The 59931-nt window shown below is 45.0% G+C and overlaps 1 long non-coding RNA gene across 1 annotated transcript; it reads right to left on the reverse strand.

The window, feature by feature from the left end:
• Positions 1-18177: 18177 nt before the first annotated feature.
• On the reverse strand, positions 18178-38290 carry LOC145362263 (uncharacterized). Its single transcript, XR_013889964.1, has 6 exons — positions 38164-38290; positions 27349-27373; positions 26694-26747; positions 24054-24134; positions 22000-22096; positions 18178-19360 (listed from the first exon to the last, which is right to left on the reverse strand). It is a non-coding gene; the product is annotated as an uncharacterized LOC145362263 (long non-coding RNA).
• Positions 38291-59931: the final 21641 nt, after the last annotated feature.

Consider the following 59931-nt stretch of genomic DNA (forward strand, 5'->3'; position numbering starts at 1 on the left):
TTTACCCTATAATTGATTAATTCCTTAAATTTCGCTTAATCATTTTATGTGCCAATGTTTTTTAATCAGTGATTTATTGAGTTGTTAATTTCCTCCATGAATCCTCATGACCAACCTTTCCATTTCCAAACTTTTTCATTGGATTTTCTGAGGGGATGTTTCTTCATTTTTTTCATCACTCTCCCCAGCATTTTCTTTGCATGAATCTTCACCTCGCAAGTTGACCCATTCTGCTCTTTTACAGGCTTTCATTAGGATTTGTATTACTCCGTCCCCACCCAACTCCCTATTCTCATCCAACTGAACCTTTTCTCAAGTCAACCAATTCTTTTTTTAACTATAATTTACCTTGCCCAAATTTTTCATTTTGGATTTTTCTTGCCATCAGTTTTTTGCTCTAGGGGAGGCAGTGACGCATGTGACTCCCAATGTGGTTGACCCTCAAATGCTGTTTGAAATAGAGGGCAGTTAGGGATGGGCAGTAAATGTTGGCCCAGCTAGCGATGTCCACATCCTGTAAAATGAATTTTTTTATAAATAAAATAATTCCTCCAATTTGACGGCCTTGTGTCTTTGTTGGCATGAATCTTCAGCTTCTAAGTAAACTAATTTTGCCCCTCGTCTGTAATTTGGGCAACTGTTTAAGTTTTATGTTTCTTCCATTTTGTTGTCATTGAACTTGTGGTTCACAAGTCAACCAGTTTTGGCTTTTGGTCACACAGCCCTCTGCCAACTATTCACCTGCTACCTTGCCCTTCCCAATCACCACTGCTGCTCATAAGGATTATGTCATTTTATTTCTTTTCACCTTCAATGTATTTAACCTTACCACACAGTTACCTTTATAACCACCATATTTGTTTTTATGCTGCTGAGGGTTGTTCTAAGAAGTTAGGATGGTTGGGATTTTGTTGGACTTTGTCAAACATAATTTTATGGCATTGACTGATACTGGCAGGAGCGTAGCGCATCGTGTGGAAGCAGGTAATCTGATCCGTTGTATCAACTGTGTTACAGTAGACCAGGGTGGGTGACACCATAAAATCCTTTCTTAGCCAAAGGTGATTTTTTTTTTTAAAAGGAAAAGTATTGGAGGAGATTGAAGTGAACAGTATTCTTAAAGTTTAAAAAAGTTTATTAGGGTCACAAGTAGGTTTACATTAACACTACAATGAAGTTACTGTGAAAATCCCCTCGCCACCACAGTCTGGTGCCTGTTCGGGTACACTAAGGGAGAATTTAGCATGGCCAGGGCACCTAACCAACGTCTTTCGGACCGTGGGAGGAAACTGGAGCACCCGGAGGAAACCCATGCAGACACAGGGAGAACATGCAGATTCCACATAGTCTCCCAAGCTGGGAATCGAACCCACGTCCCTGGCATTGACTACAGCCAGTTTTGTGTTGCTGATGTTTAATTAACTATACAAGAGCCAATCACTTCACAGTGAGGTTCCCCACTGTGATATTAGTAATTTTTAAAGTATTTATGTTTTCTCAATGATTAATCTCATCCCTGACACTTATGAGTCCTTTCAAGCTAAAGTGTGAAATGTGGGTTGCCCACCATGAAGACATTTGCCACTTCCAAGAATTTATACGATCTATTTTATTAAACATGGGTTTGAAATAGATAATTATAGCATTTAGCTCGAATCCAGCACCGTAACATTTGCATCTTGGAATAAAGTTTTCAGCTCCTGAAAAATGTGTTTTGAATTGTGCTGCAGACTGGAACACACTCTTCAAAGTAAGAAGAACTACAAACCCAAGCCCACCTGTTAAAACCACAGAATTGCAAGTTTCAAAAATAATCCTTCACTGAGGTCTGTAATATATATATGTGTGTGTGTGTATATATTTGCCACCTAATTTTATAATGGTTAAGCAAATCATTTGAGTTACTAATCTTAATTGCAAAAAAATCTGAAATTGGGTGTAACAGTGGTTAGCACTGTCTGTACGGAGTCAGCACATTATCTCCGTTTCTGATTGGGTTTCCTCCAGGTGCTCCAGTTTTCTCCCACAGTCCAAAGATATGTGGGTTAGGTACATTGGCCACACTAAATTGCCCCTAGTGTCAGGGGGACTAGCAGGGTAAATATGTGGGTTTACAGGGCTAGGGCTTGGGTGTAATCGTTGTCTGTGCAGGCTTGATGGGCTGAATGGCATCCTGCATTGTTGGGATTCTATGAAATTCAGTTGGCTATTTGGGAACTTCTAAAACGTTTTATTCATCTTCAGTGACATTGCCTATGTGGACTGAAAACCAACCTAGCGTTTGGGTGAAATAGATTGATAGAGTAAGAAGTTAATTGGGCTGTAGCTTGTTGTCACAATTGAGTGTCCATTTTAAAGTTATATATTCTGTAATTTTAAAATTACCATTATATAATCACAATTCTAAATGACACTGGACTCATAAATCTACACTACAATTAGATCCTGTGACCAGCACTGCAGCAAGACATTTTTAGCATGAACCATTAAAAATATGGAGTAGGAATTTCTAATGAAACTATTGGCAGAATGTGGAATGCTTTTAATATGTCACAGTACTGTGGCTCATCACTCACCTGATGAAGGAACAGTGCTACAAAAGCTCATTCTACCAAATAAACCTGTTAGACTTTAACCTGGTGTTGAGAGACTTACTGTAAATTAAACATGATGTAGAGTTGCTGGCGTTGGACTGGGATGGGCGCTGAGACCTCTTTTTCCCCCGCCCCCCCCCCAAGACCCCATTAGCAGAAGGCCAAGGGCAGGTGAAGAAAACATGAGGCCAGAGGAGGAATAAACATGAGCATTCCAGATCCCTTGGGAGCGACGACTTGACAACCAAGACTGGCCCAGAGAAGGAAGGAAGGCCAGAGAGAATCACCTTCGTGAAGACAAGCCAGAGGGACCCACAGACTGGATCTACAGCCTACCAAGCCATCCTTACGGATAGTATTGCTGAATCCTGGGTGTTTCTTGTACACATAGTGGGTAATTTACAGGTTATGTAATAAAGTTTGCTGCATTATACATCTGTGTCTGAACTTTGTCGTTCTCATAAATAAAGGCATCTGGGTGAAACTTTGAAGAAGCTGGTTGAAGTTTCTGAATTGGACAGACATAACAGTGTGTTCATTTGCTGGCAAAACCATTTGGCCTGCAAGTTAACTTTCATACTCTAACAAATGAAAATATAACTTCCAGCCAAAATGCTAACACTCCAATATTGGTTCTAGTCTTCAACCAGTCTCTAGGAATAGTTCCTTTAAATACTTATGTGCTTGTAATTCAAACATTGATCCCAAATCTAAGACTAATTGGATAAAGGATTGTTATGCCTCAATCTTTTGGAACCGCTGCTATAGGATCTGAATGGATTTCTGCTGGTGGTGCATCATGTTCTTCAGCAAATCCAGAGGTAACATTCAACTGAGCTAATGTCCTTCCTACACCTCCCACACATTGCAGGTTTCTGGTAGACCTGCCTTGGAGACATGTTGATAATGGAGGTGTCTTGGCTTAAGTGCAAACATGACAGCAGATGACAATAGTAGACAATTCATGAAACAAACCCCAAGTACATTCTGATTGTGTTCTTGTTTTAAAGTAAAAACAATTTTTTCTGCTGCTGTCGTGCTCATGATCTTCTATGAAATTTTGTGGAGTAAAAGGGTGAGCTTGCAGGAGACAAAACTTCATTGTGTCAGACAAGCTTGACTTAAAATGGGGGAGGGTGGTAGGCCTTCTAAATGTTATGGTTTATTATCTGAGCTATGTAGAACATAAATTCCATGTTCAGTTCTCTTTGTTGATTTATCAGATAGCTGGGATGGCAGTACAGGTAACATGTTGAGTTAAGGAGGGGGACACTGTCCATTGACTGTGATTGGTAGCGGATGTTAGAGAAGAACAGCGATGATCTGTAAAACTATCAACCAACTCAAGAACAACCTCTTCCCTGCTATCATCAGACTTGATGATATCCAGTCATATATGGGGTGGTACAGTGGTTAGCACTATTGCCTCACCGCGCCAGGAACCCAGGTTCCTGGCTTGGGCCACTGAAAGTGTGGAATTTGCACCTTCTCCCCGTGACTGCGTGGGTTTACTCCAGTGCTGTGGTTTCCTTCCAGGTTCCAAAGATGTGCAAGTTAGGTGGATTGGCCATGCTAAATTCTCCTTTGATGTAACCAAACAGGTATTGGAGCATGATGACTTGGGAATTTTCACAGTAACTGCATTGCAGTGTGAATGTAAGCCTACTTGTGACTGATAAATAAACTACTTGATATTAAGCTGATCTTTCTCTTCACACCACCTGCAACTGTAACACTATATTCTACACCCTTCTCAGTTATGTACTCTGCAAACAGAATGTTTGTCTGTACAGTGTGCAAAAACAATACTTTGCACTGTATTTCAATACATGTGACTATAATATATCAAATCAACTGCAGTACAGCCCACAGCGGAATGTTTGAATTACATTTTGATATTCACTATCAATGACATCTATGAGTAATAGAGCCTTGATTGAAATATCTGAAAGTGATTATGAAACTACCCGTGACGAATCAAAATCTTCAGGAAGATTAAATTTGAACCCTTTGTTCCGTTTCTGGATGTGAAGAGGAGAGTATCAGTTTACCTATAAGTAATGTTGGCCTTGAATAAAATATGAAAAATACACTTCACCTTCAGAGTAAAGTGTATCAGAATAAATCAAGAAAGGATGATGAGATCCAAGTGTTCCATAACGTGTAGCCTACATACGGCTGCAAAGTTGAGCCTGTTTACTGACAAGAAGATGAAGCAATGTTGGAAAATTCAAGATTTCATTGCTTTGAGTTGGTTAAGACATTAACAATAGAATTGCTGAAAGAGCCAAGAGCGCAGTTGAACAACAACAACAAAAGCAAATCTAATGGTTAAGTAGCAGCAGTAATCACTAGACCTGGACTAATCTAGAGCATGTTGAGTTCTAATCCTCACTATAGTAGTTAATAGGAATTTGGAACTAAAAGGCTAATGCCAGTAAAAGTGAGCAAAGTTGAGATTGTCATTTAAAAACTCAACCAATTCATCTGTCCTGGCCCCCCAATGCTGACATCATAGTTAAGAAAACCCAAAACTGCCTCTACTTTCTCAGAAGACCAAGGAAATTTGGCATGTCAGCTACAACGCACCAACTTTTACAGATGCACCATAGAAAGTTTTCTTTCTGGTTATATCACAGTTTGGTATGGCTCCTGCTCTGACCAAGACCGCATGAAACTACAAAAGATAGTCAATGTAGCACAGTCCATCAAGCAAACCAGCCCCCCATCTATTGACTCTGTCTACACTTCCTGCTGCCTCGGAAAAGCAGCCAGCATAATGAAGAACCCCATGCACCCGGACATTCTTCCACCTTCTTCCATTGGGAAAAACATACACAGCTCTCAGATTATAAACCAATCGACTCAAGAACAGCTACTTCCCTGCTATCAGACTTTTGAGTGGACTCACCCCACATTAAGTTGATCTTTCTCTACACCCTAGCTATGACTATAACGCTACATTCTGCACTGTCTCCTCTAAGAATGGTATGCTTTGTCTGTGTAGCACCCAAGAAACTATTTTTCACTATATACTAATACAGTGACAATAATGAATGAAATCAAATGTTCTTTCAGGAAGGAAACGTGCCATTCTTACCCAATTTCGTCCATATGTGACTCAAATTCCACCCACCTCAATGTAGTTGACTTTTCACCAATCTGTGAAGTAGTCTAGCACAAGTTCGCATCGAGAACCCAAACACCCAGCTGCAGAGCAAAGACTGAGCTGAATGGGCATCGGAGAGATGTACAACAGCTGGTGAACAAGGACGAGAAGGCAGCGCGGAAGGACGAATCTTGCACCTGAACAGGGGGCCTATGTGTCTTAGGCAGCTGTGACAGGGTGGGGAGCGGGGGTGATGGTGGGGAACAGTGCCTCTGGAAAGCACCCAATACAGATCCCCTTCCCTCATCACGTCTGTAGAGTTGTGAAATTTGACCTTGTGGGGGAGGACATCGTATGGGCATCTGAAGGTTTCTGTGTGTTTTTTCAATTGTGTTTCTATTCTTAGCCTCATGATTAAACTTATGTGACTGAAAAAAAGACTTATGGGTCTTATGGGTTGCACCCCTACCCTAGTATTGAAATAAACAGAAGAATAAAGTACATCGCTCAGAATGAGTTCTAAAATAGCAGTTGCTGTACTGTTGTTAATTGATAACCAGCCAAGGACCTGGAACGGTGGGGATTCTTCCTGTTGCACTCCAGCTGACCCTACAAGATAGTATTCATAAGAAGAAATGTGACACCGGCTGAAACTAAAAGCTGGCAACCAACCTTATGTTGTACTGTAACATTACAGTTACAGCCTGAGTTCCATCAATACTCCATTTGTCCAAGTAGGAGGTTCCACGGAAATAAAACAGTACAATTGTATAACACTTAAAGGTAGAAAGTTATCCTAAGGCATCCCACGAGAGAAGTTTAAAAGGGGAAGACCAGAGCTTAGGGCCTAAGCATTGGGTGGCACGGTAGCACAGTGGTTAGCACTGCTGCTTCACAGCTCCAGGGACCTGGGTTTGATTCCCGGCTTGGGTCACTGTCTGTGTGGAGTTTGCACATTTTCCTCGTGTCTGCGTGGGTTTCCTCTGGGTGCTCCGGTTTCCTCCCACAGTCCAAAGATGTGCGGGATAGGTTGATTGGCCATGCTAAAATTACCCTTAGTATCCTGAGATGCATAGGTTAGAGGGATTAGTGGGTGGATATGGGGATAGGGCCTGGGTGGATTGTGGTTGGTGCAGACTCAGTGGCTGAATGGCCTCTTTCTGTACTATAGGGTTTCTGTGATTTCAAGCAGCTGAAACAGTGCCATCAGTGAGTTGATTTATTATTGTCATGTGTATTAACACAGTGAAAAGTGTTGTTTCTTGTGTGCTATACACATAAAACATACCGTTCATAGAGAAGGAAAAGAGAGCGTGCAGAATGTAGTGTTACTGTCATAGCTAGGGTGTAGAGAAAGATCAACTTAATGCAAGGTAAGTCCATTCAAAAGTCTGATGGCAGTGACTTTACTGAGGCAGCAAGAAATGTAGACATTCAATGGATGGGAGGCTGGTTAGTGTGATGAATTGGGCTACATTCACAACCTTTTGTAGTTCCTTGCAGTCTTGGGCAGAGCAGAACCCATACCAAGCGGTGATATAACCAGAAAGAATGCTTACTATGGTGCATCTGTAAAAGTTGATGAGAGTCGTAGCTGACATGCCAGGCTTCCTTAGTCTTCTGAGAAAGTAGAGGCATTGGTGGGTTTTCTTAACTATAGTGTCAGCATGAGGGGACCAAGACAGATTGTTGGTGATCTGGTGCTGGTCATGCTACAGCTGTACAGAAACTTAGTTAGGCATTTAGAACATTGTGTACAATTCTGATCGTCACACTAGTAGAAGAATGTGGATGCTTTGGAGAGGGTACAGAAAACATTTACCAGAACGTTGCCTGGTCTAAAGGATATTAGCTGTGAGGAGAGTTGGATAAACTCAGGTTTGTTCTCCCTAGAACGATGGAGGTTGAGGGGTGACTTGATAGAGGTTTACAAGATCATGAGTGGCATAGACAGAGTGGATAGTCAAATGCTGTTTCCTAGGATAGAAAAGTCAAGTACTAGAAGACATGGGTTTGAGGTGCATGAGGAAAAGTTTAGAGGAGATGTGTGAGGCAAGTTTTTTACACAGAGGGCGGTGAATGTCTGGAATGTGCTGCCCGGGGAGGTGGTGGGAGCAGGAATGATCGCGGCATTTAAGGGGCAATGAGAAGAATAGGATAGGAATGGAAGGATACGGATTCCATAAGTGCATACAGTTTTAGATTAGGCAAGCTTATTGTCATGTGTATTAACATGCGCAGATTTGAAGGGCAGAAGGGCCTGTTCCTGTGCTGTTAATGTTCTCTGTTCTTTTATTCGGACCAAAATACCCAATTCAAACTGAAGCCTTAATCACTCATCTGATGAATGGGCAGTGCTCCAAAAGCTCGTGCTACCAAATAAATCTGTTGGACTTTAACCTGGTTTCGTGAGACTACTCACTGTGCCCACCCCAGTCCAACGTCAGCATCTCCACATCAAGCTGAATCCAATTCATGGTCTCCATGTGAAGGGCAAATACGATCCAAGCTGACAAGATGAGACATCGCATACCATCTTGGGCTTGATAAATCAAGATCCAAGCTGACAGGATATGGCATTGCACTCCGTGCCCAGCTTGATCTGGCCTGAAAGAAGCCAGAATTGGAGAAACTCGGTGGTATTGAAGCAAACTCAAAATGTTCACTTCAATTTTTCTCTCCACAGATGCTGCCAGACCTGCTGACTATAGCCAACATTTTCTGTTTTAGCTGCTAATATGTCTGCTAAGCTTTGTTCTAGCCACTGCTGTCTCTTTTCTAATATTGGATGGAAGGACATTAGGGTACACAGCAGGCAATCTGTGTACCCTAATGTCCTTCCATCCACTTCACCATCCATAGCAGACCCATCAGCTGTCACAGACCTCATCCTGAACATCCTTCCTGCAAAACCTTTCTCAAAATTGTGTATTGTTTTAAATCATAGCCAGTTTCAGCCACTTCCCTTGTGCATCTCCTGATAATGTAGAGAGGTGTGAAGAGGCTCATCCAAAGCATACACACCAGCATAGACCAGTTTAGTTCCAGATGTTAGTAAACTAGAAAGAGTGCAGAAAAGATTTACTAGGATGCTACGAGACTTGATGGTTTGCGTTATAAGGAGAGGTTGGATAGGCTGGGACATTTTTCCCTGGAGCATAGGAGACTTAGGGGTGATCTTATAGAGGTCTATAAAATAATGGGTACAGATCAGCTAGATGGTTAACATCTTTTTGCAGAGGTAGGGAAGTCTAAAACTAGAGGGCGCGTAGGGTGAGAGGGGAGAGATAAAAGAGGGTCCAGAGGGGCAATTTTTTCATGCAGAGGGTGGTGAATGTCTGGAACAAGATGCCAGAGGTAGTAGTAAAGGCAGGTACACTTTTGTCTTTTAAAAAGCATTTAGACAGTAACATGGGTAAGATGGGTACAGAAGGATATGGGCCAAATGTGGGCAGTTGGGACTGGCTTCATGGTAGAAATTGGAAGGCATGGACAACTTGGGCCAAAGGGCTTGTTTCCATGCTGTAAACCTCTATGACTTGAGTTTTTTGTTTTTGTGGTGTAGATGATGTGATGCTCAGTTTCTTAGATCTTTTGTTAATATTCCTTTGAGGGAAGGTCCCAAACTCATTAGGATTGCGCAGTAAATGCTGGCCTTGCCGGCAACACCCACATCCCAAGAATGTATTTTAAAAATCAAGCCAGAATTGGAATTTCTAATGCAATTGATTGCAATTGCTAAAATTACAAAATTGTAAAAAACTGTTCCTCACCAAATTTTAATCTCACCTGTTCACAAGTTTGAGCGAGAAACCACCTACAAATGGTTCAGGCATTGGACCATGTGCATTGAGGTCACTCTTTTCATTGGCAATATTATGAGATTAGCTTTGCTACAACTGTGTTATTGTTGTCACAACAATGCAACCATTGTCCTGAGTTTATTTTGACATCACCGTGGCACCAACTATGGGGCTGTTGTCATAGTGTTATTATGGAATCATTGTCTCCATGACAGGTCGTTCTTTCATGACAGTGTTAGAAGTTATTGTGGCAAAAACTGTATGATGAGGGGCTGTCTTTGTGCCACAGTGGTGTGTGAGGTTCTTACCATCTTCACATCAGGGCAACCTGACTGGAGAATTATTGCTATCGTGGAAGCATAGAAGAAAGGAGCAGGAGGAGGCCAAAAGGCCCTTCGAGCCTGCTCTGCTATTCACTACAATCATGGTTGATCGTCCAACTCAATAGCCTAATCCTGCTTTCTCCCCATAGTGTTTGATCCCGTTCGCCCCAATTGCTATATCCTGCCACCTCTTGAATACATTCAATGTTTTGCATCAACTACTTCCCGTGGTACTGAATTCCACAGGCTCACCACACTTTGAGTGAAGAAATGTCTCCTCATCCCCATCCTAAATGGTCTACCCAGTATCGTGACCCCTGGTTCTGGACTCCCCTACCATCCTCCTTGCATCTACCCTGTCTAGTCTTGTTAGAATTTTATAAGTCTCTATGAGATTCCACACACACACACACACACATCCCCCCCCCCCCCCCCCCCCCGAACTCGAGTGAAAACATCACATCTCCTCATACATCAGTTCTGCCATCCCCAGAATCAGTCTGGCAAACCTTCGCTGCACTCCCTTCAGAGCAAGAACATCCTTCCTCAGAAAAGGGAGACCAAAGCTGCATGCAATATTCTAGGGGTGGCCTCTCACCAAGGCCCTGTATAATTGCAACAACATATCCCTGCTCCTGTACTCGAAATCTTTTGCAATGAAGGGCAACATTCCATTTACCTTCTTTACCACCTGCTGCACTTGCATGCTTACCTTCAGCAACATTATTCTGTTTGGAATGATATAATAATTAGAATAACCCAAATTTCTTACATCCCCAGTGTTCCCTCCCTCAAACTCTGTTAATGAGATATTAAAGAATAATACAGTGTAGCCCTTGGACCCACCTGCCCTATCTCTTCCACAACTAAAGCGTTGCCTGCGTGAGCTCAAACATGGGGCATGCAGCATATGCCATTACGCTTGAGATCCTCTGTAACAGATTGGCCTGGAAGGGATCAGAGCGCATCGTAGGGACCAGCAACAATATTATGCTTTCCTTTTACATCTATGGTTGGAGTCTATTAATTAAGTTCCTTTACAAAGTTTAATTTTCAACTGATGACAACATATTGTCATTAAAAAGAGGAACTTTATTCAAAGAAGAAAGTGTCGAAATCTCAACTTCCGAGTTTGACTTCAACACAAACACACATTAACACAAGATACTTAACCGACAGATTGTCTTCATCTTACTTGCTAGCAAGGGGTAGATTCTTGATATAATGGGTCAGAGGCACCACTCCACTGGACAAAGAAAATCATCCTGGTTTATACAATCCTGCAGCTCACAGTCAGTTGGATACAATCCAATCTTAGAAACCCTACAGTACAGAAGGAGACCATTTGGCCCATTGTATCTGCACTGACAATAATCCCATTCCAGGCCCTATCTCTTCAACCCCATTCATTTACCCCAATAATCCCTCTAACTTACAAATCCCGGGACACTAATTTAGCATGGCCAATGCACCTAACCTGCACGTCTTTCGGACTGTGGGAGGAAACCGGAGCACCCGGAGGAAACCCACACAGACACAGGGAGAATGTGCAAACTCCACACAGGAATTGAACCCAAGCCTCTGGAGCTGTGAGGCAGAAAGATAGGGGAGTCTAAAACTAGAGGGCATAGGATTAAGGTGAGAGGGGAGAGATACAAAAGGGATCAGAGGGGCAATTTTTTTCAGAGGGTGGTGAGTGTCTGGAACAATCTGCCAGAGGTAATAGTAGAGGCAGATACAATTTTGTCTTCTAAAAAGCATTCAGATAGTTACATGGATATGATAGGTACAGAGGGATATGGGTCAAATGCAGTGCAATTGGGATTAGCTTAGGAGTTTTAAAAAGAAAGGGCAGTATGGACAAGTTGGGCCGAAGGGCCTGTTTCCATGCTGTAAACCTCTGTAATACTGTAAAAGTGCTAACCACTGTGCCGCCATGCCAGGCCAAACAAAAGCGGTACAAATGACACTCTTTACATATTGATCCAATAGAAAAAATACTGAACCACCCTGATCTATGAGATCACCTCGTGAGATACCCCAATATATCATCCCAAAGCTTATCCTCTAGTCTCTTAGTCAGACATCATGTCTCTATTTTGATAGCAGCCTCACAAAGCATCTTCATTAAAACAGTCTCATAATGGGCATCTTTTAATTGATAGAGGGGACCTACAAAAGCCATTAGTATTGTATGGCCTTGTCAGTGAAATTAACTGAATCTCGAAGGGATGTGGTCAACTCAAGTTGCCTTCAGGATATTCCCCCATTATAGTCCTGATAAGTTTTATTTATTGCCCACATAATGAAACACATTATACATTGCGTATCAATCCAATGACTGAGCTTTTCATCACTACCTACAATTAAAAGGGGTATCATCATGTTACCGTTAATTCTTGTCAGTTCCCACTAAGTCCCCTACCATAACTCTTTCATTCACGAAGACATTAATGTCTTTCTGACTCTGTTTTGATTAGAAACTGTGAAGGCAGCTTCATTAACTCACTCTTGTATCGGTTGTTTCTGATAAGGTGTCTGGTGAGACAATCAACTGTCCTTTAAGGACTTGTGATTCCAACAGTTGGGTACTTTAAAGGACTGTATCTAACATGTTTGTTATCAAAGGGGCACTCTGTAACTGCATCAAAGTCTCTTTGTTTAACTTCTAAAAATGTATAGAAGATATAAATATATGTATGGATTAATTAAACGTATTACTTGTACCTTTAAAACTATAAAGTATTTAAAATACCTCATTACAATTACTAACTTGCTCCCCCATTGATTTAAAGTAAATTCTACATCTAAGTTGATTAAACAAAAACCCTAGCAGAGTCTGCCAATCTTATAGTAGCCCTTTTCTTTCCTATCTTTCTACAAAAGGATTGAATCACTGATTATAGTGACTTACTCCAACAGTAGCATTGGTTGCAGTATAATGTGGATAAATGTGAGGTTAACCACTTTGGTAGCAATAATAGGAAGACAGATTATTATTTGAATGGGTGTAAATCGAAAGACGTGGACACCTCGTGCATCATTCTGTGAGTGTAAGCACACAGGTACAGCAGGCAGGAGAGAAGGCATATGGTACATTGGCCTTCATAGCGAGAAGAATCATTGCCTAGGGCAGCATGGTGGCACAATGGTTAGCACTGCTGCCTCACAGTGCCAGCGACTCAGGCTCAATTCCAGCCTCAGATCACTGTGTGGAGTTTGCACATTCTCCCCATGTCCACGTGGGTTTCCTTTGGGTATTCCGGTCTCTTTCAACAGTCCAAAGATGTACAGATTAGGTTGATTAGCTTTGCTAAATTGACTAGTGTCAGGGGAATTAGGAAGGTAAATGTGTAGGGTTACGAGAATAGGGCCTGGGTGGGATTGTGGTCGGTACAGACTCGATGAGCCAAATGGCCTCATTCTGTACTGTAGGGATTCTATTCTACGATTTGAGCATAGGAATAGGGATGTTTTACTACAATTGTACAGGGCATTGGTGAGGCCACACCTGGTGTATTGTGTGCAGCTTTGTTGTCCTTAGCTGAGGAAGGATGTCCTTGCTATAGAGGGAGTACAGGGAAGGTTTACCAGGCTGATTCCTGGGATGGCAGGTCTGTCATATGAGGAGGGACTAAGTCGGTTAGGATTATATTCACTGGAGTTTAAAAGTTTAAAGTTTATTTATTTGTCGCAAGTAGGTTTAAGGATGATTGTATAGAGGTCTATAAAATAATATGGGACATAGATCAGATAGATAGTCAATATCTTTTCACAAAGGTAGGGAAGTCTAAAACTGAAGGGCGTAAGTTTAAGGTGAGAGGGGAGAGATACAAAAGGGTCCAGAGGAGGAATTTTTTTACTCAGAGGGTGGTGAATGTCTGGAACGAGCTGCCAGAGGTAATAGTAGAGGCAGGAACAATTTTGTCTTTTACAAAGCATTTAAGACGGTTACATGGGTAAGACGGGTATAGAGGGATATGAGCTAAATGTGGGCAACTGGGACTAGCTTAGTGGTAAAAAGCGGTATGGACAAGTTGCGCCGACGGTCCTATTTCTATGCTGTAAACCTCTATCGCTCTATGTGTAGGTTAGATGGATTGGCCATGCTAAATTGCCACTTAGCATCCCAAGATGTGTAGGTTAGATGGATTGATCACGGTAAACGTATGGGATTATAGGGATAGGGTGGGGGTGAGGGCTTGGGTAAGATATCCTGTCAGGGAGTCGGTGCAGACCTGATGGGCCAAATGGCCTCTTCTGCACTGTGGGGATTCTATGATTCTGCACTCAAACTCCAGTGCCTTGTCTTCATTCCTTTCATACATGGATAGTGCCATCGCAATGTCCAAATTCAGTGCAGTTCCCTTCCAAAATTATCCTTTGGCACAGTACACTAACATGCTAAAGCCTCTCCTCTTTTTCAGCTGTGAACAGCATTGCAGTAAAGAGCATTCCTTGGAAGGAGTGTTCCAATCTTGCCTTTGCAACAGGAAAATAGATTAAGTCTCCAGACATTGCTGCCCCCTCCAGGAATTGCAAGCTTTGACCTAGTCCGTAGAGAAGTGCTATCTGAGCTTTAGGCCGACACCAGCAAAGGATATTGGTTTCATGAGCTAGGAATCTGCTTGGCTGCAGGACAATTCTCTCAGTAATTTAGGTCAGTTCTCTCCTTCAAACTCTCCAAGTAGTTGACCAGTTATTTAGATTTATTAATAAACTAATGGCATGTACATTTCCCAGGGATTTTAAGAGTGGTTAGTCTTTGAACAAAACATCCGTATTTTAACACCCCAGCATGCTACGTGATGAAGTACTAAAGATCACAAATTATCATTCAAAGTATGTTTTGCCTTACTGCAACAATAGGGGCGGCACATTGGTTAGCACTGCTGCCTCACAGCGCCAAGGACCCAGGTACAATTCCTAGCCTCAGGTCACCGTCTGTGTGGAGTTTGCACATTCTCCTCGTGTCTGCGTGGGTTTCCTCCGGGTGCTCTGGTTTCCTCCCACAGTCCAAAGGTGTGTAGGTTAGATGGATTGGCCATGCCATATTGCCCCTTAGGGGGCGATTTTACCATTTTGATTTCAAGTGCTGAATCTGGGTGCAATTCAGATCCGACTTGGGAACCTGCTCCCATATGCACTTAGCCTGAAAAAAAATCGCGAGTCTGAATCACGCTGTGATTATTTCAGGCTTATCGTGCCCGAAATGCTGCTGCTCCAATTGGAGCCTTCAACTGCACATGCGCAGCAAAAAAAATTTTGAAAAACGCTCCCCTGTCACATCATTCCCAGGCCATAAAAAGTGGATAAAGTGCCTCGGAGCAAAAAGTGGGAGCGATGGCCCCCACAGATATCGCCCTCCCCCCCCCCCCCCCCTTATCCACCACCACCACCCCCAACCCAGACCGATTGCGACCCCTTCCACCCTGCTGATCGCCTACAAAATGACAGCGGACCCCTCTCCACCACCAAAGAACCATCTAATCCTCCTTCTTCCTCCCCCCCACCAGAGAACCACCTGGCTCTCCCTCCTCCCTCTCCCTCACCAGAGAATGGTAAGGCCTCCTTCCTTCCCCCCTCCCCCCAAAGTGAATGATCAGACCTCCCTCCTCCACCCCCACCAGAGATACATCTGACCCACATCCTCCTCCCTTCCCTCCACCAGAGAATGCTCTACAGCGCCCTCACCCCTCCCTCCCACCCCCCCACACACCCCTAGCCCCCATGCCCCCACACCCCACACCCCCCTACCCCCACCTCCCCCAACCCCAACCCACCCCACCTCCCCCAACCCACCCCCCCCTCCCCCAACCCCAACCCACCCCCCAACCCCAACACACCCCCCTCCCCCCCAACCCCAACACCCCCCTCCCCCCCTAACTCCAACACCCCCCAAACCCCAACACCCCCCCTCCACCCCACCCCCAACACCCCCCCCACCCCCCAAACCCCAACACCCCCCCACCTCCCCCAAACCCCCCACCTCCACCCACCTCCCCCAAACCCCCCACCTCCCCCCCACCCCCAACCCCCCCAACTCACCCCCCTACTCACCCCCCCTCCACCCCAACCCCCCTCACCCCCCCAACACCCCCACCCCACCCAATACCCCACCCCATCCCCAACACCCCCACCCCCGACCCCCAACCCCCCCCGACACCTCCACCCCCCGACCCCCAACCCCCCCCCGACCCCCACCCCACCCCCGCAACCCCAACCTCCCCCCGCCCCACCCCTGCAACCCCAACCTCCCCCCGCCGACCCCAACCTATCTCTTCAGAAGCCGGAGTGCCCGAAACAGACCTTTTCTGAGCATGTCTGTTTCGCGCTGAATCTGGATGTGCGAACATGGTGGTAAAGGGGGAAATGCTGTTAAGATTGGGTGTCCAGCTCATTAAGTCAATTTAAATGTATGCAAATACATGCATCGCCCCCATTTCAGTCACGGTTCCAATCATGACCATTTTTGGACCTTGGTAAAGTGGGAATCTGCGCGGAAGCGGGCACAGACCGTGCTATTCGTCTGACTTTACCTAGTTTTCATACCTGAAAAAGGGTAAGAACATAACATAAGAAATAGGAGCAGGAGTAGGCCATCTAGCCCTTCGAGCCTGCCCCGCCATTCAATAAGATCATGGCTGATCTGTCGCTGCTCAGTTCCACTTTCCCGCCCTCTCCCCATAACCCTTAATCCCCTCTCTTATCAAAAACCCATCAACCCGCGTCTTAAAAATATTTAGCAAGGCAGCCTCCACCACTTCAACGGGCAGAGAATTCCAGAGATTCACCACCCTTTGAGTGAAGAAGTTCCTCCTCAACTCCGTTCTAAACCGCCCCCCTTTTATCTTGAGGCTGTGCCCCCTACGCAATGGTAAAATTGGGCTCTTAGTGTCCAAAGATGTATAGGTTAGGTTGACTGGCTAAATTGACCCTACTGTCAAGGGGTAAATATGTGGGGTTACAGAGCATGGGTAAGATTATAGTCGATGCAGATTCGATGGGCTGAATAGCCTTCTGCACTGTAGGGATTCTATGATTCTTAATTTTTTTAATATTGATTTTGTACAATCATTTCTGAAACTATTGTATCAATATCAGTGACTCACACACAAGATTAATCTTGTGTTTTGTTCATTTAGATTCTTACCTTCCTGTTATCAGTGCATATTTTACATGTTTTCAAGGGATGTGGGTGGGGAGGGGAAGGTAGGAACATGGCAGCTGAACATCAGATTTGCATTTTTGGAGCTGATCACTAAGTTGGAAAAAAGCTTCTTTAATATTTGAAATGAATATGATCAGCCATGATCAAAATAAATGGCTTGAAGGGCCAAATGGCCTCCTCCTATTTTCTGTGTTTTATGAAGCTGTAATATTAAATTGCAGAACACTTGTGGGAGGGATCATGTGGTTTATTGAAGGGAGAAGATTAATGCTATAAAGTTTGTATAAAAGATGCTGTTCTGGTTGTAATGAGACAGAGTACAGGAAAGAGAGAATCTGGTGAACTGGTGCAATGACAATCTCTCCCTCAATGTCGAGGAAACAAAGGAGACAGTTATCAACTTCAGGAAGCTTAGTGGAGGATACGCCCCTGTCTACATCAATAGGGATGAAGCAGAAATGGTCGAGAGCTTCAAGCTTTTAGGTATTCAGATCACCAATAACCTGTCCTGGTTCCCCCCTCCCTCCCATTGCTGACACTATTGTTAAGAAAGCCCACCTATTTTCTCAGGAAGCATAGGAAATTTGGCATGTCTGCTACAACTCTCACCAGCTTTTACAGATGCACCATAGAAAGCATTCTTTCTGGTTGTATCACAGCTTGGTATGGCTCCTGCTCTGCCCGAGACCACAAGAAACTACAAAGTGTCAGGAACAAAGCCCAATCCATCACGCAAACCAGCCTCCCATCCATTGACTGTCTACACTTCCCACTGCCTCGGAAAAACAGCCAGCATAATCAAGGACCCCATGGAACTTGGACATACTCTCTTCCTTCGGGAAAAAGATACAAAAGTCTGACACGTATCAATTAACTCAAGAACAGCTTCTTCCCTGCTGCTGTCAGACTTTTGAATGGACCTACCTCAAATCAAGTTGATCTTTCCCTGCACCCTAACTATGACTAAACACTAAATTCTACACTCTCTCCTTTCCTTCTCTCTGAACGGTATCTTTTGTTCGTATAGCACACAAGAAACAATACTTTTCGCTGTGTGCTAATGCATGTGACAATAAATCAAATCAACCTGGTGCACAATTATAGGAAATAAAACAATTAGACATTGCACTAGTGACTGAAATTGGTTCATAATAAAACAGAAAAAAAGACATCACAATATAAGTCAACAATGTTTTATTGTGTTGCAGTACAAGACTGAGGTTGATAAAAATGTACCTTTAGTTCTTCCGTTATGCAAACATTATTGATTTTTGTTTTAAACTTATACAGATCAGCAGCTTAATACAATTGCTTTAAAGTCACCCAGAAAAGAAGGCATTTGGAGGTCTTCAAAAAAAACACCACAAAGCAACATTAAGAAGCAGCTTCAATCCTGCAAGTTCCTACAAGCCCATTAAAAAGGGGACAGGAATGTTCCGTACCCTGTTTCTCAACTATAATCTGCAAGTCTGGCCCACATAACATTGCCGGGCGGCCTTTCCTGTCTCTTTCCAGGTCTCTTCTGGGCAACTGTTCCGCTTAAAATATAATCTAACGGCCAGGACAGAATTCATCTACAGAGAGTCAATGAGGTGAAACCTCAGTCAGGGTCAAATGGAAAATTCGTGCAAGAAATTTGCTGTGTGGTCTGGGTGCACTAATTTCCAATCCAGTGTTTTACTAAATGGTGTATTTATATTGTTGGATCACTTTTCCCTTTTTTGCATCTGTGTGTTTGCCATCAAATTGGACTGATGCCAAACCTTGCGTATTTATATTGCAACTTCAGGTGTTGTTGTGAAGTCTTTTCCAATTTGCAGCAACCCAGTAGTTGCAATACAAATCCACCTTATAGTTGACTCCAGGGACAAGAGGAAGATGTTGCTTGGGAGGTGGTAATGTCAGGAGTGCACAATGCAAGTCAAACTAGGCTATATAGAAAACCATATTTTCCTCTTTGTGTGGGGGCTGTAGACTAAATTTCAAGCGAGCAGTTGCAAGATCCTAATGGCTGCACTGAGCGTATTGATCAGACGCCCTTGACAAAAAAAAGAGCTGCAAGAAAGGATAGCTATAGCCTTTAATTCCAAAAAGTAAACATGTTCAATGGTTGTACTTAAAGCTTCTTGCACTGCTGGAAGGAGAAGGCACCACTGCTCAAGTTGGTAGCAGGAAAAGAAAGAGCAAACAAAAAAGAGAGCTGCTTGTATACTGTAAATTCACAAGCCAAACGCTGGAGAACTTTGACCACTACGACATCCCATGCAGACATCAGGAAACAGCCGTGCCTTTGCAGACATTTCAGCCATCACCATCATAAAATGTTCAGCCGAGGGGTACAAAGCCAAACGGACATTTGACTAGAATATAGAAAGAAAAGACAAACACCAGTTAGTTAGAAACTTAGAATCATAAAATCCCTACAGTGTAGAAAATTTGACTTATTATTGTATACAGTGAAAAGTATTGTTTCTTGCACTATACAAAGCATACCGTTTATAGAGAAGGAGAGAGAGTGCAGAATGTAGTGTTATAGTCATAGCTAGAGTATAGAGAAAGATCAACTTAATGCAAGGTAAGTCCATTCAAAAGTCTGATGGCAGCAGGGAAGAAGCTGTTCTTGAGTCGGTTGGTACGTGACCTCAGACTTTTGTATCTTAATGCAAGGTTTTAAACGTTTTTATTTATTAGTCAGGCTTACATTAACACTACAACGAAGTTACTGTGAAATTCCCCTAGTTGTCACACTCCGGCACCTGTTTGGGTCAATGAACCCCAACCAGCACGTCTTTCAGACTGTGGGAGGAAAACCACAGACACGGAAAGAATGTGCAGATTCTGCACAGACAGTGACCCAAGCCAGAATTGAACCCGGGTCCCTGGCGCTGGTGAGGCAGCAGTGCTAACCACTCTGCCAACATGCCAGCCACTTAAACAAGTTAGGCAAACAATTGCCCGCCTTCAAGCAAACCTTGAAAGCTGCACGAGGACAAAATTATCTGGAATGCCAGCTCATGATGGTGCCAAAAATCTCACGTTGCGTTTGTGCATTCACTCTGAAAACTTAAAAAATTATCGCTTGGGATAGCGTGGAAGTTTGGCAGGTGATACAAAACAGAATAGGTGTCCCATGATGTGTCCAGGCCTGGTATTTGGTATTGTTGAGCAATACCGATTGGCATTAGCTGATGTCAAATTCTGCCCATCGCACCTCGGCTCAAATCCAATCTCGTCCCTCCCGAATTATCATTTTACCTCTTTAGCCCTGCAGCTGCTGGCTGTACAATTCAACGTGTCTCCAAAGTGGGCAGCACAGTGGGTTAGCATTGCTGCCTCAGTGCCAGGGACCCGGGTTCAATTCTGGCTTTGGGTCACTGTCTGTGTGGAGTTTGCACATTCTCCCATGTCTGCGTGGGTTTCCTCCGGGTGCTCTGGTTTCCTCCCAACATCCAAAGATGTGCACATTAGGTGGATTGGCCATGCTAAATTACTCCTTAGAAAAGGGCATCAGTTTGAAGCAGTAATCCAACCTGCCTCCCTCTGTGCTGTCTGACTCAGAGCATTTTGCCTTTTTGTGAACATTTAACAGATAGACACTTGAAAGAACGAACCTGGCAAAGGGGAAGTCAAATCTGTGTGGAGGGCTAACACCAGTTGGCTGGCTGAGCCACGTGGACTATTTAGAATTGTAACTTCTATGACCTTTAATTTGGGTACCAAGGTGTTTATTTTTCATACTCCCATGGGATGTGGGCATCACTGGCAAGCCAGTATTTATTCATCACCAATAATTGCTACAATTCAGCAGTCTGCTAGGTTATTGCAGAGAGTCGTTCAGAATCAACCACATTGCTGTGGCTCTGGAGTCATATGTAGGCCAGACCGGGTAAGGATGGCAGATTAGTGAACCAGATGGGTTTTTCCGACAATGGTTTCATGGTCATCAGTAGATTCTTAATTCCAGAACTTTTTTTTTAAAGAAAAGGGGCAATTTTTAGCATGGCCAATCAACCTAACCCACACATCTCTGGACTGTGGGAGGAAACCGGAGTACCCGGAGGAAACCCACGCAGACACGAGGAGAGTGTGCAAACTCCACACAGACAGTGACCTGAGCCAGGAAATGAACCCAGGTCTCTGGAGCTGTGAAGCAGCAGTGCTAACCACTGTGCTACCATGCCACCCTTCTTTACTGAATTTGAATTCCAACACCAGCCACGGCAGGATTCGAACCCGGTTCCTCAGAACATCAGTTGAGTTTCTGGATTAATAGTTTAGTGATAATATCATTAGTCATTGCCTGGGCAGCAAGGGAGCGATTATAGTTTAGTTTTGGAGGAAAAGGAATCTGACATCTTTAAAAAGCGAATTGGAGACAATAAGATCTCCATTAACTCAGAATAAATCTCTTCATATTTTCGTAGCAAATAGTAGTCAACAAACAGGCTGAAATCCTTCATTAGATGTGTTTAGTTTGGCTTCTCTCTGCTCCAGAAGGTGTTGTGTATTCAAACCGTTGGCTGTTAACATTTTAATCTCAGCTGGGATATGTGTTTCATCAATATTGCTGTGTAAAAGACCTATGTGAGGAGGAAAAAGCAGGTGGCATGATGGCACAGTGGTTAGCACTGCTGCCTCACAGCACCAGGGACCCAGGTTTGATTCCAGCCCCAGGTGATTGTATGGAATCTGCACGTTCTTCCTCCCACCCCCATGACTGTGTGGGTTTCCTGCAGGTGCTCCAGTTTCCTCCCATAGTCCAAAGATGTGCAGGTTAAGTAGATTGGCCATGCTAAATTGCTTCACAGATAAGAAAGGGGAATTTGAAACCAAAGGTAAGAATTTGTGAACTGCCAGATTCGCAGGAAAGTAGACTAGTGAGCAGTGGTGCACGATAGCTTATAAGATTGATACCTCAACCAGATACACCCTAGATCAGTTTGATACGTATCACAACACATTTCCTCAGCAACCAATAAATCTAAAACAAATATCTCACCTGATCCAATTACATTGTGTTACTCTTGAAGGGCGGCTTTGATTCCATTGACAATCTTCATATACTTCTCATGACTATCAACATAGCCACCTCCTTGCTGCAGGAAAACAAATGAATGTGCGTTAAGTAATCTGGTTAACGTACGGACATCGGTTGAAGTCATCCGTCCCCATCTGTGGCTGGGATTCTTTTGGTGCTGGCAAGAGTGGCTGGAATGGGTACTTTTCCATTCTCGCCAGCAACGGCTCCCGCCACCAATGAAAATGGAAAATCCCACCCACAATCGTTACCAGAAAGACACTGGGACGTTGAAAAATAAGAATTTGACAAAAAAAATTATGAACTATAAATGAAGTTCTGAAACCGGAACTTTGCATTGATTGCCGAAACTTTTCTAAAATCAGGTTTTCCAGGCTCTCTGCGGCCTGTTTTCCAGCAGTGGAAGTGGCTTTCCTTCGGGGTATCTTCCAATCCTGCCGACGTTGATAGCATTTTATGTGGCTTGCTCTGTCCCACTGTTGGAGAACCTGTGACAGAGGAGATTGACTGGAAGATCTCCCTGGTGGGAGGGGCTGGAAAATCCATCCTCGGGATTTTGAAATATTAACTTCTTTCCTGCACTTTCAGTACTTCTGTTTTAAAAAAAAACGGACAGAACCACCTTTCTACAAAAAAACTATTCTTAAGGTTATTATGGCTTCAGTTTCAAGGATGAACTGGGTGGCACGCCAAGAAGAACACTTGCATTTCTATTCATAATGGGTTTGGGCAGCTCCCATCCATTTTCCAGTAGCTACAAGTTAAAAGAAACCATATGTCAGTTCAATAGCCAACTTACTTAAGGCTAGCTAGTGAACTGAGAGTGGCATTTTTCAAAATCTCTCATTCCCAGGATTTTCGATGTTTGGCATTTATTGCCCACCCCTAGTTTAGAGTTTATTTATTGACACAAGTAGGCTTACATGAACACCGCAATGAAGTTACTGTGAAAATTTCCGAGTTGCCACAATCCGGCACACAGAGGGAGAATTTAGCATGGCCAATCCACCTAACCTGCACATCTTTGGAGTGTGGGATGAAACCGGAGCACCTGGAGGACATGAGGAGAACGTGCAAATTCCACACAGTCACCCAAGGTCAGGAATTGAACTCGGGTCACTGGCACTGTGAGGCAGTAGTGCTAACCACTGTGCCGACCTACCCCTAGTTGCCAAGGTGGTGACTTCTTTAAGTACCAAGGCAGTCAGAAATCAACTGCATTAGTGTGGGATTGGATCCCCACAGAAGCCACACTGGACTGTTTTACTGAAATAAAAAGGACATTTATGAGCAGTTGGGTTGTAATGGTCCGCTTCACAAACAGATGTGTGAAATGCCAAATTTTGAAAATAAATTTGAATTTAAACCATTGTGGATGAATATCATGATAAACCCTATCCTTCCCACAGGGTGTGGTGGTGGTGGTGGTGGAGAAGTCACCAATTGATCTCCCTGTGGGACTTGTTGCGTACGAGCTCCCCCCTGTAACAGGTGCTCGTTGCGTACTAGCACCCCCCCCCCCCCCCCCCCCTCCTGACCCCCAGGTAACAGAACACATGCAACAAGCACCTATGATTATTTCCTGAGTGTGCCCAAACTCGCCATAAACAGGTCCAGGCAGCAGGCAAGCGAGGGGGGGGGGGGGGGGGGGCCATCCGACCCAACCCTCTACCACAGGTACATCACGGCTGGATGTCCTTGGAGAGGGAGCGTGCGGAGTCCACAGGCATCGTTGAAGTCTTCCATGTTCATTGGGCATCGCAGGGACCAGAGTGTATTATTGACACCACATTTTGGTTTGATGTTTTAAGTTTCCTTTACGTTTGGTTTTTATTTTCGGACACCCCTCTGCCCCCAACCCTTTAAGGGCCTGCCCCCTTTACTTTGTCCCTCAGTTTGTTTAATTTGCCAAAACAATTGGCTGCACGGTGCAATTCCATAAAGGTACCTCAGCCATTGGACGAGCCCTCATCGCCAAGTTAAGATAACAACACACAATCTTTACTAATCTTTACCTGTTTGGAATGCAGGACTTTTTCTGATCCCTTTATCAGAACCTCAAAGCATCCAGTCTTCCCTGGAACAGATATTCCAGTCTGGAAAATAAAAGGACATTTAAATAAAAAGGAAAAAAAAAGGGCCATTCACTATCGCAACATCAGCCTGGAACACTCCGATGCCTCAAAGATGTTATCTCTGCCTTAAATTTAAAAGCTATGGTCCTTTCTTAATAAAACCAATGTTGCATAAGGTACTTGATTCATTAGTTAACAGATTGGATTTATAAACTCTGGAGGAACATGTACATGTTCCGTGTACTCGTACATAACTGCTTAAATATTCCCAGCTCAGATCACCGTCTGCGCAGAGTCTGCACGTTCTTCTCCAGGTCTGCATGGATTTCCTCCCACAGTCCGAAAGATGCACTGGTTAGGTGCGTTGGCCATGCTAAATTCTCCCTCAGAGTACCCAAACAGGTGCCAAAGTGTGGCAACTATGGGGATTTTCATAGTAACTTCATTGCAGTGTTAATGTAAGCCTATTTGTCACAGTAATTTTTTTCCCATAAGGGTGCTGAGTCTCTGGAATTCCCTTCCTCAGAAGGCAGTGGAAGCAGAGTTCCAGAGATTCACCACTCTCACCAGAAAAAATTTATCCGCATTTCTGTTTTAAATGGGCCAGTCCCTTATTTTTGAAACAGAGAGCCCCTAGTTCTAGATTCTTTCACAAGAGGAAATCTTGAAAGGGGACAAGCAACCCATGGTAAGTATGGCCATTAGTTTAAATTTTATTTATCAGTGTCACAAACAGACTTACATTAACACTGCAATGAAGTTACTGTGAAAAATCCCCTAGTAGCTACACTCCAGTGCCTGTTAGGGGTACACTGAGGGAGAATTTAGCACGGCCAATGCACCTAAGCAGCACATCTTTCAGACTGTGGGAGGAAAACTGAGCACCCGGCGGAAACCCACACAGATACAGGGAGAACGTTCAGACTCCGCACAGACGGTGACCCAAGTCAGGAATGGAAACCGGGTCCCTGGCACTGTGAGGCAGCACAGCTAACCACTGTGACACCACACCAACTTCGCAGTACAAAGATGAACAAGTCCGTAATACATATAAATAAATAAAACAGTTGCAAGGATGGGATAAAAGGGGGAGGGTGACGGTGTAAGAGAAAGGGATGAGGTACAGGTGGGAAAAAGGAGGAAGGGAAACACAAATTAGGTGGGATTGAGAGAAAACTTGGAATAGCATTTCAGACCACAGGTCACCCACCAAAACGTTAACTCCGCTTCTCTCTCTCTCTCTGCCAATGCTGCCTGACCTGCTGAGTATTTCCAGCACACACTAGTTCAGATAACCAGGGTGGGATTTTCCACACCTCCCCTGGTGTGTTTTGTTGCCATGGGAGGGGGGAGCAATCAGCAGAACTGAACAATCTCACCAGTGGGAACAGCTGCAAAATCCTGCCTCCAGTGTCCCCAGTCCTCTGCGCGAGTCAGGACAGAGTACAAACTGTAACGTGTGGCTGCAGTCAGTCTAATCTTTATAACATATATATAGTGCACTTATGCAGTAAAAACACCACAGAAATTGGCATCACTCCACATAGGTGACAACTTAGGACAGAAGACAGAAAGAATCACAAAATCCTACAGCGCAGAAGAGGCCTTTCAGCCCAAAATCCTGACCTGCCCACCTAATCCCACTTGCCAGCACTTGGCCCATAGGCTTAGACCATAAGACAGAGGGGCAGAATTAGGCCACTCGGCTCATCGAGTCTGCTCCACCATTCAATCATGGCTGATATTTTTCTCATCCCCATTCTCCTGCCTTTTTCCCATAATCCCTGATCCCCTTCATTAATCAAGAACCTATCTACCTCTGTCTCAAAGACACTCAATGACTTGGCCTCCACAGCCTTCTGCGGCAAACAGTTCCACAGATTCCCCACTCTCTGGCTGAAGAAATTCCTCCTCATCTCTGTTTTAAAGGATCGTCCCTTTAGCCTGAGGTTGCACCCTCTGGTTCTAGTTTTTCCTACTAGTGGAAACATCCTCTCCACGTCCACTCTATCCATGCCTTGCAGTATCCTGTAAGTGTCAATAAGATTCCCCCCTCATCCTTCTAAACTCCAACGAGTACAGACCCAGAGTCCTCAACCGTTCCTCTTCATTCCAGGGATCATTCTTGTGAGCCTCCTCTGGATCCTTTAAGGCCAGCACATCTTCCTTAGATTATGGGGTCCAAAACTGTTCACAATACTCCAAATGGGGTCTGACTAGAGCATTATATAGACTCAGAAGTCCATCCCCGCTCTTGCATTCTAGTCCTCTCAACATGAATGCCAGCATTGAATGTTATGGTGTGCCAAGTACTCATCCAGGTACTTTTTAAAAACATGTGAGGCATCCTGCCTCTACCACCCTCCCAGGCATTCCAGACTGTCACCACCCTCTTTTTTTCCCCTCAAATCCCCCACCCTTCACTTTGAAGTTGTGTCGCTCGTTTAAAAAGGCAATGAGGTCCATTAAAATTCAAATGACATTAATTGGTGTTTTTAAATGACTTTTAACATCAGACGATGGCAAGCCACCTAAAAAGCTGCACCTTTTTTTGATAAGGTGATGTAAGTGTTCACTTACTACTTCTATTTCGTCTGGAAATTCATCTTCCAGGTCCTGCTGCAGGTCAGCGAACTGAAGCAGAAGAAAGGAGATTTTCAGTTCAGACAAAAATGTATGAACAATTCTTTAAAAAGAAAGATGTCATTATTTCCCCCGTTCCTCCCCAAAACCTCAATCGATCTTGACATGAAACAAAATTTGTTGTGTTTTTAAATATTCAACTCGAGGTCTGTTCATTTGAATGATGCATGCACAATAATAGAATCATAGAATCCCTACAATGCAGAGGGAGGCCATTCAGCCCATCAAGCCTGCACCAACAACAATCCCACCCAGGCCCTATCCCCATAACCCCAAATATTTACACTGCTAATCTCCCTGACACTAAGGGTCAATTTAACATGGCCAATCCACCTAACCTGCCCATCTTGGGACATTAAGGGGCAATTTAGCATGGCTAATGAACCTAACCCACACATCTTTGGAGTGTGGGAGGAAACTGGAACACACCCACGCAGACATGGGGAGAAGATGCAGTCACCCGAGGCTGGAATCAAACCCGGGTCCCTGGCACTGTGAGGCAGCGGTGCTAACCCACTGTGCTGCCCCATTCTTGTTTCAGATTCCAGCATCCACAGTATTTTGCTTTAGTCCAAGATGATAAACTGCTTACCTTACGGCCATACCCTCAGGAGCCACTAGAAGAAGAACAAAAAACAAAGGGGTTAAAACTATCAGAAATAAACCAGCTTTTTAATAAAACCTACAGAATGAATTGGACTTTCCTTTCTTTTAAAAAAAAAGAATCACGCGTTCTCAGTGTGTAAGCAGTGTTGCTGAGGGATTTACGGTTGCTATGGCTTCAAACTGCAGCATGCTGCTGTGCAGAGGGATCTGGGCGTCCTTGTGCATGAATTGCAAAAAGTTGGTTTGCAGATGCACAAGGTAATCTAGGCGGTAAATGGAATTTTGTCGTTCATTGCTAGAGGAGAGGAGTCTAAAAACAGGGTGGTTATGTTGCAGCTGTATAAAGGTGCTGATGAGGCCACTCCTGGAGTACTGTGTACAGTTTTGGTCTCCTTGAGAAAGGATATACTGGCACTGGAGGGGGTGCAGAGGAGATTCACTAGGTCAATTCTGGAGTTGAGAGAATCTGCAGAAAGATGTGCAGTCCTATGAGGAGAGACTGACTGGACTTGGATTATAGTCATTGGAATTCAGAAGAATGAAGGGGCATCTTATAAAAAACATACAAGATTATGACAGGAATAGATAAGATAGCAGGGAAGTTGTTTCCACTGGCAGGAAAAACTAGAACTAGGGGGCATGGCCTCAAAATAAGGGGGAGCAGATTTAGGACTGAGTTGAGGAGGAACTTCTTCACACAAAGGGTTGTGAATCTGTGGAATTCCCTGCCCAGTGAAGCAGTTGAGGCGACCTCATTGAATGTTTTTAAGGCAAGGATAGATGGATTTTTGAACAGTAAAGGAATTAAGGATTATGGTGAGTGGGCAGGTGAGTGGAGCTGAGTCCACAAAAAAAAAAATCAGCCATGATCTTATTTAATGGCGGAGCAGGCTCGAGGAGCCAGATGGCCTACTCCTGGTTGTTATGTTCTAAGAAGTGTAACCTGGAGATGTAGAGAGAGTGCCAATGATTTTTAACTACAATATTTGATTTATTATTGTGATATATATTTGGATAGTGTAAAGTATTGCTTCTTGTGCACTATACAGACAAAACACACGAGTACATAGGAGAGATGGAAAGGAGAGGGTGCAATATCAGTTTTAAAAAACAATGGTGTAACTGAGTTACATTTGAAACAGATGAAGGCTGCAGAGTTGCTGTGAGCAACTCTGAACTGTTGCTTGAACATTAGGTCTGTGAACTGTAGCTTGAAGCTCCTCGTTGACCAACTATGCAAACTTATTTACTTTAAGTTTGACCTAATGGCGCCAAGGTTTATGGGCTCAAATGTGAGCTACATGCTATCTGAAACAAGCTAATTGGAGACGTTTACAAGTAATTTCATTGACCGTTCAAACAATGTTATCAGTTTCCGGTTACACCATTGGCTGGGTGCCAGAGAACCTTCCGGAAAAGATGAAAGAATTTGAAGATAAGAGAGATGTGCAGTCCTATGCCTGTAGTGACAAGTCAACCATCGCATAAGAACATCACCTTCAGGGACCATGAGAATAGATTGTACGTCAGTAATGGACCTGGTCATTTCATTCTAAACCAGGTAGTTTGTTTTCAGTTAAAGAATTAAAGTTCAGTAAAGAGTTAAAATGTTGAAACTGCTTTAAGGTTGAGTTGATAGCTAAAAGTGTTAAATAGAAGACCTCCCGTTCTTGTTTGTGTCATTAAACTTGAATTCTTGGAATGGTTTAAGTCAGTAGCTGAATAACGAAGCCAATTGTAATTAGTTTGACATTTTTAAAAATTATTTCTTAAATCATTAGTTTGAGTGAAAGAAATCATCAGATCCTTCAACATGTTTTTCGCAGGAAGTTTATGTGTTAGTATTGCAAACATTAACACTGCAGTGAAGTTACTGTGAAAATCCCCTAGTCGCCGTACTTAGGTGCCTGTTCAGGTACACTGAGGGAGAATTTAGCACAGCCAATGCATGTCTTTCGGACTGTGGGAGGAAACCAGAGCACCCGGAGGAAACCCACGCAGACACGGGGAGAATGTGTACAGGCAGTGACCCAAGCCACGAATCGAACCCGAGTCCCTGGTGCTTGAGGCAGCAGTGCCACCCAAAACAATGGTGCCCAACATGGGGCTCAAACCCACAACTCTAAGATTAAGAGTCTTGTGCTCTACCAAATGAGCTCGCCAGGCTTTTTTTTAAAAACATCACTGTTTGAAAAACATTCTTCAGATGTTCAGTGCGTGCAGATTGCTCTGAGGGACTCTTCAACTGAAGCAAGACTAAAAGGGCAGAGGATAACTGGGTCAAGATATTCAATTGAAATTGAATCTCATTTCTGTTTCTATTTTTATCCCTAAACGAGGCTGCATGCCCACAGTTCAAACATGTGCAGGTTAGGTGGATTGGGCATACTAAATTGCCCCCATGTGTCCAAAGATGTGCAGGTTAGATGTTAAATGTGCAGGGTTACAGGAATAGGGCTCAGGGGAAGGTTTGGGTGGGATTGTGGTCGGTGCAGACTCAATGGGCCAAATGGCCTCTTTCTGCACTGTAGGGATTCTGTGATTCTATTTTTTTTCCCCCCATTAGAACTGCTTCTTCAGACTGACAACATTAGGTATAATTCCCTGCACAGATTAAGGGCCATTCAGCCCATCAGATCATTCCTACTCTATGAATCTGCCTCCCCGACCCCATCTCTCCCCAGTGGTGTACATTTCAATTCTTTTTCCCCCCCCTGACGTTTATCTAACCTCCCCTTAATCCCTGCCATTCATTAGAACAGCAACTTTTGGTAGCAAACCCCACATTCTTACCACTCCCTGGATAAAGAGGTTATTTGTGGAGATGCTGGCGTTGGACTTGGGTAAACACAGTAAGTCTGACAACACCAGGTTTAAGTCCAACCTCGTGTTGTCAGACTTCTTATTATGTAAAGAGGTTAGAGTCATAGAGATATACAGCACAGAAACAGGTCCTTCAGCCCAACTTGTCCATGTTGACCCAGTTTCCTAAACTGAACTGGTCCCATTTGCCTGCATTTTGCCCATATTCCTCTAAACTTTTCCCATCCATGTACCTATCCAAATGTCTTTTGAAATGTTGTATATGTACCCACCTCTACCACCTCATTCCGTACATGCACCACCCTCTGCTCCTTTTCCCCGCTCACCTTTAACCTATGCCCTCCAGTTTTGGACTCCCCTATCCTGGGGTAAAGGCCTTGGCTATTCACCTTATCGATGCCCCTCATGATTTTATAAATTATTATAAGGTCACCCCTCATCCACCTACACTCCAGGAAGTCCCAGCCTCTCCTTATAATTCAAACCTTCCAGTCTTGGTAACATCCTTATCAATCTTTCAGTTTAGTAACATCCTTCCTCTAGCAGGGCGAGCAGAATTGTTTGTAGTACTCCAAACGTGGCCTTACCAATGTTGAGTACAGTTGTAACAGAATGTCCAAACTCTTGTACTCAATACCCTGATGACAAGTGTGCCAAATGCCTCCTTCACCACCCCTGTCTACTTGTGATGCCACTTTCAAGGAACTATGTACCTGCATCCCGAGTTCTCTCTGATTAACATCGCTCCCCAGAACCCTACCATTCATTGTGTAAGTCCTGCCCTGGTTTGTCTTACCAGAATGCAACACCTAATATTTATCTGAATAAACTCCATCTGCTTTTTTTTAATTTATTTGTGGGACATGGATGTCGCTGGCTGGGCCAGCACTTATTGCCCATCCCTAGTTACCCTTGAGAAGGTGGTGGTGAGCTGCCTTCTTGAATCGCTGCAGTCCACGTGCTGTGGGTTGACCCACAATGCCGTTAGGGAGGGAATTCCAGGATTTTGACCCAGTGACTGTGAAGGAATAGCCCATATATTTCCAAGTCAGGATGGTGAGTGTTTTGGAGGGGAACTTGCAGGTGGTGGTGTTCCCACGTATCTGCTGCCCCTTGTCCTTCTAGATGGAAGTGGTCGTGGGTTTGGAAGGTGCTGTCTAAGGATCTTTGGTGAATTGCTGCAGTGCATCTTGTAGATGGTACACACTGCTGCTACTGAGCATCGGTGGTGAAGGGATGGATTTTGTAGATGTGGTACCAATCCAGCGGGGCTGCTTTGTCCTGGATGGTGTTGAGCTTCGAGTGTTGTTGGAGCTGCACCCATCCAGGCAAGTGGGGAGTATTCCCATCACACTCCTGACTCATGCTCTAGGGAGTCAAGAGGTGAGTTTCTCACTGCAGAATTCCTAGCCTCTGACCTGCTCTTGGAGCCACTGTGTTTATGTGGTGAGTCCAGTTGAGTTTCTGGTCAACAGGAACCCCAAGAATGTTGAAAATGGGGGATTCAGTGATGGTAACACCATTGAAGGGATAATGGCTAGAATGTCTCTTATTGGTGATGGTCATTGTCTGGCATTTGTGTAGTGCGAATGTTACTTGTCACTTGTCAGCCCAAGCCTGGATATTGTCCAGATCTTGTTGCATTTGAACATGGACTGCTTCAGTATCTGAGGAGTTGCGAATGGTCCTAAACATGTTTTCTTTAAAAAGTAAAGTTTATATTAGTCACAAGTAAGGCTTACGTTTAAACTGTAATGAAGTTATGTGAAATCCCCCTGGATGCCAGACTCCGGTGACTGTTCAGGTCAATGCACCCTAACCAGCACGTCCTTTCAGACTGTGGGAGGAAACCAGAGCACCCGGAGGAAACCCACACAGGCACAAGGAGAATGTGCAAACTCCACACAGACAGTGACTCAAGCTGAGAATTGAACCCAGGTCCCTGGCACTGTGAGGCACCAGTACTAACCTCCGTGCAGCACCATTGTGCAATCAATGGCTGACCTTATGATGGAGGGAAGGTCATCAATGAAGCAGCTGGGCCTAGGACACTAACCCTGAGGGACTCCTGCAGCTGAGATGACTGACCCTCCACAATCATCTTCCTACGAGCCATTGTTGCTGCAGCCACCACCCTCCCCACAAGGTTTGTTTAAATCTAGACGCAAGAATCCCAAATGTACAAAAAGTTGAAAAAGTTCATATCAGCCCAAGATTTATTTTAAATTATTTTGTGGTGTTCGGACTGTCACAAACTCCAGTGTGAATGTAGAATTGTATTCCAATGAAAGAGACAGGAAAAAATAAACAGTTAACCGAGTGTGTTAATTTGGTTCCTTCCATCCTGGCTGGAGGGGCGAAGGTGGAATGTGGCTGTCGAATTTAGGTAGAAAAACGGCAATACGGAAGGGAGTGGGTGAAATTCAGGAAATGAGAAGTCTGGCAAAAGGACACCAATAGACGCAGCTTGTCGCAAGAAGAAAAAGACCAGTAATGGGGGAACTTAAAAAGTGTAATCACTTCAGAACAGTTTGGCTGCAAGTCAATGGGTTTGCTATTTACTTGGAACTATGTACTTTCCAGAGTGTCTCACACTAACTTCAGTCCCAGTAGAGCCACACCCTAATTTGAAATAGTCAAAACCACCCGAAGGTTGTTACGCAATGAGGTTAGATCTGGCACAGTGGGTTAGCACTGCTGCCTCACAGCACCAGGGACCCGGGTTCGATTCCCGGCTTGGGTCACTGTCTGTGCGGAGTCTGCACGTTCTCCCCGTGTCTGCGTGGGTTTCCTCCAGGTGCTCCAGTTTCCTCCCACAGTCCAAAAGGCGTGCTGGTTAGGTACTAAATTCTCCCTCAGGCGCCGGAGTGTGGCAACGAGGGGGATTTCACAGTAACTTCATTGCAGCGTTAATGTAAGCCTTACTTGTGATTAATAAATAAACTTTACTTTAGACACATCAATGAACAAAGGCAACGTATTTCCAAGCCAGGATGACTTGGAGATGCCAGCGTCAGACTGGGGTGGGCACAGTAAGAAGTCTCACAACACTGGGTTAAAGTCCAACAGGTTTATTTGGAATTACAAGCTTTCAGCGCACCGCCCCTTCCTCAGGTGAGCAGATTCCAAATAAACCTGTTGGACTTTAACCAAGTCAGGATGGTGAGTGGCTTGGAGGGGAACTTGTTGGCGTTCCCATGCATCTGCTGCCTACCAGTGGTCTGGTGGTGATTTTATTATTTATTCCTTCATGGGCCATGGGCATCGCTGACTGGACCAGCATTTAATTGCCCATCCCTAGTTGCCCTTGGAGGTACGGTAAGAGTTAACCATATTGCTGTGGTCTGGAGTTATATGTAGGCCAGACCAGGTAAGGACGGCAGATTTCCTTCTCTAAAGGAACCAGATGGGTGTTTTTCAACAATGGTTTCATGGTCATCATTAATTCCAGCTTTTTACTGAATTCACATTTCACATCGACCAATGTGGGATTCAAACTCAGGTCCCTGGCATTGTGAGGCATCATGTAGGCCAGACCGGGTAAGGACAACAATTTTCTTCCCTAAAGGACATTAGTGAACTAGATGGATTTTTTTACAACAATTGACAATGGTTTCATGATCATCAGTAGATTTTTTTCATTCCAGGTTCTTACTGAATTTAAATTTCACCATCTGCCATGGTGGGATCCGAACCCAGGTCCCCAGAGCATTACCCTGGGCCTTTAGACAAGGACAGCACAGCGGCATAATGGTTTGCGCTGCTGCCTCCCAGCGTCAGGGACCTGGGCTCCATTTCTGGCCTTGTGTCTGTGTGGGTTTTCCCCAGGTGCTCTGATTTCTTCCCACAGTCTGAAAGACGTGCTGGTTGGGGTGCATAGGCCATGCTAAATTCTCCCTCAGTGTAGCCGAAAAGGCGCCGGAGTGTGTGGCGACTAGGGAATTTTCACAGTAACTTCAGTGTTAACGTAAGCCTACTTGTGATACTAATAAACTTAAAACTTACATTACTAGTTCGGTGAAAATACCATTAAACCACTGCCTCCCCTTAAATATTACTGGACTAGTCACCCAGGCGCGAGTTCAAATCCCCTGACAGCAGGGATTGAAATACAGGCAAATCAAAAGCTTGTTCCATGCACGCAACCACTGAATAAAAACGGATTCTGCTAACTTCCTCTAGGATGACCTGCCTACGTGTGACTTCAGATCCACAGCGCCAGCATTGACTGCAGTGGCCCAGCGAGCCGCTCAGTTTGAGGGCAACTAGATAACAAATGGCAGCCTTGCCAGCGACACCCACATCCCAATGAAAACATGGAAGTGATACACCCTTCTTCCCAAGCAGTTTCAAACTGGCAGCAACACCTAAGAAAAGCAGTTACTCAACAGGTTTAACAAGATGCTAATCATGTTCCTGAAGCTTCATCAAATATTTGACAGCATTACGCACTGTAGAAAGCATTGGCAATATTTAAAGATTACACTAAAAAGGACAGACAGGTAGAGAGGTTTAACCCTAGGATCCCTACAGTGCAGACGGAGTCCATTCAGCCCACCAAGTCTGCATCAACTCTCCAAAAGAGCATCTTGCCTAAGCCCTTTCTCTATCCCCGTAACCCCACCCATTTTTCACAGCCAATCCCCCTAACTCGCATGTCTTTGGACACTAAGGGGCAATTTAGCATGGCCAATCCACCTAACCTGCACATCTTGGAACTGTGGGAGGAAACCGGAGCACCTGGAAGAAACCCACACAGACATGGGGAGAATGTGCAGACTCCACACAGATGGTGACATAAGGCCAGAATCGGGCCTGGCTCCATGGCACCGTGAGGCAGCTGTGCTAACCACTGTGCTGCCTTTGGGAAGGGAATTCCAGAGTTAGAGCTGAGGCAGATGACAGCACTGCCAGTTGCCAGTGGTGGGCACGTAGCAGAGGCTAGAATTGGTAGATCTGTGGGGAGGTGTTGTTATCCATATTAACATGGGCGGTTGAAACTCGTGTGATTTGCATTGCATTTTCTCTGGCGTTTGATTTCAAGAGAAGGAAAAATTGAGAGAAATCAGTGCAGAATGTGGTTAAAAACAAATTAAAATCTCACACTGGGGCAACAGATCAGAGCAGAAATGCACCCTCTGGGCTGTTGGTAATGTTTAACTTAAAACCACAGGGGCCTAACATTCGTATTTAACAGGCTCAATCTTGGTTCACACAAGCCCAACACACGTATTATCGACAGGCCAGAGTTAGAGTTATCTAAACTCAATCAAGAGGGTGGGGGCAGGGGGAGAAATAATTTCCCCCTCCTCTCCCCAACCTTCTCTTTTCCCCGGATCACAAGGAGTCCAGGGAAGGATGGATTTATATTTGGACAGCACATTCCACAACCTCAGGACATCCAGGCAGTTTTTTGGAAATCCACTAACTTGCTAATAGTGGAATCTTGCTGTGCTTAAATCAGCTGCCAGGGCCCTGAATTCTCCAGCTGTTCACGACTAGCGAGAATGCAGAATTTGATCCCACATTCCGTTTTATTCATTCGTGGGACATGGGCGTCACTGGCTGGCCAGCAATTTATTGCCCATCCCTAGTTGCCAGAGGGCAATTGAGAGTCAACCACATTGCTGTGGCTCTGGAGTCATAAGTAGGCCAGACCGGGTAAGGACAGCAGATTTCCTTCCCTGAAGGGTCATTAATGAACCAGGTGGGTTTCTCCGACAATCATTCCATGGTCATCAGTAGATTCTTAATTCCAGATTTTTTTTTTATTGAATTCAAATTCTACCATCCAGCGGGATTCGAACCCGGGTCCCCAGAACATTAGCTGAGTTTCTGGATTGATAGTAATGTGATAACGTGGCGGCACGGCAGCAGAGCGGTTAGCACTACTGCCTCACAGCGCCGGGGACCCAGGTTCGATCCCCAGCCTTGGGTGACTGTCTGTGCAGAGTCTGCACGTTCTCCCCATATCTGTGTGGGTTTCCTCCGGGTGTTCCAGTTTCCTCCCGCAATCTGAAAGAAGTGCTGGTTTGGTGCATTGGCCAGGCTAAATTCTCCCTCAGTGTACCCAAACAAGCGCTGAAGTGTGGCGACTAAGGGATTTTCACAGTAACTTCATTGCAGTGTTAATGTAAGCCAACTTGTGACATTAATCATAGAATCCCTATAGTGCAAAAGGAGGCCATTCAGCCCGTCCAGTCCGCACCGACAACAACCCCACCCAGGCCTTATACCTAAAGCCCCACTAATCCCTCTAAACATACACATCCCTGGACAATAAGGGGCAATTTAGCATTACCGATCCAACTAACCCGCACATCTTTGGTCTGTGGGAAGAAACCGGTGCACCCGGAAGAAGCCCACGCAGACATGGGGGGGCAACATGCAGACTCCACACAGACAGTGACCCGAGGTAGGGAATTGAACCCAGGTCCCTGGAGCAGTGAGGCAGCAATGCTAACTACTGTGCCACCCTCATAATAAACTTAATACCATGAGGGCCATTGCCTCCCCTAAAACATGAACCACCCTGTTGTTTTTCAGCAGAAACAACTACACAGAGCCAGCATTTTGGGATCATGCCCTGTACCCACGTGACACAGAATCCTGTGATGTGCTGATCGACTGTGGGGGAGGCACTCAGGAGAACAGCTCCCCTTAGAATCACTGAGCTGTGTTCTAGTTAAAAACACTGCATCAGGGAAATCAAAATAACCGTCACAGATCAACACGCTTGAGTAACGCTTCTCTAACTCACACCACTTGCTGCACAGATATACCTGTACATTTGTTATTAAATATCCCCTGCCCATAGTTCAATGCAGTTTCCACTCACATTGCAAACTAACCAGTGTAAATATTCCACTTGTATTCAAATTTTTAAAAAAGTTTATTATAGGAAGGCGATAGCCTAGTGCTATTACCACTAGACTATTTATCCAGAAGCTCAGCTAATGTTCCGGGTAACCCGGGTTCGAATCCCGCCACGGCAGATGGTGGAATTTGAATTCAAATAAAAAAATATCTGGAATTAAGAACCGGATGATCATGAAACCATTGCTGGAAAAACACATCTGGTTCATTAATGTCCCTTTAAGGAAGGAAATCTGGCGTCTTTACCCAGTCTGGCCTACATGTGACTCCAAAGCCAAGCAATGTCATAGAGGTTTACAGCATTTGGCCCAACTTGTCCATGTCAAGTGGTTGATTCTAAACTGCCCTTGGGCAACTGGGGATGGGCAATAAATACTGGCCCAACCAGCCATGTCCATGTATGATTTAAAAAAATGTATTAGTGTCACAAATGTGCTTACATTAACACTGCAATGAAGTTACTGTAAAAATCCTCTAGTCGCCACACTCCTGTTCAGGTACACTGAGGGAGAATTTTGCATGGCCAACATACCTAGCCCCCCATATTTATTGCGTTGTACCAAATTATTCAATTCAGGCTCACATTCCTGCATAGTGAGGCATATCAAATCTCCTCCATGTGCCAAAAAGATCAATACATTTCCTGTTAAAGACGTCAACAACTGGCAGTCAAGAAATCAGGCTGATTTCCAGCTGCACCAGAAGGCTGTGGCTTTTAAACAGTTTTGAGTTCATAATTATACAAGTCACAAAAATAAAAATGATTGCAAGTAGGTGACGGGGTGTTTAAAAACTCCTATGGGAAAAAAAGAGAGAGATGGGTGAAAAGGGAGAGAGAGAAAAAGAGAGAGATGGGTGAAAAGGGAGAGAGAGAAAAAGAGAGAGATGGGTGAAAAGGGAGAGAGAGAAAAAGAGAGAGATGGGTGAAAAGGGAGCGAGAGATGGGAGAGGGAAAGAGAGATGGGGAAAAGAGAGAGAGATGGGAGAGAGAATGGGAAAGAGGAGAGAATTGGGGAGGGAGCGAAAAATGGAGAGAACGAGGAAGCCTCATGAGGAGGCGATGGGGCAGAGGAAAGCGGGATGAGCTCAGAATCCGTCTTACCAGTAACGCACTTCAATTTCGAGAACCATGGTTGTATCAGAGGGGGATCTGCAGACAGCAGAACAGTGAGTCACTGTTGTGAGCAGCGAGCTGTCTGAAACTGACCTGAATCTCAATGTCTCAATATTACTACCGTGGGCGTGGCCACTGCAGCCCAGTAGGGGTGGGAGAGGGCGGTAGCCAGCCTGGGACAACACCGCGTTTTGACTATCAGTCAACTGCAGACCCAGTCCCAATCACAGATCATCTCTAAAAACACAGCCAGGCGCAGAATAACCTACAGCTGCTGTCACACAGTGGTTGGGTTTGTGCTGATGATATTGCTGGGATTCCCCTTCTGGCGAATGGCACGGTCCTGTCTAAGAATTGCAAAATGAGAATTTGATAGCAGTGGGAGTTGCTGTTACCCTGTTATTTCAGACAGGCAGGCAGATCAGTTCAATCCCTTCACCTCTCCTCCCCGCTATCTAAATTACTGGCTCTTGAGTTTGTTTATTTGGTTTGACCTTAAAAGAGGCCAAATTACTGGCTCTTCGCCATCCTAATCACCAACCACAGACTTTAAACTAAACATCAATTTGCATTAATACAAAAAAAACCCCAGAAAATTCTGGAAAATCTCAGCAGGCCTGACAGCCTCAGTGGAGAGCGAACAGAACCAATGTTTCGAGTCTGGGTGACCCTTAGTAAAGTAAAGCTTATTTATCAGTTACAAGTAGGCTTATGCAATGAAGGTACTGTGAAAATCCCCTAGTCAACGCAGCTCTGTTTGGGTACACTGAAAGAGAACTCAGCACAGCCAATGCACCCTAACTAGCACATCTTTGGACTGTGGGAGGAAACTGGAGCACCCAGAGGAAACCCACATAGACATGGGGAGAATGTGCAAACTCCACAAACAGCGACCCAAGTCAGGAATTGGACCCAGGTCCCTGGCGCTGTGAGGCAGCAGCGCTAACTACTATGCCACCCTTTGTCAGAATCATAGGACCCCCACAGTGCAGAAGGAGACAAGTGTGATGGGGCGGCACAGTGGTTAGCACTGCTGCCTCACAGTGCAAGGGACCTGGGTTCAATACCAGCCTCAGGTCACTGTCTATGTGGAGTTTGTACATTCTTCCCATGTCTGTGTGGGTTTCCTCTAGGTGCTCCGGTTGCCTTCCACATTCCAAAAATGTGTGGTTTACATTGATTGGCCATACTAAATTGACCCTAGTTTCAGAGGGATTATCAGGGTAAATATGTGGGGTTATGGGCATAGGGCCTGGATGGGATTGTGTTCAGTGCAGACTCGATGGGCCAAATTGCCTCCCTCTGCACTGTAGAGATTTTATAATGTAGTTTGGAAGGTCCAAAGGCATGTAGGAATTATACAGTAAATGATAGAACCCTTAGGACTATTGACAGGCAGAGGGACCTGGGTGTACATGTTCCACTGATCACTGAAAGTGGTAACACAGGTGGATCAGGTCGTCAAGAAGGCATACGGCACGCTTACCTTCATTGGTTGGAGCATTGGCAGTTCATGCTGCAGCTGTTCAAAAACCTTAGTTAGACCTCATTTGGAATATTGTGTACAATTCTGGTCATCACAGTACCAAAGGATGTGGATGCTTTAGAGAGAGTACAGAAGAGGTTTACCCAAGATGTTGCCAGGTCTGAAGGTATTAGCTATGAGGGGAGGTTGGATAAACTTGGGTTTGTTCTCCCAGGAATGACAGAGGTTGAGGGGCGACCTGATTGAGGTTTAAAAGATGATGAGTGGCATGGACAGAGTGGGTAGTCAGATGCTCTTTCCTAGGGTAGAAAAGTCAAGTACTGGGGACGTAGGTTTAAGGTGCGTGGGGAAAAGTTTTTTTACACAGAGGGTGGTGAATATCTGGGAGATGGTGGGAGCAGGTACGATGGTGGCATTTAAGGGGCATCTAATCGAATACAGGAATAGGATGGGAATGGAAGGATACGGACTCCGTAAGTGCATACGGTTTTAGTTTAGGCAGGCATCATGATCAGTGCAAACTTGAAGGGCTGAAGAGCCTGTTCCTGTGCTGTACTGTTCTTTGCTCTGCTTTGTCCTTTGAGGCCATTTGGCCCATCAGGTCCCACACTGACTCTCCAATAGAGCATCTCAACCAGATACAATCCTCGTAACACCACACATTGTACCATGGGCAATCCAATTAACCTGCACATCCTGGGACACTAAGGAGCAATTCATGACGGCCAATCCAGCTAAAGTTTAAAGTTCATTTATTAGTGCCACAAGTAGGCTTTCATTAACCCTGATATTTCCCTTCAGGACAATGTGTCGCACTCTCAGAGTAAGGAGTGGGTGATTTAGGACTGAGGTGAGAGTTTCAGGGTCCCGCACATCACCTTCAACATTCAGTCCGTTCAGCACTGATATCCAATGGCAGCACCGCAACAAGATTCATTCATAAAACCTCAAAGTCCAAAAGCAGTGCTGGACAGTTTAGGCTAATAAATGGGCCGCAAGAGTGGCCCCTTCATCTCAGCGGCCACAAGATTTATTTATTTATTCATCACAAGTAGGCTTACATTAACACCGCAATAAAGTTGCTGTGAAAATCCCCTAGTTGCCACTCCAGAGTGTCCAGCACTGCTTTCGGGTACACTGAGGGAGAATTTAGCATGGCCAGTGTACCCTAACCATCACATCTTTCAGACTGTGGGAGGAAACCGGAGCCCCCGGAGGAAACCCATGCAGACACGGGGAGAATGTGCATACTCCGCACAGACATTGTCCCAAGCCAGGAATAGAGATCCCACCTTCCATTGTCACTATCCCTGTGCGATGGGGTTAGGGAACAGAATTGCTAATCCACAAATGGAACGAATAGACTACAGGACAGCCCGACTTTATAAAGCTCATTTAAAAAGGTCTTTGACTTCTGTTCTATAAATCATGAAGACCTGCATTCCCCTGTGTCTGCGTGGGTTTCCTCCGGGTGCTCTGGTTTCCTCCCACAGTCCAAAAGACATGCTGGTTAGGGTGCATTGGCCATGCTAAATTCTCCATCAGTGTAACCCGAACAGGAGTGTGGCAACTAAAAAAAGTTAAAGCTTATTTATTTGTCACAAGTAGGCTTACATTAACACTGCAATGAAGTTACTGTGAAATTCCTGTAGTCACCACACTCTGGCCTGGAGGAAACCAGAGCACCTCCATGCAGACACAGGGAGAACATGCAGGGTCTGCACAGACAATGACCCAAGCCAGGAATCGAACCTCAGTCCCTGGTGCTGTGAGGCAGCAATGCTAACCACTGTGCCACCCATATAGGGGATTTTTCACAGTAACTGCATTGCAGTGATAATGTAAGCCGACTTGTGACACTAATAAATAAACTTTAAAAAAATTTGTAGCATATTGTAATTATAAACTGAGATTGTGAAATAATTTTATTATTTTCACTAAATGATTATTTGTCCAATGTTATGAACTGCAATTGTTTTATTTATACACTCATCACAATTTGGCATCTGCCACCAATTTATTTCTCAACATACCAATTACCTAATCTAATCTGTAAACGATTATCCAATTCCTCTTTGTAAAGCCTCGATTAAATCTGCCTCCTGCAGACTTCCGATCCTAACCATTCGCTGTGAGAAAAAGCTTTTCTTCTATTCAGCATCGCTTCTGCTGCCATTCGCGTCCTTGAGTTCAGAGCCCAGTCCCATCACGTAAACCAGCCTCCCATCCATTGACTGTCTACACTTTCCGCTGCCTCAACAAAGCAGCTATAATAATTAAGGATCCCACGCACCCTGGACATTCTCTCTCCACCTTCTTCCGTCGGGAAAAAGATACAAAAGTCTGAGGTCACGTACCAACTGACTCAAAAACAGCTTCTTCCCTGCTGCTGTCAGACTTCTGAATGGACGTACCATAATTTAAGTTAATGTTTCTCTGCACCCTAGCTATGGCTGTAATGCTCTCTCCTTTCATTCCCACCTATGTATTCTTTGAACGAGATGTTTTGTCTGTACAGCGTGCAAGAAACAATACTTTCACTGTACAACACATGCGACAATAATAAATTAATAGAATCCCTATAGTGCAAAAAGAGACCATTCGGCTCATCGACTTTGCACCAACCACAATCCCACCCAGGTCATATCCCCTTAACCCCACATATTTACCCTGCTAACCCCCCAACACTGGGGTCAACTTAGCCTGGCCAATCAACCTAACCCACACATCTTTGGGTGTGTGAGGAAACAGGAGCACCCGGAGGAAACCCACGCAGACAAGAAGAGAACGTGCAAACTCCACAGAGACAGACCATAGAACCATAGAAGATTACAGCTCAGAAACAGGCCTTTTGACCCTTCTTGTCTATGCCGAACCATTTTTTTGCCTAGTCCCACTGAGCTGCACTTGAACCATATCTCTCCACACCCCTCTCATCCATGAACCCGTCCAAGTTTTTCTTAAATGTTAAAAGTGACCCCGCATTTACCACTTTATCCGGCAGCTCATTCTACACTCCCACCACTCTCTGCGTGAAGAAGCCCCCCCCCCAATATTCCCTTTAAACTTTTCTCCTTTCACCCTTAACCCATGCCCTCTGGTTTTTTTCCTCCTCTAGCCTCAGTGAAAAAAGCCTGCTTGCATTCACTCTATCCATACCCATCAAAATCTTATACACCTCTATCAAATCTCCCCTCACTCTTCTACGCTTCAGGGAATAAAGTCCTAACCTGTTCAATCTCTCTCTGTAACTCAGTTTCTCAAGTCCCGGCAACATCCTTGTGAACCTTCTCTGCACTCTTTCATAAGAACATAAGAACATAAGAAATAAGAGCAGGAGTAGGCCATCTAGCCCTTCGAGCCTGCCCCGCCATTCAATAAGATCATGGCTGATCTGAAGTGGATCAGTTCCACTTTCCCGCTTTCTCCCCATAACCCTTAATTCCCTTGTCTGTCAAAAACCTATCTACCCATGACTTAAATATATTTAGCAAGGTAGCCTCCACCACTTCAATGGGCAGAGAATTCCAGAGATTCACCACCCTTTGAGTAAAGAAGTTCCTCCTCAACTCCATTCTAAACTGCCCCCCCTTTATCTTGAGGCTGTGCCCTCTAGTCCTGCTGTCCTTTCTGAGCGGGAAGAATCTCTCTACCTCTACCTTATCTATACCCTTCATTATCTTATACATCTCTATAAGATCCCCCCTCATCCTTCTAAACTCCAATGAGTACAGACCCAGTCTATCTAGTCTCTCTTCATAGTCCAACCCCCTCATCTCCAATATCAGCCTAGTGAACCTCCTCTGCACTCCCAAGGCCAAAATATCCTTGCGCAAGTACGGTGACCAAAACTGCACACAGTACTCCAGCTGCGGCCTCAGTGCCCTGTACAGTTACAGCAAGACCTCCCTGCTTTTATATTCTACCCCCCTCGCTATAAAGGCCAGCATTCCATTCACCTTCTTGATTACCTGCTGCACCTGCAGACTGGGTTTTTGCGACTCATGCACAAGGACCCCCAGGTCCCTCTGCACCGTAGCATGCTGCAGCTTTTCGCCCTTTAAATAGTAATCCCTCCTACTATTATTTCTGCCAAAGTGGATAACCTCACACTTGCTAACATTGTACTCCATCTGCCAGTCCTCGCCCACTCGCTCAGCCTATCCAGATCCCTCTGCAGACTTTCCACACCCTCCGTGCAATTTGCTTTTCCACTCATCTTCGTGTCATCAAATTTCGTCACCCTACACTCAGCCCCCTCCTCCAGATCATCTATATAAATGGTAAATAGCTGAGGCCGCAGAACCGATCCCTGCGGCACTCCACTAGTCACCAACCGCCAATCAGAATAGCACCCATTGATACCAACTCTCTGCCTCCTGTTAGACAACCAATCCTCTATCCACGCTAACACCTTACCCCCAACTCCATGCACCCTAACCTTCTGAAGCAACCTTTTGTGAGGCACCTTATCAAACGCCTTTTGAAAATCTAGAAACACCACATTCACCAGTTCCCCTCTGTCTACTGCACTAGTCACATAGAAATCCAATAAATTTGTCAAACACGACTTCCCCTTAACGAATCCATGCTGAGTCTGCTCTATCAAACCATTCCTTTCCAGGTGCCTCGCTATTTCTTCTTTGATGACGGATTCAAGCATTTTTCCAACGACAGATGTTAAACTAACCGGCCTATAATTCCCTGCCTTTTGTCTGCTACCTTTTTTAAACAGCGGCGTAACATTAGCCATTTTCCAATCTTCCGGCACTTCCCCGGAATCCAGCGAATTTTGGTAAATAATCACTAAGGCATCCACTATCACCTCTGCCATTTCCTTCAGAACCTTGGGATGCATTCCATCCGGTCCTAGGGACTTGTCCACCATCAGTCCCGTTAGTCTATCAAGCACTACCTCTTTAGTGACAGTAATCGCATTTAGGCCCTCAACTCCTACCATCCTTCTATCTTTAATATCCGGCAAACTATTTGCGTCCTCCTCCGTGAAGACCGAGGCAAAAATCTTATTTAAGGCCTCAGCCATTTCCTCATCTCCCACCACTAAATCCCCCCTCTCATCCTCTAAGGGTCCAACGTTCACTCTAGCCAGCCTCCTCTTCTTTATATATTTGTAAAAACCCTTACTGTCCTTTTTTATATTTAGTGCTAGTTTCGCTTCATAGTCTATCCTTCCTTTCTTTATCAATTTCTTAGTCATACTTTGTTGATTTTTAAACCTTTCCCAATCTTCTACTCACCCATTACTTTTAGCCACTCTGATCGCATCAGCTTTTAATTTAATATGCTCCTTTATTTCCTTCGATAACCACAGCTGGTTATCCCTTCTCCTACATTCCTTCTTTACCATCGGAATATATTTCTGCTGAGCACCGAGAAAGATCTCCTTAAAGATCCTCCACTGTTCCTCTCCTATCAACCAATCTGCGCCCCCAATCTACATTTGCCAACTCCTCTCTCATCCTATTGTACTCCCCTCTGTTCAAACAGAGGACACAGGTTCGGGACCCTACTTTCTCATCCTCCATCTGCATCAAAAACTCAACCATACAATGATCGCTCGTCCCAAGATGATCCCTCACAATAAGATCCCTAATTCTTCCTGCCTCGTTACACAACACCATACCTAAGATAGCTCGTTCCCTCGTTGGTTCCGTCACACACTGTTCAAGGAAACTATCCAAGAACTATTCCAAGAACTCTTCCTCAAGCCCACTGCGTCCGACTTGGGTCAACCAATCAATATGCAGATTGAAATCCCCCATAATTACCGCCGCTCCGTTTCTGCACGCATCATTTATTTGCTTGTTTATAGCCTGCCCCACCTCTTTCAACCTTATTTACATCCTTCCTGTAACCACATGACCAAAACTGTACACAATTTTGTGTACAGACACCCAAGACTGGAATTGAACCTGGTCCCTGGCGCTGTGAGGCAGCAGTGCTAACCACTGTGCCACTGCAAATCAAATCAAATCAATTCAATTCAATTCCTCTATGCACTCTATGAACGGCAATTCACCAAAGACCCTTAGACAGCACCTTCCAAACCCATGACCACTTCCTTCTGGAAAGGCAAGGGCAGCAGATACATGGGAACACCATCACCTGCAAGTTCCCCTCCAAGCCGCTCACCACCCTGAGTTGGAAATATATTGGCCGTTCCTTCACAGTCGCTGAGTCAAAATCCTGGAATTTCCTCCCTAACGGCATTGGGGTCAACCCACAGCATGTGGACTGCAGCGATTGAAGAAGATTCAAGAAGCGATTGCCAGATGAAGTGGTAAATGTGGGGTCACTTTTAACATTTAAGAAAATCTTGGACAGGTATATGGATAAGAGGGATGTGGAGGGATATGGTCCAGGTGCAGGTCAGTGGGATTAGGCAGAAAAATGGTTCGGCACAGCCAAGAAGGGCCAAAAGGCCTGTTTCTGTGCTGTAATGTTCTATGGTTCTAAAGCAGCTCACCACCACCTTCTCAAGGGCAACTAGGGATGGGCAATAAATGCTGGCCTAGCCAGCGACACTCATGTCCCACAAATAAATTTTTAAAAAATGCTTTGTCTGCAGCGTGTGCAAGAAACAATACTTTTCAGTGTATCCCAATGCATGTGACAATCATAAATCAGATCAAATCAAAATCAGGTAAACCAGAGCTGGATTCTAAACATATCCCTCACAAGATAGATGATTAAAGTACATTTCTTCCAGACACTGTATCATCTTAGTGTGGGCAACACCCTTGCCTACCTCGAGGCAAATAGAAGAGCTTGCGTTTAACAGGCTGATCTTAATTTTTAAACTATCCCTCCACCCTAAGGTTGTTAACTCCATGACGGAAATTCAGAATGATACAAGGGAATGGCAAAGCACAGAGCGAGAGGTCAGGAGAGTTGGCAGAGAGCTTGATTGGAAAGAGGGGATCTGAGATTTCTCAGGGTGCTGAGAGAGAGAGCGGGGAGAGTTTTAATGGAGGAGTTCCAGGTACCAGAGCCAAAAGGGTTATCGTGAAAAGAGGGAGCCTGCACTGATATAGCTCCTCCTTACATCCCAAATCATTTCATAGCCAATGAAGAACTTAATCACTGATATAATATGGGGACAGTGGCAGCCAATTTGTGCGCAGCAAGCTCCCACAAAGCAATAATACTCACCCCTTTGCAGGGACCACCTCAACTGGAGTTGCCAATTCTGGTTGGGCATATCTCTGGAGGTTTTGCCTCAACACCACCGTACCAAGTTGTGATACATCCAGAAAGAATGCTTTTGATTTATTATTGTCACATGTATTGGTGTACACTGAAAAGTATTGTTTCTTGAGCGCGATACAGACAAAGAGAAGGAAAGGGGAGAGTGCAGAATGTAGTATTACAGTCTAAAATTATTTATTAGTCACAAGCAGGCTTACCTTAACACTGCAATGAAGTTACTATGAAAATCCCCTAGTCGGCACCAGTTTGGGTACACTGAAGGATAATTTAGTATGGCCAATCCACCTAACCTGCACATCTTTGGACAGTGGGAGGAAACCAGAGCACCCGGAGGAAACCTCCGCAGACAGGTGGAGAATATACAAACTCCACACAGACATAACCCAAGACGGGAATCGAACCTGGGTCCCTGGCGCTGTGAGGCAGCAGCACAAACCACTGTGTCACCATGCCACTTAGTCGCAGCTAGGGTGCAGAGAAAGATCAACTTAATGCGACATAGATCCATTCAAAGGTCTGACAGCAGCAGGGAAGAAGCTATTCTTGAGTCGGTTGGTACATGACCGCAGACTTTTGTATCTTTTTCCAGAAGGAAGAAGGTGGAAGAGATAATGTCCAGGATGCATGGGGTCCTTGATTATGCTGGCTGTTTTTCTCAAGGTAGCGGCAAGTGTAGACAGAGTCAATGGATGGGAGGCTGGTTTGACGGTACATCTGTAATATTTTGACAATAAACAAAAGTATACGAAAATGAGGGAAAGAAACCTCGATTGTACAAAATGTACCCCCCCCCACCCCCACCATATGATCCCAGAGTTCCTGGGGATTAATTTCTGGGATCTCCATTCTACATCAATGGGGATGAAGTAGAAAGTGTCATAAGAACATAAGAAATAGGAGCAGGAGTAGGCCATCTAGCCCTTCGAGCCTGCCCCACCATTCAATAAGATCATGGCTGATCTGGCGTGGCTCAGTTCCACTTTCCCGCCCTCTCCCCATAACCCTTAATCCCCTCACTTATCAAAAACCCATCAACCAGTGTCTTAAAAATATTTAGCAAGGCAGCCTCCACCACTTCAACGGGCAGAGAATTCCAGAGATTCACCACCCTTTGAGTGAAGAAGTTCCTCCTCAACTCCGTTCTAAACCGCCCCCCCCCCCCCCCGCCTTTTATCCAGATCACCAACAACCTGTCCTGGTCCCTCCATGCCAACATTTCAGAAAGCCTACCAGTTCAGAAAGCCTACCAACGCCTCTATTTTCTCAGAAGATGAAGGAAATTTGGCATGTCAGCTACGACTCTCACCAACTTTTACAGATGCACCATAGAAAGCATTCTTTCTGGTTATATCACAGCTTGATATGGCTCCTGCTCTGCCCAAGACCACAAGAAACTACAAAAGGTTGTGAATGTAGCCCAATCCATCACTCAATCCAGCCTCCCATCCACTGACTTTGTCTGCACGTCCCAATGCCTCGGAAGAGCAGCCAGCATAATTAAGGACCCCATGCGCCCTGGACATTTTCTCTTCCACCTTCTTACGTCGGGAAAAAGATACAAAAGTCTGAGGTCACGTACCAACCAACTCAAGCCGTCAGGCTTTTGAATTAACCTACCTTGCATTAAGTTGATCTTTCTCTACACCCTAGCTATGACTGTAACATTACATTCTGCACTCTCTCATTTCCTTCTCTATGAATGGCATGCACAAGAAACAATATTTTCACTGTATGTTAATACATGTGACAATAATAAATCAAATCAAAACCTGATTTGACGGATTTCATTCTGCGATTGTGACACTGGAGGGTTCTGTCACCAAGGGCTGCCCACGGAATTGTGCTAGAACATTCCATCAATAGCATCCTCAACTGCTATTCAGATTGGCACTTGTGAGTATCATGTTTCTCTTATTGCAAAGTGAGATATGCCTTATTTCCAGTTGAACTGGTTCATTCCCGTTTGAGCCAGATTAAGTGGAATTGTTTTAAAATGAGCTAGTGCAAATTTACAGTAGTTCTTTTTTAAACTTGCATGTGTGGGAGTGTATACACATTTAGTGAGATTGTTGATAGATTTCCCCCAGTGGAGATGTTGTTTAGTCTTTTATAACTAACTATGCACTTGCTAATTTATTTACGTGGCAGCATTGGCTGGTTATGAGGTGAAGGTGCTAGAAGCCTTTTCCTACTACGCCCTTAGCTCTGGAATTCCTTCCCTTTACCCCATTGTGTGGGAATCTACAACTACTGGGGGGGCCTTGTTTAAGACAGAGATTGAGGAGGAATTTCTTTCCCCGGATGGTTATGAATCTTTGGAGTTCTCTACCCCAGGGAGAAGTTAAAGATCACAGAATCATAGAGGGCAGAAGAGGCCCATCAGATCCTCACTGACACATCAGAAACAGCTGGGCTGGAATTCTCCCATCCTGCCCACTTCCACTGGAATTTTAATGAGCGGGTTGCAGACAATATGAAACATTTGAACAGGAATTTCCAGCTTTTAGACCAGCACGGCCGGAGAATTCTGCCCCTGAACTCCCACCTAATCCCATCTGCCAGCATTTGGCCCATAGCCCTGAATGTTAAGACATGCCAAGTGCTCATCCAGATACTTTTTAAAGGATGTGAGGCATCCCACCTCCACCACCCTCCCAGGCAGCACATTCCAGACCCTCACCATCCTCTGGATAAAAAAAAATTCCTCACATCTCTCCCTAAACCTCCTGCCCCTCACCTTGAACCTGTGTCCCCTGGTGACTGACCCTTCACCTAAGAGGAACAGCTGCTCCCTATCCACTCTGTCCACGCCCCTCATAATCTTGAACACCTTGATCAGGTTGCCCCTCAATCTTCTCTGTTCCAACAAAAACCCAAGCCTACCCAACCTCTCTTCACAACTTCAATGCTCCATCCCAGGCAGCATCCTGGAGAATCAGTTGTTGAACAACAAGAGGAGGAACAGGCAGGAGAGTGGATCAGAGGTCAAGATCAGATCAGCCATGAGCTTACTGACTAGTACAGCAGGCTCAAAGAGCTGAATGGCCTACTTTAAGATGCTCCTTAAAACTGATAAAGCTGATCAACGGGGCAGCACAGCGGCACGGTGGCACAGTGGTTAGCACTGCAGCCTCACAGTGCCAGGGACACGGGTTCAATTCTGACCTCAGGTCACTCACTGTCTGTGTGGAGTTTGCAGGTTCTCCCCTTGTCTGCATGGGTTTCCTCCCACAGTCCAAAGATGTGTGAGTTAGGTGGATTGGCCATGCTTAATTACCTGTTAGTGTCCAAAGATGTGTAGGTCAGGTGGATTGGTCATGCTAATTTACCCCTTACTGTCCAAAGATATGCAGATTACGTGGATTGGTCATGCTAAATTACCCTTTACTGTCCAAAATTATGCAGATTAGGTGGATTGGCCATGCTAAATTGCGCCTTAGTGTCCAAAGATGTGCGTGTTAGATGGATTGGCCATGCTACATTGTCCCTTAGTGTCAGGGGGATTAGCAGGGTAAATGCATGGTATTATGGGAATAGAGCATGGGTGGGATTGTGAACAGCACAGATTCGATAGGCCGAATGGCAACCTTCTGCACCATAGGGATTCTATGATTCTCCCGTCTGCACTAAGTCTCTGGACAGAGTGTTTCCTGCTGGCATTAGCATCACTTCTCAGGTGGGATTCACAGAATACCTACAGTTAAGGAGGCCATTCGGCCCATCTAATCTGCACCGACAACAATCCCACCCAGACTCTATCTCTGTAACTTCTTGTAGGTAGTCCACTAAGTCCCCTGACACTAAGGGCAATTTAGCGTGGCCAATCCCCCTAATCCACACATCTTTGGACATTAAGCGGCAATTTGACATGGCCAATCCACCTAACCTGCACATTTTTGGACACTAAAGGGCAATTTAGCACGGCCAATTCACCTAACCCACACATCTTTGGACACTAAGGGGCAATTTGACATGGCTAATCCACCTAACCCGCACATTTTTGGACACTAAGGGGCAATTTATCATGGCCAATCCACCTAACCTGCACATTTTTGGACACTAAAGGGCAATTTAGCATGGCCAATTCACCTAACCCACACATCTTTGGACACTAAGGGGCAATATAGCATGGCCAATCCCGTTAACCCACACATCTTTGGACTGTGGGAGGAAACCAGGGCACCTGGAGGAAACCCACGCAGACATGGGGAGAATATGTAAATTCCACACAGACAGTGACCCAAGGCTGGAATTGAACCCGGGTCCCTGACGCTGTGAGGCAGCAGTACTAACCACTGAGCCGCATACGTCTTGGTTCACACACCTTAACCATTTAAATTTGTTCCTGACCCCAATGTTTATAAACAATCTACCTTTGATTCAGGTTTGGACCCTGAGATTTCAGTTCTTCTTTCTGAGCCACAATGTTTAGAAAGCACTCAAGATGCTCAAGGTGAAGGGAAAATCAAAACAAAGCTCCTGACTCATGGGTAATGGATCCAACCTGTCAATCAAATCACTTCAAAGGAGCCAGATACCAGATTTCAATGTTAAAAGGGGATCTCCCAAGTGAAATTGGGCAAGAGAATACCACTCAGTATATGATATGACCCTCTGAGAAAGAGTTATTCTCCTCATCACATTCTTAACGCAGAGGCTGTGTCCTAGTTTCAGATTTCTCTGGCAGATTTCTCGGTCATGATGTGGGTATGCTGGCGTTGGACTGGCGTAAACACAGTAAAAAGTCTGACAACACCAGGTTTTAGTCCAACCTATTTATTTGATAATATTCTCACAAGCTTTCGAGGGGTTACCCTCTTCGTCAGGTGAATGGAGAGTTCTGGCCTCAGACAGAGCATATAAAGCACATATAAACACATATAAAGCACATATAAACTGTCTGTGCTTTATATGCTCTGTCTGAGGCCAGAACTCTCCATTCACCTGACGAAGAGGGTAACCCCTCGAAAGCTTGTGAGAATATTATCAAATAAATAGGTTGGACTAAAACCTGGTGTTGTCAGACTTTTTACTGAGATTTCTCGGTTACAGATGGTGTGACATGAACCCAAGATCGCTGTTGAGACTGTCCTCATGTGTGCTGAACTTGGCTATCAATCTCTGCTCAGTGACTCTGTGCTGTCGTGTGTCATGAAGGCCACCTTGGAGAACGCTTACCCCAAAATCAGAGGCCGAATGCCCATGACCATAGGGTGCATTGGTCTTATGGTCTAACAGGTGATCTGGTCCATATCTCATGCTATTGGTGAGAACTTGCTGTGTGTAAAGATGGTACTGCCTTCAGGAGAACAGTGGCCACGACACCACAAAACCCTGCCACAGCAACCTCTGCAAGAAGTGCTGGATCATCGACACAAATGCCATTAGCTCACATGAGAATACCATCCACCAGGTACGCGGCACATACTCTTCCACTCGGCCAACGTTGTCTACCTGACACACTGCAGGAAAGGATGTCCCGAGGCATGGTACATTGGGGTGACCAAGCAGAAGCTACGACAACGGATGAATGAACATCGCTCGACAATCACCAGGCAAGACTATTCCCTCCCTGTTGGCGAACACTCGAGCGGTCATGGGCATTTGGCCTCTGATCTTTAGGTAAGCATTCTCCAAGGCGGCGTTCACAACACACGACAGCGCAGAATTGCTGAGCAGAGACTGATAACCAAGCTCCGCACACGTGGACGGCCTGAACCAGGATCTGGGGTTCATGTCGCACTATCTGTAACCCCCATGACTTGCTTGGGCTTGTAAAATCTCACTAACTGTCCTGTCTGGAGACAATACACATCTCTTTAACCTGTGCCTGATGCTATCTCCACTCACATTGACTGCACCTTTAACACTTGAATAGCAGGTTAGCTGTAAAGACTCGCATTCTAATCAGTATTCTGTAAACTGTGTGTGCCTTTTATATGCTCTGTTTGAAACCAGAACTCTCCACTCACCTGGGGCAAACCCCGAAAGCTTCTGGGGTTACTATCAAATAAACCTATTGGACTTTAACCTGGTGTTGTGAGACTTCTTACTGTGTTTACCCCAGTCTGACGCTGGCATCTCCAAATGATGAGAATCATATCACCCACGATTGAATGGTGGGGCAGATTTGATAGGCCGAATGGCTTAAGTCTGCTCCTATATCTTATGGCCTTAAAATGGGATTAGCATGCCTTTAGTGGTAGTTATTGTTGGTGCAGACTTGATGGGGCCAAAGGGCCTTCACTGCACTACATGACTCTATGAAAGGTTAGGCCTGGACCCACTAGTATTTCAAAGAATATAGACGTGTTCATATTGAAACATACAAGATCCTTAGGGGGCTTGACAGGGTAGATGCCGGAGAAATCTGAAACTAGGACACAGCCTCTGCGTTAAGAACGTGATGAGGAGAATAACTGTTTCTCAGAGGGTCATATCATATAGTGAGTGGAATTCTCTCACCCAATGCAGACTCCATCATTGAATATACTCAAGGGCAAGTTAGCTGATTGACATCAGGGTGACCAACTGATCTGCAAGTAAATAAATAACGTGGGTGACACCTCAACCATGGGACAGATGATGGGACACAGGATAAATGGTCAAAATAAAGCGCAAGTATTTGGAGTACAGGGCAATTGGTCACCCTGACAAGACAGTTAAAGGTTTTGGGGGTGGTAGCAGGCACCATTGAACGGTACACCTGGCAGGAGGGGTCTTGTCTGAGCCTGGAGCAGGACACTCCATGGTGTTTTAGAACCACAGAACTCCTGTAGTGCAGAACGGGGCCATTCGGCCCATCAACTCCACAACAACCATAATCTCACCCAGGCCCAATTCCCATAATCCCATGCATTTACTCTGCTAGTCCCCCTGACACTAAGGGACAATTTAGCATGGCCACTCCACCTAACTTGCACGTCTTTGGACACTAAGGGGCAATTTAGCATGGCCAATCCACCTAACTTGCACGTCTTTGGACACTAAGGGGCAATTTAGCATGGCCAACTCACTTAACCTGCATATCTTTGGACGCTAAGGGGCAATTCAGCATGACTAATCCACCTAACCCGCACATCTCGGGACACTAAGAGGCAATTTAGCATGGCCAATCCACCTAACCTACACATCTTTGGAATATGGGAGTCAGCTGGAGCACCCAGAGGAAATCCATGCAGGCACAGATGAATGTGTAGACTCCGCACAGATAGTCACCCAAGGTCAGATTGCACCCGGGTCCCTGGTGCTGTGAGGCACCCCCATTGCAGATAGTCTGCTTTCACTGTTCATGTTTGGCTTCGGCTTGCAGTGGTCTGGAGAGATTTGTACAGTAGAATAATGATCAACAGCTGGGGGATATGGGAGGAAGAAAGATAGTTCACTACACAAGAACTATGTGGGGCAGCACGGTGGTCAGCACTGCTGCCTCACAGCGCCAGGGACCCCAGTTCAATTCTGGCCTTGGGTCAATATCTCGGCAGAGTCTGCACATTCACCCTGTGTCTGCGTGGGTTTCTCCGGGTGCTCCAGTTTCCTCCCACAGTCTAAAGATGTGCAGTTTAGGTGGATTGGCCATTTTAAATTGTCCCTTAGTGTCCAATGATATGTAGGTTAGATGGATTGGCCATGCTAAATTGCCCCTTCATGTCCAAAGTTAGGGCCTGAGTAGGATTGTGGTCAAGGCAAACTTGATGGGCTGATGAGCCTCCTTCTGCACTGTAGAGATTCTATGAATTTTCAGAAATGTAAGGGTTGTGTTTGTTTTGTTTTTGTTGAAGGCAGCAAGTATGATCGCCATTTCGCTGATTGTTTTCCTTGTTTTCTACTTCCTTGTTCGCTATATTATCGACCAGCTGAAAAATGCAGCACGGAGAACTCCCAGACAGAACATTCACTTGTACTTGACGCAAGAGGAACCTTCCGTTTCCGCTTAGGAGGTTCCGGCCGGAAGCAAGATAGAGGCGGACCAGAGGCCTGGAGAAAGGGGGGGAACACTTACACAGCGGTACAAGAGCGTAGCGAGAACTAAACAAGAGGCCGCCTCGGGGATCAGAGTCCGCAAAGAAACAAATACTGTATTTAATAAAAAGAAAAGGAACCATTACGGTCGCGTTCAAGGCCTTTTAAGAGTGCTCGGAGGTAAATAGACACGCCTAACAACATGGAGCAAACAAGATGGCGGTCAGCGCTGGCAGTGCGGTGTGATTGACAGATTCCTCAACCAATCAGATGACCGCCCCGTTCAGCACGTGAGCCAATCCAGTTGCGGCATGGGCGTGACCGGAAGTCGAGGCCAACCGACCTCTTAAAGCATTAAAGTTGTGTGTGCATTTGATTAATGTCGGCAGGGATTTTAATGGTCTGTTTCCCAAGGCCTTATCAAGATGCCACACTTTGAAGCCACATAAGGGGACGGATCATAGAATCCCTACAGTGCAAAGGAAGGCATTCGGTCCATCAAACCTGCACCAACAACAATCCCACCCAGACCCTATTCCTGTAACCCCACATATTTACTAATCCCCTTGATACTAAGGGGCAATCCACCCAACCTGAACATCCTTGGACACTAAGGGGCAATTTAGCATAGCCAACCCACCCAACCTCAACATCCTTGGACGCTAAGGGGCAATTTAGCATAGCAATCCAACTAACCTGCACATCTTTGGACACTAAAGGTACATTTAGTATGACCAATCAACCTAACCCACATATCTGGACACTAAGGGGCAATTTAGCATGGACAATCCACCTAACCCACATCTTTGTACATTAAGGGGCAATGTAGCATGGCCTATACATCTGCCTTCCGCGTCCGTTGGGCACTGCAGGGGATGGGGTGCATTTTAGACCCCGATAATAACATTATCATTTGATGTTTTAAGATTCCTTTGTACTTCTGTTCGGGCTGGTCCCCCTCCTTTTGGGGAGCTGCACCTTTTATTTTATTCCTGAGTTAATTTGAGTTGGTTTATTTGGTTTGCCCTAAAAGAGGCCTAACCTACACATCTCTGGACTGTGGGAGGATACAGTAAAAAGTCTGACAACACCAGGTTTTAGTCCAACCTATTTATTTGATAATATACTCACAAGCTTTCGGGGTTAGCCCCTTCGTCAGGTGAATGGAGAGTTCTGGCCTCAGACAGAGCATATAAAGCACAGACAATTTAGAGATTACTGATTAGAATGCGAATCCTTACACCTAACCTGCTGTTCAAGACCTGAAGTGGCTGACAATGTGAGTGGAAGGAGCACTGATCACAGTTTAAAGAGATGTGTATTGTCTCCAGACAGTACAGTAAATGAGGTTTTGCAAACCCAGGCAAGTCACGGGGGTTACAGATAGTGCGACATGAACCCAAGATCCCTGTTGAGACCGTCCTCATGTGTGCGGAACTTGGCTATCAGCACACATGAGGACGGTCTCAACAGGGATCTTGGGTTCATGTCGCACTATCTGTAACCCCCGTGACTTGCCTGGGTTTGCAAAACCTCACTTACTGTACTGTCTGGAGACAATACACATCTCTTTAAACTGTGATCAGTGCTCCTTCCACTCACATTATCAACCACTTCAGGTCTTGAACAGCAGGTTAGGTGTAAGGATTCGCATTCTAATCAGTAATCTCTAAACTGTCTGTGCTGTATATGCTCTGTCTGAGGCCAGAACTCTCCATTCACCTGACGAAGGGGCTAACCCCGAAAGCTTCTGAGTATATTATCAAATAAATAGGTTGGACTAAAACCTGGTGTTGTCAGACTTTTTACTGTGTTTACGCCAGTCCAACGCCGGCATACCCACATCATGGCTACTGTGGGAGGATACCAGAGCACCCAGAGGAAATCCACATAGACAGAAGGAGAATGTGCAGAATCTGCACAGAGTCATGGCTGATTGGACACTTCAATGCACTTTACATCCACTATCCCCAAAACCCTTTAGTTTAAAGTTTTATTTATTAGCGTCACAAGTCAGCTTACATTAATACCACAATGAAGTTACTGTGAAAATCCCCCAGTTGCCTGCTTGATAACTCACGGAGGTGCGTTCACAACATAGCAGCTTTAATATCAACCTGTAAATCCTTTCAATGCACATCAGTGGCAGGTGGTATGAGTAGGGGCTTGCTGAGGACAAATTGTGTCTTTGTACATTACAAGACATCCTGTGGCATGGCAGATGGTAAGAGTGGGAGAATTTTTACAGATGCACCATAGAAAGCATCCTTTCCAAATATATCACAGCTTGGTATGGCTCCTGGTCTGACCAAGACCGCAAAAAACTACAGTGTTGTGAACAAAGCCCCATCCATCACACAAACCAGCCTCCCATCCATTGACTCCGTCTACACGTTCCACTGCCGTGGAAAAGCAGCCAACATAATCAAGGACTCCCAAATACCCCGGACATTCTCTCTTCCAACTTTTTCCATCAGAAAAAAGATACAAAAGTCTGATATCACATACCAACTGATTCAAGAACAGTTTCTTCCCTGCTGCCATCAAACCTTTGAATAAACCTAACTTATATTAAGCTAATCTACCTCTTCAACCTACCTGTAACTGTAACACTACATTCTGCACCTCTCCTTTTCCCCCCATGTCCTCTATGAATGGTATGCTTTGTATAGTGTGCAAGAAACAATACTTTTCACTGTATCCTCAGTACATGTGACAATAATAAATCAAATCAAACTTGGTCAGCCATTTGATGGGGAGAATGTTGGAGCCTCTACCATCATGTGTGGGCAGGACAGTGGCAAAGTGGTTAGCACTATCTCACAGTGCCAGGGACCCGGGTTCGATTCCCGGCAAGTGGGAATCTGTGTGGAGTTTGCATGATCTCCTTGTGTCTGCATAGATTTACTCCGGGTGCTACAGTTTCCTCCCACAGTCCAAAGATGTGCAGATTAGGTGGATTGGCCGTGCTAAATTGCCCCTTAGTGTCCTGAGATGTGTTGATTAGGTGGATAGGCAGGGTAAATATGTGGGGTTACAAGGATAGGACCTGGGTGAGGTGCTCTGTTGGAGAGTCAGTGCAGACTCGATGGGCCGAATGGCTTACTTCTGCAGTGCAGGGATTCTATATGGGATTGTGGTTAGTGCAGACTCGATGGCTTGAATGGCCTCCTTGTGCACTGTAGGATTCTATAATTCTATGATTACTGTCAAGCTCAAAGCTATACCATGTTTGTAAAAGCTACTCAGGCTCCCTCAATGAACTGTAACCTACCACGGCACAACTACAGCAGTGAAAAACATTGTCTCTTGAGTGCTATACAAAGCATACCATTCATAGAGTACATTGGGGAAAAGGAAAGGCGATGGTGCAAGAATTTCATGTTACAGTCATAGCTAGGGTGTAGAAAAAGATCAGCTTAATATAAGGCAGGTTCATTCAAAAGTCTGAAGGCAGCAGGGAAGAAGCTGTTCTGAGTCGGTTGGTATGTGACCTCAGACTTTTGTATCTTTTTCCCGACTGAAGAAGGTGGAAGAGAGATAGGAAACGTGGGGTTCTTGATTATGCTGACTGCTTTTCCAAGGCAGCGGAAAGCGTAGACAGAGTCAATGGATGGGAGGCAGGTTTGTGTGATGGGACTGGTGCTACTTAAATGTAAGCACTATCTTTCGTGGGGCCCAGAACGACCAGAGCCCCACGACAGTGATAATTTTAACCCACTACCTGAGGGAGTGTTGCAGTGTCTCAGCCTCTTTTTGACGAGATGTTAAGGCGAGATCCCACCTGTTTGCGAAGGTGAATGTAAAAAAAAACCGTGGCCGCTATTTTGAAGACAAGTAGGGAATCTCTCCCAGGTGTCTCGGCCAAGATTTATGCATTCTCTACTGTGCGGAAGCAGGCTGTTCAGCCCACTGAGTGTGCTCCGATTCTCTGGTAGAACATCTTACCCAGAACCTATCCTGTAACCCCAAGTACTTACCCCACTAATCCCCCAACCCTCACATCTTTGGACACTAAGGGGCAATTTAGCATGGTGTGTGGGAGGAAACCGGAGCATCTCCCATACAGGAAACCCACGCAGACATGGGGAGAACCTGCAAACTCCACGCTGACATCACATAAAAACATAATCTGGCCACTGTTACATTTCTGTTGGTGGGAGCTTGCTGTGCACAAATTGGCTTTGCTATATTACAATAGGGACTGCATTCCAAAAGCTAGCTCATTGGCTAAGTATAAAGCACTTTGAGAGATCCTGTGGTCATATCAGGTGCTATATAAATGTAAATTTTCCTTTCCAAACCTGATAATGTCAATGTGTGATAATTGTATTCATTGAATTGTAATCATGGACAATAAGGGAGGCCATTTGGCCCACTGAGCCTGCACCAACAACAATCTCATTCAGGCCCTATTCCCATTACCCCAAGTATTTGCCCCGCTAATTCACTCTGACACTAAGGGGCAATTTATCATGGCCAATGAACTAAACCTACACATCTTGGGCCACTAATGGACAATTTAACGCAGCCAATCCACCTAACCGACACTTGTTTGGATTGTGGGAAGAAACTGGGGCACCTGGAGGAAACCCATGCGGACATGGGGGGAACGTGCAAACTCCACACAAGAGACAATTGAACCTGGGCACCTGGCGCTGTGAAACAACAAAGGTGGCATGGTGGTTCGCACTGCTGCTCAACGCCAGGGACTGGGTTCAATTCCCGGCTTGGGTCACTGTCTGTGTGGAATCTGCACATTCTCCCCTTCTCTGCATGGGTTTCCACAAGGTGTTCCTGTTTCCTCCCACAGTTCAATGATGTGCAAGTTAGACGCAAAAAGCAGAAAATGCTGCAAAATCTCAGCAGGTTTGATAGCATCGGTAGTGGTCCCATGCCTTTCTATATCTCATTATGAAATATTCAGCATGTGTTAAACGTATTTAACCTTATTCCTGAGGTCACGGTTAGTGAACAATCTTGTGGCCCACTGAGATGAGGGAGAGCCAGTCATGCGGCCCACTCACCAGCTGAGCTTCCCCATCGCTGATCTAAACCCCCAATGAGAATGCCTTTCA

The sequence above is a fragment of the Carcharhinus amblyrhynchos genome, unplaced genomic scaffold (assembly GCF_965287045.1).
Source record: "Carcharhinus amblyrhynchos unplaced genomic scaffold, sCarAmb.v2.hapA scaffold_37, whole genome shotgun sequence".
Classification (NCBI taxonomy): Eukaryota; Metazoa; Chordata; class Chondrichthyes; order Carcharhiniformes; family Carcharhinidae; genus Carcharhinus; species Carcharhinus amblyrhynchos.